This window comes from Dendropsophus ebraccatus, chromosome 2 (genome assembly GCF_027789765.1).
Source record: "Dendropsophus ebraccatus isolate aDenEbr1 chromosome 2, aDenEbr1.pat, whole genome shotgun sequence".
Taxonomy (NCBI): Eukaryota; Metazoa; Chordata; class Amphibia; order Anura; family Hylidae; genus Dendropsophus; species Dendropsophus ebraccatus.
Window position 1 is genome coordinate 179,178,497 of NC_091455.1, and position 72,089 is coordinate 179,250,585.

The 72,089-nt window shown below is 41.5% G+C and overlaps 1 protein-coding gene across 2 annotated transcripts; it reads left to right on the forward strand.

The window, feature by feature from the left end:
• Positions 1 to 4,919: 4,919 nt before the first annotated feature.
• Positions 4,920 to 57,113, forward strand: LOC138783736 (ATP-binding cassette sub-family B member 5-like). Of its 2 annotated transcripts, none has more exons than XM_069958810.1 (28): positions 4,920 to 5,054; positions 28,604 to 28,719; positions 29,726 to 29,783; positions 30,971 to 31,121; positions 33,111 to 33,153; positions 33,237 to 33,428; positions 33,513 to 33,684; positions 34,564 to 34,688; positions 35,111 to 35,285; positions 35,437 to 35,550; positions 37,053 to 37,163; positions 37,255 to 37,380; positions 37,545 to 37,748; positions 39,857 to 40,027; positions 40,196 to 40,357; positions 41,747 to 41,905; positions 43,045 to 43,188; positions 43,992 to 44,096; positions 45,229 to 45,306; positions 45,395 to 45,478; positions 46,151 to 46,354; positions 49,024 to 49,124; positions 49,571 to 49,711; positions 50,598 to 50,754; positions 50,875 to 51,072; positions 51,948 to 52,154; positions 53,625 to 53,771; positions 54,054 to 57,113. In XM_069958810.1, exons 1-28 carry the CDS (start codon positions 4,998 to 5,000, stop codon positions 54,249 to 54,251), a joined length of 3,900 nt encoding a protein of 1,299 aa, XP_069814911.1. In that variant the 5' UTR covers positions 4,920 to 4,997; the 3' UTR covers positions 54,252 to 57,113. The 2 variants fall into 2 exon arrangements, with proteins under 2 accessions (XP_069814911.1, XP_069814912.1); XM_069958811.1 differs by lacking the exon at positions 4,920 to 5,054 and adding an exon at positions 26,344 to 26,365.
• Positions 57,114 to 72,089: the final 14,976 nt, after the last annotated feature.

The following is a 72,089-nucleotide window of genomic DNA, read 5'->3' on the forward strand; positions in this document are numbered from 1 at the left end:
TCAAGTGTAGAGACATCTGACACCTATCAAGTATTGGACATGGTTACTACTAATTAGAATAAGGCCTCATTTGCACGTCTGTAACTGCAGATCCCCAGTTACGGGCAATGTACAGTCCCACAGGTATTCACACGTTCGTAATTTCACAGATCCATTATGTGGCATGATCACTGGACACACTAATAGAAGTCTATGGGATTGTCTGCAACGTGTGAATGGAGCCTAAGACATTGAATGGTTAGCTCAGAAACTTGACCGGCCACTCCCTGCTGCGTTTACACAGAACGATTATCGTTCGAATTTTAGCGATAATGATTTGAGCGATAATCAGCTCGTGTAAACACAGCGAACGATCCAGCGACAAACGATAAATCGTTCATTGTGATCTTTCAACAGGTTCTCAAATCATCGTTGGTCGTTCACTGAAAAGCGTTAACGACATTTGAGCGATAATCAGCTCGTGTAAACACAGCGAACGATCCAGCGACAAACGATAAATCGTTCATTGTGATCTTTCAACAGGTTCTCAAATTATCGTTGGTCGTTCACTGAAAATTCGCAGATCGTTTCGTGTAAACAGTCTTTCAACGATTCACCCTATGTGTGAGACAGGCATAAGCGATCCTAAAACTATCGAAAATAACGATCCAAATGATATATCGTTCCATCTAAATGCTAATCGTTATAAAAAACACATTGTTACCTCAAAATCGTTAATCGCTTGGACAACCCATATATATAAAAGAGGAAGCCCTGTGAAACTAAAAAAATGACAGGAAGGCGGAGGGTGCGGGAACATAATAAACAACTTATAGTTACTCTTTCTGACAGCTGTCATTTTCAGCCGGCATCTGGGTATGTCGTGTATCCAACTCCACCAGCTGCAGTGTCATGGTCCGGCTGATGGATTGCACTCTCAGCCAGTCAGTGTCAACTGTCAGTGTCCCACACCAGTCACTGATTGGCTGAGAGCACAGTCCATCAGCTCGGTATGTGACGTTGCAGCTTGAAGAACTGTAGGAGGCCAGTAGTTTCAGCGAGACCCGGGAGCAACATTATGGGGCAAGGGGTTGGTTGGGCAAGTATACTTTGTTTATTATGTTCCCACCCCCCCCTCCCATCCTGTAATTTTATTGTTTTACTAGACTTTTCCTTTACTTAGGCTATGTTCACACTACGTAAGTCTCCGGACGTAGCGCGTTCCGTGAATAAGCGGCCGGAGATTTACGTAGTTTGCGTACAATGGAAAGTATACGATGTACGGCTGCACAGTTCACACTACGTAAGAACTTACGCCAGGATCATACGTGGCGCCGTAAAAAATGAACCAGACCATTGTTTGAGGACGAAAATGCCGTAACTTACGCCTGTAGCGTAACATGCGGTCCCGTACGTAGTGGTGATTTCTTCAATTTTCCACTTTTCTTTGCCAATCCAAAAGGTTCTGTGGGGTGTCCGGGCTAGGCGAAGATTTCCAAGTAAAAGACCGCTGTCAGATCGCTACGTAGGGCTCTCGGGAAGCGTAAGTAGACTGGGGGCATAAGTTTGCGGTCCGTACGTAGCCGGCCGCAACTTACGTAAATCCCCGGCCGGAGTTTAACACGTATATGTCCGGCCGCAAAAATATGCGGCCAGACATATACGTAGTGTGAACATAGCCTTAAAGTGTCACTGTCGTGATTTTTTTTTTTGCAGAAATCAATAGTCCAGCCGATTTTAAGAAACTTTGTAATTAGGTTTATTAGCCTGGTTTATCATGAAAAAGCAGTTTGAAGCTCTCCCCCCTGTCTTCATTGTTCTCCTATGGAGAGAGCTAAAGAAAAGACCAAAACAGGACAACAAAGAGTTAATCTACAAATACCTCACCCGTTATCTCCTGGGACAGTCACCAGTGACCTGTCTGAGCTCAGATTACAGCTGTCACCCAGCTCTGTGCCTGTAATCCTCTGTTATCTGCTTTCTGCTGTCGCTAACTCCCTCCTTCCCCTTCCCCCCTCCCCTCTCCCTAGAGCAGACAGGGTACGACTCCTGCAACAAGTCACAAGTTTCAGATTTTTTGCAGTGGATGGAAAAGAGAAAGGAGGGGGGGACCTGGGAAAAGGCTTTTTACATGCAGATAATGGCAGATTTGGCTAATAAACCAAATTACAAAGTTTCTTAAGATCGCCTGGACTATTGATTTCTGCAAAAAAAAAAAAAAAAAACAATACGACAGTGACTCTTTAAAGGGGAATTCCATCTACTTTAAGTAATAGAAAATGTAAGACACAAACCATATTTATGTCAACTTTCCAAGCAATGCATCTGTCATTCTTTGACCGAAGTGGTATCCCAATCATAACATTGTTCTCGAGAATGCCCCACACAGGCTCAATAATAATCAAATTAGGTGGCTGGATTAGGCAGGGGAGATGCTTAAATTAAAAAACAACTTATGCTATGTCAGAGACACATTTCAAAAGTTTTTATTGGTCAGCCTGAGTGTTCAGACCCTGACTGGACAGAGAGTCCTCTTTTGGCTCAAGGTCTTACAATCAAAGTGTCTCTCCCTGGTTCTTTGCATGTCAAAATTAGTTTTTGCTGACATTTTAACAGAATTTTTATGCTCCTCAAACCAAGATCCAATGCACTGGTCAGCAAGGATGGAAGCATTTTCACTCTAGAAGATCACTATTTGGAACCAAAGTCTGGTCCAAGGGATGAAGTTGATCACATTGAAAATCCAGATACTTTTGCCCTGTTATTTCACCCTTAAAGATGACCCAAAAGATTCCATGATATCACACCCCAAACGATACAGGAACCCTTAGTGGGTTTAAAGGGAACCAATCACACAAAAATTGGCTATAAACTTAAGGAAACGTGCTGGTAGATCAGCCAGCACGCTTCCTAACCATCCCCCTGTCCCCTCTGTCCCCTGTACATAGAGCCTGCAAAGTTAGTTTGCAAATTAGTATGCAAATTACCATGTAAGTAGTCACGGTGGGCGGGTGGCTTCTTCAAGTAGTCACGGTGGGCTGGTGGCTTCTTCAAGTAGTCCGTGTCCTGGGCCGGCTCCGGCGCTGTAACCACGCCCCTCTGGGCGTGTGTAGAATGCGCCGGATGGTGACGTCATTAGGGCTGGCCGGCATTGGGCCTGGCCGACGTCTTTACTAAGCTGCGCATGCGCAGTACTGTGGGTGAAGCCGCTGCTGTACTACGCTGCGCAGGCGCAGTACCCGGCGTCTTCTCCGGCTGCACTGCGCATGCGCAGCTTAGTAAAGACGTCGGCCAGGTCGACCTGCATTGCCGACCCCCCTAATGACGTCACCATCCAGCACATTCTACACACACCCAGAGGGGCGTGATTACAGCACCTGAGCCGGCCCAGGACACGGACTACTTGAAGAAGACACCCACCCACCGTGACTACTTACATGGTAATTTGCATAGAGCCCGGGAGACTAATAAACTAACTTTGCGGGCTCTATGTACAGGGGACGGAGGGGACAGGGGGATGGTTAGGAAGCATGCTGGCTGATCTACCAGCACGTTTCCTTAACTTTATAGCCAATTTTTGTGTGATTGGTTCCCTTTAAACCGCTCAACACTGTGCGATTCATCTGTTGATTTCCAGACATATACACAACCTGAAGTGGGAAAACTGTAAAAATCTGACGATATCACATTTCCATGCTTCCAGTATCCAAGTGGTGTGGTGTCTGCGCCACTGAATGCGATTTGTTGATACATTTTCTGGTATTAACAATTCAACTACTACAGTTCTGCCATGTATATCATCTTTATGCAGTGTATGCCGAGTGGGTTTCTCTGATACTGGTGCCCTTAAACTTGATGTAATGAGGGGTTTTAGTTTTGGGGATGAGGGTTGGCTAAAAGTCAATGAACGGGAACCAGCATTTTACCCCATCTATTGACCGTTGCTAGTAGCTTTAGAAGGAAATTCAAAGTCATTGGTTCGCTTTAATTCCTCTTCTGTTCCTTGTGTCTAGCTCTGACTTTTGACCACAGCTACTTCTGTCAGCAGATGCATTGCGTATTTTAGCATACTGAGATGTGATGAAGAAAAAAGTTCACCTCTATTCAACAGGGCACAGGCGCCCCTACAAGGCACGTACCAAAAATCAATCTCCTTTGGGGCTTTGTCAGGACTAACATATCATGGGGAAAAAACAGCTCAAGAAAGTTTATAAACAAAGATACAAGATACGTAAAAAAAGGGGGCGTAATTGGTGATGGTAGGTGTGGCTATGGCTATGGTATTCTAGGTTATCTGTTGATCTATCTATTCATTTATAGACTAAAAGCCCAGTTGGTAAAAATTACACATGATGCCCTCTATTTCATTTAAGTGTATCACTCTTTAAAGTGATACTGTGACCACCCTCACCCCCCACTTAATCTATGTGCTGTTCTCCACACCATCCACAAGCTTAGATGCTGCCTGTATAAAACTTGCCTGTGTCTTCTTTCTGCTCTAAAATTGCTTCATTTCATTGGTGGACAGTGTCACCTAGTAAGAGGGGGCCCAACTGTTGTAAAGCCCCGCCTAAGTGACACTGTCCACTGCAAAGAACTTTACATAGAGTAAGAGGGCTGACAATATCACTTTAAGGACTTCTAAAATATTGATACAAATTCTAATAATGTCTATCATCTACCTATGTCTTTGTGTATTTAAACTGCTTAATTCTATAAATGTGACCTTGTACATACACGTGTTTGCTCAGAATAATCGTGGTGATTTGGGTCCTGGCTTTGCTCCCATTTCTGCTTCCACATGTGACGTACTATGACATAGACGTTGCCAAGCAGCAGTGCAGGACTTACATATCCTGTTTCCTCCTGAATCCTGAAGATGAATCAGCGCCATGTGCTAGGGCTGAGTTTTAATTGAAATTGGACTCCAGGACACAGCTCCTCCTTTCTTCTCTGTCTGACTTCTCAGAGCTCACACACTGCCGGCCGGTACAGTACAGTAGAATCCAGACATCAGGATGGCTGCTAACAGGAGGAAGAGGATGCGAAGGAGGAGAAACACCACTGATTCCGGGGTAAGAAGATGGCTGATTAGGTGTTACACTAACTGGCATGTCAGCCAGCTGCAATACTAACAGGGATTAAGTAAGTCAGGGGCCCACTAGGGGATTCAACGGTTCCCCGTGGGGCCAGTCCAAGCCTAGATAGCGAATATGAAGCAGTGAGAAAAATATGATGGGAATTCCTTATACAGTCACAATAATGTCAGCCTGAAAGCATTGGCCTGGAGGCACTATTGCAGATAACAACCCTTGAATCACTAGTCTACAACTGACATAACACACCATGACCTTATTTAAACTCTGACATTCCAATTACCAAGCTGCAGACACATTATGGCTGAATACTACGGCTTCTGCTTGAATTTATTCCACCGATTTTATTCTTAAAGTGTTACTCTTACTTAAAGTAACTTTTGAAAATTTCATCAGACAGATCAGAAGTTACTGATCATACCAGGGCTCACTCTTGAGACCTACTATGATCCGAAGATATAGCAAGGCAGGGTGCGTGGCAGTCCGCTCCACTCCCTGATCAACAGGGAGTTCCGACTCGTTCGCCTACACGTTAAGGTGCTGAACAAGTTGTATTTGATTGATATTTGGGGAATGAAGCATGCTACCATATATTCCCCTGGTTGTATCTCGAGAACTGGTGCGATCAGTAACTTTTGACATATGTGAGGACAGTAACGCTTTATGCTTTTATGGGACTGAAATAGAAAAAGTAAAAAACATTTTATGACATGTTGTCCATAATGAATTAGATTACACCAATATGGTGGCCAGTGGCAGCCCGTCAAGGAGATGTTTGGTCCACAATGACATGCTAGGCCGTGATTCATCACAGGGGTCTTGTAAAGTATTATTATGGATGCCGTACTATCACTCGAAGGAATGGCTGGAGCTTAAGGTTGTAGGAATAATTGGAAAAGTAATTTTATTGAGAAGGTTTTTATTTTTATTTTAAGTTTTATCTTTTCTTTTGTAAACTCAAAGAGATTTTATTAACTGAATTTCTTAAAAAAAACATAATTAAACCTCCTCCCACACCATGTATTAGTACAGTGTCCAAGTGGTAGTTCCCTAAGATGCTGTGTCTGTGCCGGGTGTTTGCTGAAACGGCTGGGACCAGAACCAGATGATTTAAATATCATGGTGACCGCAGTAATGAGGTGATTTTAGAGGGGCAGGGTACATATAGACTTCTAGCAAACCAACAGGATGTCATTTTGGCCTCTTTTAGGATTGTATACAGTATTGTGCAAAAGTGTTAGGCACATGTGGAAAAAGTGTTCAAAATAGAAGTGTTGGTAGTATTTTTATCAATTAACAAAATGCAGTAAATTAGATCGATATTTGGTGTCACCGCCCCTTTGCCTTTAAAACATCAATTTGTCTGGGTAACTTGCTGAGCATTCCGAATTAGAGAAGTTGACAGTTTCCTCAAGTCCGCTAAACACTAATGATGAGATCAGGGCCCTGATTATAATACTTCTAGGGCAACTAACAGTAGGTTTCTTACCTGAAGTGATGCTAATTCTTGCATTGCTCCTCTTATCTTCCTACATGACGCCTTTTGTAGTATTCTTAGAAACAAAAGTAAATTAGCTCCTTGTGTGCTGGGGCATTCCCCAGCCCCAGTGCATCGTCCGGCCCACCTGTTTGTTCACTGCTCCCTACTTAAGCATGAATAGTAACATCTCCCTCCTAAGACCAGATCTCATGTTTGTACAGTACCAGCCTAGAGGCCCTATTACACGAACGGCCGATAATCGTCTCGTGTAATAGAAGACAACAATCAGCCGATATGAACGATGTCGGCTGATCGTTGTCTGTTGTTGTCTTTTAACATGTTAAAAGACAAACGACTGATAGCAGTGATCTGTTGCCGTCGCTCCGTGGAATAGGAGTGGCGGCAGCAGACTGCCGCTATCTTCTATGGGCTGCCTGGACAATCTAGTGATCACCTGGGCAGCCCCCCGCTCTCCCTGGCTCTTACCCGCTCACTACCAGCACGTGTAATAGCGCCGGCAGCAAGTGCTGACAGTGCTCATTTGCTCCTCTGCATCATCCCAAGTAATAGGGACTTAACAGTGTTATTTTGCAAGTGTGAGATCCGGGGTAAGAAGGGAGACATCGCTACTCATGCATAGGTCACTGATGGTCCACTCCTGCACCAGGAGGCCTATGTCTCTCATGCTGCATGTTGATGTAGTCTGTGGTTAGTACCACTGCCTTAACTGCCACTGTTAGGTATCCACTGGTCACATTCCCATCAATAATATCACACAGCGATCTCCACTTCCTAGCCCCTAATAACTATTACCTATAGCCACTTGATCATGCTCACCGGTTTTCATCCTGTGGCTTCTTCAGTTGTCACAGTAATGGTCCTGGGGCTGACAGAGAAGTCAGGTTGTGCATGTACTTTGTCAATCAAAAGACTTTTAAAAACAACCAATCCTTCCTTCTGGAGTTGGATTAGTATAGCCAATCTGTAAACTTGTCTCTTTATTTAAATCTTATTTGTCCTTCCCAGTTACTGTATCATGTATATTATCTGATTTGCATGTGGATTACTAGCTTCGTATCTTGAGCTTTCTACTGTCAGATTGTCTGATAGAGGCTTACAACCATGCAGTTACTTTCATGCGTTAGACAAGATGACTAAAGAATAAATACTGTGTACACGAGAGGATGAATAGATGAATGGCCTTTATTATCCCAGAGGGGCATTGTAAGGGCCCTATTCCACGGGACGATTATTGTTCGAATAATCGTTAACGATAAGCGACCGCTATCGTTCACCCAATTACACGAAAAGATGATCATTACTTATAATCATTCTTGCGGTCGTCTTGTTGTCGCTAGTGCGAACGACCGAACGACGTCTTATTCCAGGTCTTATTGAGCGATCAACGATTTCTCGTTCGTCATTTAATCGTTAACTGCTATTCAACTGAACGATTATCGCTTCTTTCCAAACGATTTAACGATTATAGGGAATAGGGCACTAAGTGTTTACCTATGCCTATGTTTAGGTTCCTGCCATATTAACAAAAAAAAAAAAAAAAAAAAAAAAAAATGGTGAACAATATCATTATAGTGTATGTTTGCAGTCGTTTATTTGCATTATTTTATTTTTTTTACTAAGCAGGGCATAACATACACCTTCAATAGCTTCAATAGGGACCTTTAATTCAGCCCTATTTGTTCTGTATTTAGAAAGCCTAGATGAAATCATATCTAAGCTAAAAAGGAAATATGTCTTTTCGAGGTACAAGAAGTCAATTTTCTAGGTCATATACTCTGTGATAAAGGTTTCTGAATAGACACAACTAAGGTTTAAGCCATAGCAGACACAGCTAAGTCTAAGACCTTGAAAGCATTACAGAACTTTCTTGGTTCCCCTTATTATCAGTCCATGAAGGAATTTTCAGAATGTGTTAAGCTGCTTGGTGGGGGGGGGAGCTGTTCCCTGGGCAATCGTCTGGGAAGCGCATAGGACATAGGCTGGTATTACACGGAGCGATTATCGTTCGAAAAATCGTTAAATCGTTCGTTTGAACAATAATCGTTTCATGTAATAGCAGGCAACGATTAAACGACCAACGAGAAATTGTTGATCGTTTAATAGGATCCAGACCTATTTTTATCGTTTGATCGTTCGCACATTGTTCGGTGGAATAAGAATTCGCAGCTGAAATGTACGCAATACCGACGACTAAACGACTGCAAGAACGATCATAAATAACGATCATCATTCCATGTAATTGGGCGAACAATTTCGGGTCGTTTGCCTTAGCGGTCGTTTAAGATCGTTTATCGTTAATCGTTAGTCGTCGAAAAATTGCTTGGTGTAATAGTACCCATAGAGACGGTCTGACCGTTATTATGGTTGTAATTTTTGAAATATGTTGAAATAGTACAGCCAATAATTGCTTGGTGTATTAGGGCCTTTAAAAGGTTAGGGCTGATACCTTATCACATGATTTTAGTTTCTCCTCCTCTCAGTTTCTTGATGTTAAATCTGTACCAGTCCTTCCCAAGGCAAAAATTATACTCACAGAATCCAACTCATTCCTCGTTTTTTAGTTCTTTCTCTGTTAATAATTGTAATACTTCTAGGCTATGTTTCCTCTCCTTTTTTGGAAAGAAAAAATGATGCCCGTCATTTCATTGTTTGGCCGCCTGTCAGTGTAAGGACAGCTGCTGGTACATTTTTCTAGTTTAGGTGGACATTGTGTGAACATAGCCTTACAGTGCTGTAGGTTAGTGAGCGCTGCACTCGGCTATCATTGGCACTCCCATAGGCAGTAAATTAAGTGATGGTTGAGTCTCTGCAAAATCCCAGCAATGCTTGTCCTGTCAAACCTAACAGTTGGCATAGGGGTGTTAATAAAGAAGGGTCTGAACATTGCTGGGCTTTTGCAGCCCAGGAGGACACCCTGTGGGCTTTATATGCATAAACATTCTGATACTCATATCTCAGCGCTGGAGTAATGGATTGAAATAAGAGTTATATCTCATAATTAGGAGTAAGGAGGGCCACTGTACACTGCATTTAGTGGCCAAAAAGTGTCTGACCAGTCTGCTTTAAGTCCAGATACTGTTAAATCATTAAAATGCTACCTCACTCTATTGTTGTTTATCTAGTGCGTCACAGCTGAATCTACAAATGACCATCCCCCATAGGAAGTTTACTTTATGGGTGTATACCCATGCTCAGGTGTGGTTTAATATTAAGCAACGTGAAACAGACATACGTCACATAATATAAACTGAATACATATGTATAAATATAACTGAGGTTAGTGCATTGAACCCTTAAAGACTGAAAAAGTTTTTTTTTGGTTGTTTCCTCCTTCGGTTCTTATAGTTAGAACTCTTTGATTTCTCCATCCAGTCAGCCATGTGAGGATTTGCTTTTGTGGGATTAATTGTCTTTGCATCAACAAATATTATTTTACCATAAAATGTACAGTGAAACGGAAAACAATACTTTGTAGGGTAATTGAGAAATGCTACTTCATTTCATTGGGTGGATGCAGATTGGAGATCTGACTGGTTAGGCACCTCTCAGACTGTCTCTTAAATGCTGCAATCTCTATTGAGCACAGCATTTAAGGGGTTTAATAACTGTCATCAGAATGACTGCAGATATCGGTCATTATTGGGAGATGTCTGCTGCAGATAGTGACAATACTTCTTACATTATATTATACTTAAACACTGCAAGCCAAAATGCGGAAAGGGGACCAGATGGATCCATGTGTAAATTGGACACACTATGGATACATTTAGTGTATTTACTTTCAGCACACACCACAACTATATTGAAAAAAATATGAAAAGAACTGAGTTCAGTATTTTTATATTTTTGATGTGCTTGACTACATTTGCACGTCCCATACTTTTGTCCGTAATTGTGGATCCGCAATTAAGGGCAAATGTAGGGCCCATTGATTTTAATTGGGTTTTTCACACTGTCTGTATATCCGTAATCCACAAAAATTGCATCCACATTTGCATCTGCAAATCTGTAAAAAATACGGATGACTAATCATTTTAAACCATTCGCACTTATTTAAAGCGAATCTGTACTGACATGTAGCCAACCCCAAACCGCCGGTAGCGTGTTGTACAGTTCCTCATGCTGTGTACAATTCGGGGATTGGCCTTTCTCCCATTGCTGGTATTTTGGAGAAAAAGTAATTTTTTCGGTGCAGTGCGGCGCGAAGTCAATGTGGTGTGGCCTAAAGCGTCTGTGCCCTAGGCATGCAATGCCTCTACCCCAGTCCTGAAAAACTTCTGAACGTGTGAATGTAGCCTTTGACCAGAGGCTTTACTATCATCAAAAAGGTTATACATTTTTCTATTTGGATTGATATATAATGAATATATTGCTCAGAATTCACAGCGAGACTCGTTGCAGATCCTTGCCCTGTTTACTCAATGGCAGACAAACTCGCAGCAGGGATGTACATCCCACTGCCAGTTTGTCCGCAGCCTGCCCCGTTAACCCTCCGCCGCCAGGAGCGAATACATCACCTGCTCCCCGCACCGGGTTGCTTCGGGGCTCCCGGCGTCTTCATGTCCAGCTCAGCCAATCAGGGCGGGGCAGCACACTGATTGGCTGAGCAGGACCTGCTGGGAACCCCCGAAGCAAGCCGGAGCGGGACCAGGTGTATGTATTTACTCCTGCCGGCGAAGGGCTAACGGGGCGGGCTGCGGACAAACTCGCAGCGGGATGTACATCCCTGCTGCGAGTTTGTCTGCCATTGACTAAACAGGGCAAGGACCCGCAGCGAGTCTCGCTGCGGATTTGCAGCGAGAAACTCGCTGCGGATCTGCCAAGTGTGTTTGTACCCTTAGGCTATGTTCACACAACGGCTTATAATAAAATAAAGTTCATGATCATTATCGACGGCCATTATTGCAAAATAACAGCCATAAATAAAGTTCATGATTATTATTGTAAAATAACTGACATTATTTTAAAAACACAGGCCATTATTTTGCATAAAAGACGTGTGAACATAGCTTTAGTGCGATATGGAGATTGTTCTCATAGCTTCACTCCCCAAAAAAAAGCATAAAAACAAAAAGAACCACAGCAACAATAACACATGTTGCCTACAAATGACTGTGTTTAGTTTGGCTGGTAACCCAATTTTAGGCTCTTTAGGGGTCATACATTAACATACAGAGAGCCACTATATGGGCTTAGAAAGACTGATTACTGATCACAGCTATTTTACAAGAAAAGAAGAAATTATGTTAATAATTATATGCATAAATAAGCAACCTGTAATAGTTGCAATGCAATACCACTTCTGGACAGAAGGTGGCATGTAAGCGCCTATTTACATAACATATTCAAATGCACACAAATGGAAACATCATCTGATGTTTTAGCACATTTGTAATTAAAGTTACTGAACTTCTTCCCTAAGTAAAAAATCACCATGTGGTCACAGTTATGAATGGTTATTCAATAGGGAAAGGGAAGTAAGCCGATGGCAAACTCTGGTGGTCAATGGCGGTGACTTTTCTCCCTTAAAAACAAAAGAGATATTGTGAGAAGACCTTGAGAAGAGACTCAGTAGATTATACTATTATAACCAGTAGGAAGAGGGAGATTGTGATCCCGCTGTATAGAGCTCTGGTGAGGCCACATCTGGAATACTGTGTCCAGTTCTGGAGACCTCACCTAAAAAACGGGTCCAAAGACAGGCTACAAAAATGGTGGAGGGTGTGAGGCATAAACCATATCAGGAAACACTTAAGGATTTGAATCCGTATAGCCTGGAGGAAAGAAGGGAAAGGGGGGACATGATTGAAACCTTTAAGTATGTTACAGGACTAAATAAGGTTCAGGAGGGAAGTGTTTTTAGTGAAAAAAAAAAACTGAGCTCAAGAACAAGAGGACACAGTGAGAGGTTAGTTGGGGGAAAGATCAGAAGCAACGTGAGAAAATATTATTTTACTGAAAGAAAAGTAGATACCTTGAACAAACTTCCAGCAGAGGTGGTTGGTAAATCTACAATAACAGAATTTAAACACGCCTGGGATAAACATATATCTATCCTAAGATAATAAGAAAGGAAATACTAAAAGGGCAGACTAGATGGACCCAGTGGTCTTTTTCTGCCGACAATCTTCTATGTTTCAATACTAGCCAGTGCCAGTCCAGAAAATATCTTTCTTCTATCCAAGGACAAGTACATAACTTTTAATAGAATCCTGACGGACCGGACTCCCAGTATACACTATTGTCACAGACCTTGGCTCTGCCATAATGGAGATCAACTAAGAATCAGTCATGGAGAAAGTCCAGTACTGAGAACAGTAAAGAGCAGGTAAGCATCACCTGTCAGTACTGGTACATCACATTTTTGATGTCATGACTGGACAATCACTTTACTTATCCCCAATTGTCCTAAGCCACCCATAACTTGATTTGATTTGTGGTTAACCAGGGGAGCCTGGTGGACTTAGCTAGGGCAAGACGTTATGTTCCACTGAGGCACTTGTTACAAGGCGCAAACTTTACTGAACTTCTTCTGAAAGGAACAGTCCACACTGTAGCAGTTCTCTTTGGCAGCAGTGCAGTACAATAAATCACTCGGCTGACTGAGATGCCTTTTGTGAGCTGGGTTCTCTGCTTAGTGCAGGTATAATGTAGAATAGACTGGGGATATACTTGAGAATATAAGGACAAAGGGTACTATTCCACGGGCCGAGGAGGGCCCGATCAACGATGTAAACGAGCGCCGATCTGCTAGATCGCCGCTCGTTTACTGGGCCTATTCCACGGCCCGATGATCGTTGAGCGAGGGCTGCAGGGACATGGTTACCGATGTCCTTGCAGCCCTTGCAGTAATACATTACCTGTCAGGTCTTCTTCTCCGCTCTGTCTTCCTCCCCGGGTCCTGCGCGCTCTAGCTTCAGAATGGCCTGTCAGCTGACAGGCCACTCAGCAGATCACAGGCCGTGGCGGTCCTGGCCTGTGATTGGCTGAGCGCTCCGTCAGCTGACAGACTATTCTGAAGATAAGGACCCGGGGACGAAGAGAGAGCAGAGAAGAAGCCCTGACAGGTAATGTATTACTGCTGCTTCTACTCAAATCGCCGATCGCCCGCCGCGCACCGCTATTCAACCGTAGCGATGCGCGGTGGGGGAACAATGATTTTAGGTCTGGCCCTAAATGAACGATCAGCCGATGACACGATCATTGGCTGATCGTTCTTTCGCCGAACGATAATCGGCCGAATCGGGCCAATTGGGACCGATTCGGCCGATTATCGTTACTGTGGAATAGGGCCCAAAGTCTCTGGGTGCTTTAGTTAGGCCCCATTCACACGTCCGTGTCAGTTTTTACTGTCAGGAAATCCTGATCAGGAGGCCTAAAAAAGCTTCCGCAAAGCATCAGGAACATCAGGAAATGCTTTCAGGATTTCTTGATAAGGAAAAAACAGTAGTGTTTTCAATATGGTCTAGTATGCCAACATACATCACAAATACCCACATCGCCCCTCATTTACCTTGGTACCATTCCACCGTCTCCCCCTCGTGTACCGTGCCCCCTTCCCCTCCCTGTGTACCGGGCCCCCTTCCCCTCCTTGTGTACTGTGTCACCCTCTCCCCTTCGTGTACCATGCCACCGTCTCCCACTCGTATACTGTGTCACCATCTCCCCCTTGTACCAATCAGCCAATCAGAGCTGAGCAACCTGAGTCATCTGACAAAGGGAGGCTGGCTTAACAGGGCTTAGACCCAGTAGCGTAGCTACCATAGAGGCAGAGAAGGCGGTTGCTATGGGGCCCGTGGAGGGAGGGGGCCCAGGGAAGATAAGAGCCTCCTGTGTCCTTTTGCTTAACCCCTTATGTACTGCAGTGTGTAAGTGACCCAGTGTTCTCTTACATGCAGCAACACAAAAAAGGGTTAATATAAGCTCAAGACAATTAGCTCTCTGATAACCTCTGACTTCTGAGCTCCTGCAAAAGTCAGGGGTTATCAGTGCAGGAGTAGCAAGGAGAGAGCTAATTGTCTTCTGCGTTAAACCTTTGTTTGTGTTGCAGCATGTAAGTGAACACTGGATCACTTATACACTGCAGTAAATAAATGGTTAAGCAAAAGGTATTCTTCTCCTGCACCTATGTATATAACCATGAGGCTCCTAATAGGCTGTTTTAGGTAAATACAGTAGATGGACAGAACAAGCAGACATTGGCTTCCTCCTTTGTCAGTCACTGTTGTGGATTCTGCCTCTGGCCACAAGAGAATTTTTTTTTTGCCACATCACCGAGTGTATATATATATATATATATATATATATATATATATATATCACGGGGGCCCCATACAGTTTTTTGCTATGGGGCCCCATGAATCCTAGTTACACCCCTGCTTAGACCCGCCTCCCTCTTGATGATGTCATTGTCACAAAATGGCTGCCACAGAGCAGCCTGGGGTCAACAGTCATTAGGTAAGAATAAGTTTACTTCTCTTCCTGGTGGGGGGTGGAGGGGGGAAAAGATAGGGAAGAGGTGGAGGTAGGTGATTGAAGCACTTTACAGTTATATAACTTTGTAATGTGTTTCAATTATTGGGGAAAAGATTCACACCAGAGCTGTTCTTTAAGTGTTTTCTAGCCTGACATGGCTAATTTTGAAACTCTTTTTATATAGAAAACTAACTGCCTAATTTTCTGGAACCTGATTAGTCTACTCTCCAACTACTTCTCATCAGGCTTCACCTTACCTCACCACTTAGGGAGCTCTGTTATCGGAGGAAACATACCCTGTGACACAAAATAAGGCCTCTGATTGTAGATAGAGGAGGGCTCTGCATGAGGTATCCTCCACAGGGATTGGTCTCAGTCAGCTTACAAACTATGACAAATGATTGGATAACACATAGAGTCAAAGAAACAGTTATCCCTTGTAAAGAATCTCCCTCAGCTGTGCAATACAGTACATAAGATATAGTGAGACATCTAGTGGTGGGAGTACAGAATACACCTTTACAATCAACAGAACACTTAAACAGCATATACCTTTGTGCCGAACTACATAAAACAGAACAGCAATGGCACTTTGTGGATTGATAAAAATTCCATATCAGTGGCGTGTCATCATCCAAAATCCCCACAGATGAGCTGTTTTCCGGAGCTATGACATTGCCATACACAGTGAAACACAGCAGGAAGCAGACAGCTGTATATACTGTGTAGTGGCCAAGCTGGGTTAGGAGCAAAACTCCTACTCAAGTGAATGAGGACTGAGACGCAGTAATCCAACTTGGCCACTACACTGTGTACAGAGCTGTCTGCTTTCTGCTGTATGTCACTGTATATTGGCGAGCCACCTATCTGATATTGATAGCCTATGCTGAGGATAGGTCATCAATTAATTTGGCCCGATAAACTTCTTTAATAGCTAACAGACTATTTTATTGCTGTCGTCATGCATTTATTTTACATAAACTGAAGTCACAGAAGGTTAGCCGTTCCTATTGTGGTTAATAAATAACCATGTCTCTGATAACACTTATACAGATTAACAAAAGTTCTAAGTAAACTTGGATCACGTAATACTTGGACTACATAAATAAAAGCTCATTTTAGGCCATCAGAGTCTGACTTGTGCATGTCCAAGTGATGTGACCCCCTCAGCACCACCACCACCATACAAATTCCTCTCCATTCCATGTGTAAATAGGTGATGTGCAACCTAAAATGATACATATTCAGGGCCAGGCCTTGTGAACACTGCAGGTAAGATCAGCCCTTGTTATTGGTACCTCCTTGGCCTATATATAAGGGCTCTGTTCACAACTATTACAATCATAACAGCAGTGCTGGACCTGTTGAATGACAGACAGCACCTTTGCCTGATAGAACCGATTGACTTAAGCGTTTTTCCATCTCGTTAAATCGGAAGGTAATATCCACTTTTATATGGATGTAATGCTAGACATGCCTCTGTGGCTTGACCCTTCAATGACACATGTAGGCCCCACGTTAGATCCTACATTTTGGATAGAACGTGGAATCAATTTTTTTTTTGGAGATGTATACTCAGATGGGGGGTTTAAATTATTACAAAAGAATGCAAAAAATGAACGCAATTATTTACATTTCAACAGTGCTATCTTACTCTGGTATGTTTACATAAGATGGGACGGCATCCTTCTAAGGCAGGGGTCCTCAACTGGCAGACCACGGTCCGGACCGCGGAGGCCAGCTGTCCGGACCACTGGTCAGACCTCCTAACCGCTCGGGATTCGGTCCGTCCCGGAACGGACCGTATTCGGGGCAGTTAGGGGGTCCCGCTCCCCACCGCAATGCCTCCCGCCCCATAGGCGTACTGTCCTTAGATTTCAGTACGCCTGTGGGGCTGGGGGCAGTGTCGGTCTGGCCCCCGGCTGATACGTGCTCTCTGGGGACGTCCCGGGGATTCCCCAGCAGAGCGCGCGCCAAAGACCTCAGTGTACGCCGCGGGCCTGTACTTCCGGGAAGTTCAGGCCGGCGACGTACACTGAGGTCACTGGTGCGCGCTCTGCTGGGGAATCCCCGGGACGTCCCCAGAGAGCACGTATCAGCCGGGGGCCGGACCGACAGGAGAAAAGAAGAAGACAGCCGCAGCGGCAAGCGAGGTGCTAGGTGAATTGTTTTTTTTGTCTGGGGACCATCTATAAGGGGAGAGCGCACAGGGGGGGGCTATATACTACTGGGGGGAGCACACAGGGGGCTATATACTACTGGGGGAGAGCGCACAGGGGGGCTATATACTACTGGGGGAGAGCACAGGGGGGGCTATATACTACAGGGGGAGAGCATAGGGGGGCTATATATTACTGGTGGGAGCTCACAGGGGGGCTATATACTACTGGTGGGAGCTCACAGGGGGGCTATATACTACTGGGGGAGCTCACAGGGGGCTATATACTACAGGGGAGAGCACAGGGGGGCTATATACTACTGGGGGGAGCTCACAGGGGGCTATATACTACAGGGGGAGAACACTCAGGGGGGCTATGTACTACAGGGGGAGAGCACAGGGGGGCTATATACTACTGGGGGAGAGCGCACAGGGGGGCTATATACTACTGGGGAGAGCTCACAGGGGGCTATATACTACTGGGGGACAGCGCACAGGGGGCTATACTGTATACTACAGGGGGTGAGTGCACAGGGGGGCTATATACTACTGGGGGAGAGAACACAGGGGGGCTATACACTACTGGGGGAGCAACAGGGGGGCTATATACTACCAGGGCAGTCACCCCCTTTGTAGCTAATATCAAAGCGCTAGTGAGAGAGAACAAATGCCAGTTTTCCCGCTAATAAGCAACAATTCTGTATGTAAATAGTTGAACGTTTGTGGAAAGTAACAAAGCATGTTTCCTACTGATGTTTAGCTCGGACCTTCACCTGACAATAGACCCCGGTAAGTGGACCTTCACTTAAAGCTGTTGAGTACCCCTGCTCTACGGTGTAGACACCCACATTCCAATTTCTTTCATAGGATGTGGAACTCTCCCCATATTTGCTCATTTTGGGGAGAAGTGGTAGGGCTCCTTAGCAGGATAATGCAGTGCCCGATTACACTAGAACCTAAGGGATGTCTACTGGAGATTCTGGATGAGGAGCTATGGACACATCACTAACTCATTTGTCTACAGGAGGTGTTGTTTCTTGCAAGGCCGTGACCATGCAGTGGATGGACCCAAGACCTCCTACGATGCAGAAATGAAAAGCTTTGGTTATTGCTAAAATATCCTATGAGAATTTACTATTGGGGGCTAGGTTCACACCATGTATATTTTCGCGCGTAGTGCGAACCGCGAATATACGCACATAGTTTTGAGGTTGATGCGTTCGCTTGAAAGTATACGATATACGGCCGCACAGTTCACACTTCGTATGAACTTACGATCGCATTGTATACGCCGCCGGGAAAAATGAACAAGACCATTGTTTGAGGATGGAAATGTGAACATAGCCATGTGTGAACATAGCCTAAAAGTCTAACTGTCATTTAAATTTTTATTGCAGAAATTAATAGAAACAGTGATTTTATGAAACTCTTTAATAAGTTTTATTTGGAAAAAAAGCCTCTTTCTGTACTCAAAAAGCTGTTTTCCAGCCTCCCCTCCTCTTCTTACTTTGTATCTGCTCATTATCAGGAAATCTGTATCTTCATTACAGAGGAGCAAAGTGAAGATGAGTTTGCTAAGTCCATGATAATGTATGTCGTGGGTGGGGTCAAGGGGGATGAGTGAGCAGGAAGAGGAGACAAACATCTGTACTGTTTGCAGACTGGGCACATAAAACACTGGATTCAGAGGTCGGAAACATCGGTGCTTATTTGTAAGCTTGGTGAGATTATAGGATGTTGTTTTGTACAGCCTTGTTTTTCTCCTCTCTGTGCTCACTCACCCCTGTCGAACCCCTCCCCTCTCCATAGAGCATAATAGACACAGAAATCCTGCTTCTTCTAAAGTAGGGGGACGTAGGAAAACTGCTTTTTGAGTACAGAAGGAAACTCTTTTGCCTAATAAAACCTATTACAGAGTTTCTTAAAATTACTTGTACTACTGATTTTTAATGATTTCTGAAAAATGACAATAAAATGACAGTTACACTCTAAGCATACAGGCTGCCCGGCTAAATTTAACAAAGTGTGGGGACTGTGGTATCATCTCTCTGAATCAATTATTCTGCCAATAGGTTTCTACGTCTGGCAGACTCATTAACAACCTCTAACCCTTGGTACACTTTCTTCCCTCATGCCTCTGACCAGGTCTTGTACATATTCACACTTTGATGTATACACTATTGCAACTTGTACATAACCTGGAGGCCGGAAGACTTTAGTGCTGGAATTAATGTTTGTGCAGATTTTCTGAATGTTCTGCTAGTTCTTCTGTTTGTGCTGACATGATTTATAACTAATGCTCCATCAGGTACATCGCTTGGTGTTTTGTACATGAATAGACTGGTGCCGTGGTCCTTTTTTGCCGTGGTCCTGATCAGCACTTTTCTCGGCTATATCTGATCACAGTGGGTGTCAGCAGTGAGACATGCTACGATCAATAACTTTTGACAGATGAAATGTCGAGTTATTTTTGATGACAGGCACTCTTTAAGTAACTCAATTTTTTCATTATATACCAAGTACAAAGCTGAAAATATTATATACAAAACATTAATATTTGTAGCTAAAAACTCCCCTCCCACATCTTCGCTCTCTTTTTTTTTCTTTTTTTTTCCCCCATGTGAGGTGTCGATGGATTTGCGTAATTCTATGTAAGTGCCGCCAAGCTTTATAAATAACTATGTAAAACTCTACACCAATAATTCTCTACTTCCGTTCATTATTTACTACAGGCGATGCAACATGTTAGATGTCAGCCCTTCAGCACATGTCAAATAATCTTAAGTAACCTCTGGTACAGAAAGTGACATCACATTGCCAGGTAACCATGTCACTCCCTCGCCATATAAACGACACAAATGTACAAAGTACAAAATGTTGATGATTAATAGCAAGAGAATGAAGAACATGCATAGCAATGAAGAGCCATATTACTAACGCATAAGACATAAACAGCTTACAGTAAGTGGTATGTCTTTTCCCACAATTCCTAAGTAACCTAGTCTGTAAAGGATGATGACTATACAGCATCTAGTAAAACATAGAAAGCATACAATGTATGCCACACCTCACATTTCCATCTTTTTGTGGTACTACCATGATTCCTAAGCAGCACGCCTGCTGTCTTGGGGTTATGCTAGACTTGGACCTTTTTTTTTACACAGTGTGAAGGTCTATGGGGGTTAAATATCCGCAGCAGAATTTTCATTCCACTGCGAATATGTAAGCCAGCCCCTTCAACCCCCTGCCGCCCGCAGCCCCCGGCCTGGAGCATACATTACCTGCTCGGCGCCGCGGCTGTGTGCAAGGCTCCCGGCTCTCCTCGCACCCCATCAGCCAATCAGTGCTGCCGTGCACTGATTGGCTGACGGGGAGCGAGGGGAGCCGGGAGCCTCACACACAGCCGCGGCACTGAGCAGGTAATGTATGCTTCGGACCAGGGACTGCGGGCAGTGACCCATTCAACTTCACACTACCAGGATCCGCAGCGGATTTCGCTGCAAACTTGCAGCGTGAAATGCGCTGTGGATCCAGTATGTGTGAAGCTACCCTAAAGGTGACTTGAGCTGAGATATAGGCTAGTACATAAGGATTAAAAGGAGTAAGGGCTGCCGACTGCGGGTCCAAAAAGAATTAATCTTTACTGTCAAGACCCTATGCAGCTTGGTTGGCTGCATGTCTAGAAAAGAGAGAAGACCATACTCGTCTTGAATTTAGCCAATGCTGTGATGTGATACCAATAGAAGACATAAGCAGGAGCACAATCACCGGCGTGGAAGCTGGTCAGCACTGTCTGTGATTAGAAGTGGAGGGAAGATGGCAGAGCACGGGGGCCCTTTGGCAAGAAGGCAACTTCTCCAACCCCTGACGAAGACTTGAGGCTTAAGAAATGAATGGACCTTGCAGCATGGACAGGCAAAACCTCAGCAGTAGTCAAACCTTAGGTGTTTAGCATAGCTCTGAGTGGACCACAAAGTAATACTGGAACACACAGTCTGAACTCCTCCACTAACTAGATTAGACTAATCTGAAAATGGTTAATCCTTAAAAAACGCTTCGTCTAATAGGACCCTAACAAAGTTGGGAGTCCTGTCATAATGCCAGGAGTCCCTGCTCTGTACAGGGTTGCCTGTTGAAGAGCTGAAAGTTTCTGCTCCTGAGCAGGCCTGGCTATTTGGCTGGTATTGCTGTCAGGCTGTCTGACTTGAAACTAAGTTACATACTGGGGAAGGAGGCACAGCAGATTTACATGTACTTGTATGCCAGGCACCTTCAGTCTTCTTTCTCTTTAAAGCCTCCTCCTTAAAGACTAAAATAAAAATGAAGCTGGGAGGATGGCGCATCGTGTAATCCTGTTACGTTTAGATGTGTAAAATAAAAGTTAAGGTGGACTCTCACATGTTAGCCTCTTGGGCGTTATGCACATCACCCCACTTTGGGGTAGCTTGTGGTATCGTATGATCGCTGTCGGATGAAGCATCCTGGAAACTGGTGTTAGGGTACATTATTTCAATACAATATTTGGATAAAATCAGTTAAAACAATACATAAAATTAGCAATTACGCGTTTCAGTTCTATCTCTCTTTGTCAGATTGCATGTTGAAGATTGCATGCAATCTGACGAAGGGGAATAGAACTCCCGAAACGCGTAATTGCTAATTTTATGTAAGGTTTAAACTGATTTTATCTAATATATCAGCTACTTTATTTTTTCTTCTCTACTCATTGTGAAAGAATTTTTGGCAGCACTAGGATATCTTCTTTCTTCGTTTCACTGCATCCTTCTCTACATGACTGGTTCTGCATCATCCTCCCTGCTCATGACCCCTCTTTAAAGCTGTCCCAGTAGAGGAAGAAAAATAAAATCTAACCAGTGAGGTTAGTGTATTGTATCAGTTTATGTAATTGTACAAGTCAGGTTATATTTGTGTATAGCTGTGTGTGTGTGTGTGTGTGTGTGTGTGTGTGTCTGTCTGTGTATGCATACTGTATGTATCTATCTTTTTGTCTATGTACAATAGGTGTTGGTGCGTTTTAAGAACATATTACATTGCTCTGTATTGCATGTTTCAATTGTCATTTCTTGGCTGCACATGTCCTGTTACACAGGGGGATGTGCAACCAATAGATCATGATTTTTAATTTTGTAAAAACTCCATGGTCAGTCTAGGAACAAGCATTTGCATCTTCCTTAGCTAATTGTTTGCCCTATTACACAGTGTGAACATTGAGTTGTTTGAAGAGTGTGTGAGAAATAAGGAACAAAAAGTTGTATCTTTGCGTGTGACAACTTTTTTTTTTTTTGAGGCGCTGAAACAGTAAAAATTTTAGATAGATAGATATAATATACACACAGTGGTTGTATTATTAGTTGTATGTTGAGGCCCAAACTTTATGGAAAACGGGTAATTGTTTCTGAATCCCCCATAATGTCACCCCAAAATGAGAAAAAAGGAAGATTAGGAAACTTAGACGATAACTAATATAGATAAAGCAAGTCCTTATATACAACAGTCAGAAAGAGCAACTGGAGACTGTAAATTACTTTCTATATAGAGGACTGGACGGATCACACACAGTGCCAGAAAAATTAAATAAATTTGCCCTCATCTGGTCCCCAAAGGAGTGACACATCCTGGCCCAGGTAAAGAGCATTGCAGAATATGTAGTTTGTATATGTATCACAATATACTGTAGAGAATCACTACTAGACAGCCAACCAGTGCATGCACTTAAGTAATACTGTGGATTTACCAGTAAAATAGCCACTTTGATTGGTCAATTATCTAGGTATTCATATGTGCTGCAGATCCTGACTGTCTGTAGCATTGTATGTTGAGTTACGATAGTCCTGAAAGGACCATTGTATGTTAAAAATATTGTCTCTTGAGGCCATTGTAAGTTGAGGGATCACTGTATAAATTTGGCATTGCTGCTATCACACAGAAAAAACACCACGGTACACAAGCAAAAAGGCAATCACATTTTTTCCATCAATTCCCTATTCCGCAAAAAAAAGCAAAAAGTTACAAATGAATCAATTATATGATCCATATGCCATTAAAAATTGTCATGTTCAGAAATTCTGGAAAAGATTCTGGGTTCACACTAAATTTTTGCAATCTGTTTAAAAAAAAACAGATGCATTTGTGTGCAGTTGTTCTGAGCCATGGATCAAAATGGATGCACACAAATCCATCCATTTTTCCATCAGTTTTTTGCAAAACGGATGAAAACACGGATTGTAAAAAATGTAGTGTGAACCTAGCCTTACCACTGAGGGAAATCTTATTTAGGCTTGCACTCCACTTCCAGGGCCACCCGAGTAACATCCATTTGTACTGATATGCCATATATACACTTACCAATCAATTCCTTAGGAATCCCTACTCTATAACACATTGGTCCATCTTTCTTGGCGATCACAGTTTGCAGATGTCAGGGAACAGATTCCACAATGGTGGCAAACATTCCCCATACTCAGCACAACTCATTTCCATCGCAGCAGCTCCATTAGTGGGTGCATTGTTTTAGAGGAGTGAAAGAAGATCTCACAGTCCGTTCTACTATATCTAAAACATGTTTAATAAGGTTACAATCTGGTGATCTGAGCCTGATGACTTGAACTGTCCTGTGGAATGATGGTATTGTAGTTGGGGAAGGCCTCCTAAAGATATGGTCGCTGATAGTCAGCTAACATGTCCGTATAATATTCACCAATCAAGGATTAAGGTATTCTCACCAATGATCCTAGGGTATGCCAGCGAAATGCTCCCCAGACACCCTCATGACACTGCCCTGTTAAACCCCAATGGTGCACCCACTGGATTTGTTTCATGTTGTTTACACCAGTTGTAGACATCTATATGATTCAGCAAGAAACAGGACTCATCTCTCCAGACAACCTTCTGCCATGTTCCAAGGTCCACTGATGTTTTGTCTTGGCCCACACAAGGTCTTATTTGTGAAGATGAAGGGTAGTCAGAGTCATGCTTTTTGGTCTTCAGCTATTGAACAGAAATCTGCTGAACAATACCGTAAATAAGATTAATAACGGCCAGGTATAGGGGTATTGTACACACACAGGACAGCTTATACAAAAAATGTCATTTCAAACAAGAGGTACATTTTAAGATGGTGTTTTTAAGATTGGTTAAAAGAGTACTACGGGCAAAGATTAAAAAAAAAAAAAAAGCAGGAAGGGAAGGGGGTGGTGGGGATGTAATAATTTAGTGATGCTTACCCAACACGGTGCCCCCAAAGAACAGTGCCACTGCTCACTGTCACCCTTCGGTCAAATAAATCTCATGGGTTCCTGTGTCGTCACAACACCACAGGAGTCAGTGACTGCAAGGTGTTTTTCTATCACTGACTGGCTAAGCAAGCATTTCCGAGAGGGGCTATGGCGCCACAGGACCGTTAGATACAGGAGACCAGCTGATTACTATACTGGCGCTGCGCTGAGGGGGCACTGGGACAGGTAAGTATTACTTCATTATTATGTACCCACCACCCCTGCCTTCCCTGTGTTTTTACCTTTGCCCATTCCCCTTTATTGAAACATCTCTGGTTTGTTAATCTTTCTTTTTTATTACTTACTTGAGATGGGGTAAGGGGGAGTTCATATCAGTTCAGTAGGGGTCTGACCAGGGGCACACAGAATTAGTGACAAGTCAGATCTGTACTTTCTAAAGTCCTGTATTGCATTTAGAGTACTAAACCCCCTTTGAACAGCCTAACATTAGGGATTTAGATAGTCAGACCTTCACCAATATACATTGTAATTAAATATAAGACAGCGATCCTGCTAAGGCTATGTTCACACTACGTAAGTCTCCGGACGTAGCGCGTTCCGTGAGTAAGCGGCCGGAGACTTAGTACGTAGTTTGCCTACAATGGAAAGTATACGATGTACGGCTGCACAGTTCACACTACGTAAGAACTTACGCCAGGATCGTACGCGGCGCCGTAAAAAATGAACCAGACCATTGTTTGAGGACGGAAATGCCGTAACTTATGCCCGTAGCGTAACATGCGGTCCCGTACGTAGTGGTGATTTCTTCAATTTTGCACTTTTCTTTGCCGATCCAAAAGGTTCTGTGGGGTGTCCGGGGCTAGGCGAAGATTTCCAAGTAAAAGACCGCTGTCAGATCGCTACGTAGGGCGCTTGGGAAGCGTAAGTAGACTACGGGCGTAAGTTCGCAGACCGTACGTAGCCGGCCGCAACTTACGTAAATCCCCGGCCTGAGTTTAACACGTACAGTATATGTCTGGCCGCGAAAATTTGTGGCCGAACATATACGTAGTGTGAACATAGCCTAAATCTGTTTCCGACTACTTGACAAGTGCCTCTAAGGATGAACCTATGAGGGCAAAAAGGAGATGATGTCATCGCTGTCTAATTACTTCAGAAATGTTTTTCATTTTTTAATTGTCTGATTGTTTTTTGTGGTAGCCAAATGTGGACTTTTACCTAGATTTTATATCCTACCCCAGCTCTCACTGTTTAACCTTGCCTGTAGATAAGAGTGCTTGCTTTTCCTTTTGTCATTTACATTACACTCATACACAGACTTACCCAGGCTGGTAATGCAATGTGTATATATAGATATAGCATAGATGTATAGAATGGATGTATACAGTCAATTTTAATGAATGACCACAGATAAACCCACAATTTAACCAAGCTCGATTAAACAGAATACAAGATTCTCTTATTATTAACTATATTACTATATTACCGAGCCAAGATTAGAGCGTTACACTGTCAGGGTACAAACCCACACACCGTATACACAGCAGATACGCAACAAATACGCAGCAGATTTGTTGGTACAGATTTGATGCCGTGTTCAGTTATTTAGATCTAATCTGCTGCGTATTTGCTGCGTATTTGCTGCGTGTTTGCTGCGTATTTGATGCGTATCACAGCAGTAAATACGCTGCGTATACGGTGTGTGGGTTTATACCCTCAAGGAATAGGAAATGACCTCACTCCCTCCTGAATAAGAAGCTAGAGTACTGCGATTGTGTAATATCGACCTTTACAGTCAGTGAGGTTAATCATTACATTGCATAACCAGCCTCTAAATTCTTATATATAAAGCAGCCGGCTGATCTGCATGTTATCAGACACTTCTCTGTCCTAGAACCAGGTCAGTAAGACAAATCTTTTATTACCATCGTAACTCAAGTGAATATCTTACGGGCCAACTATGATAAAACGCTGGCTTATAATACTTGATATTTTATTATAAAATAATAATAGAGTTTTACTAAGCTAATATATGGCAATCTAATAGTTTTATATTATTCTCCTCTATTTTGTGATTGAGTTAAATTTTATGGTGGTCTTGGTAATCCACTTTAGCTAAAGTTTTGGGGAGATTATTTTGTTGATGGATTCCAAAACATGTGACTGTCCAATCTATGGCTAGAATTTGGATTCTCCTGATTTTATATTTGAACAGTAGAAGTATATGTGAGAAGATTCCTCTTCTATCCGATGAGGGAATAGAGGGTACTTAGATTCCTCCATTGATTCCTCCATAGACTCCTTCATGCCTCTTTAGCATCCTCATATACTATGGAAGGGCAAATTATTCATGGATGGACACAATCTCACCACCACTCACCTCCCTTTATAATTTACAGTATATGAGCTTGTAAAATAATTCTAGACAATCTGGGATCTGAATAAATATTAGGAGTTATATCTTAACTTCCTCTTTTATGAAATCAAGTTGTTTACAATTAAATTGTTACTGTCATTTCCAGTAAATTTAGACAGGTCCTCAGACATATCAAATGTTACCGATCGCACCGGGTCTTCCTTCTAGGACCTGCCTAGGATTTGTCCTCAGGAGTGAGATCTCTTGTGATCAGTGACATAAGACATGTCTGTGGACATGTCTAAAAGTTATTGGAAATGAAAGAAATGCTTTAATTTAATTATTTAAGATCTATTGTTTATGTCTAACTTTAACTAGTGGTCAGACAAAAGGCAAATTTGTTGATTTGATAAACGTACTTTTTTTAAAATTTTTTTTTTTATTTATTTATTTTTTTAATTCAGACAGTGACAGAAAAAGGAACAGTAGCCAATAAAATGTCAGCCATATCATACTTTGATGGAAATTAAATATAGCTTTGTTTTTTTTCTTATCATTGTATTGAAAAAAATAATTTTAAAATTAATTTGTACTTGATTGGGAACTCTTTGCACTTTTAAAAATGATACAATAATGATAAAAAAAATTAATATAGAAATAACTAGATTTCATTTCCATCAGGGGAATCGAACCTAAGAAAAAAAAACTGTCGGTGGTCTAGACAGGTGATTTACCCCTAGACCACAGTACCTTTTGCTCACTAGATAATTAGAAACTACAACACACTGTCAGCACCTTGGGTAGGGCCCAGGTACTGACAGATTCCCTTTATTTGTTACATGGATCTTGAGGCTTTACCATTAAGGGGAAGCTGACAGCACAGATATACATATACCCATGCTGCAAGTTCCCAGTTACCTTCTAAGCTGGCATCCTAGAGGTACCTTTGCCTTGTCTTTGTGATCCATCATTTTTGGCACACTTGCTCTTTATTTCTGACAGTGTCATAGAGGCGGGTCTGTAACAGTGCCTGTGCCAGCCCCGCTCTCCAGTCACTGCTCTGTCTTCAGGCCACCCCCTCTCCTCCAGAATTATTGAGGGGGCGGCCTGAAGACATATAAAATACATCAGTCCATGCGAAATAATTATATATATACTGTATACAGAAATATAATAAAGAGACACTGTCATTAGTGTATGGATACTGTTCAGTAGATGCCTTGATACCATATTTCTGGTTGCCAACACAAAAAGAACGACACCAATAATGACTAAGGCAATGGTGTTTCCATATGCATTTATAATGTAGGTGATCCGGGATTTAATCGGACTCCTGGCACAGGAGTGTCATTGCATAAAATCCCACTCGAAGGGGGCAACACACTGAATATGTTAACTCGCAGTTTACTGCTGAAGCTCCCATTGAAGTTAATGGGATCTTCAGTGACTGCCCCCCATCCCACAGACAGCTTCTGCATGGTACTTTGCACCCATGTGAATGTATCTTGAAATGTATATATTATCCATTTATGTATCCGTAAGTATGGCCCTCTTCATTGATATGTTGTCAATTTAACATACGTTTTAGCGATTTGTATAACTTCCATCAACTACACAAAATATGTAAAATCCGTTTCATATGGCTATGTGACTATCTGATGGATGTACAGTATGACCACCAGTAACATTGTCCCATAAATAAATATGATCTCATATTATCGACCTTTTAGCTAAAGTGAAGTCCAATCTCATCTTACCAATTTTTACATTTTTTTTGCCCAGTGGTTTTCTTGGTTGCGCAACTTAATCATGGCTGAAGTTAGAGACCCTGACGTAATGGGGAATGATATTTCACCTAACACTGAAACCCTACTGGAAGAAAAAGAAGACACCAGCAGGTATAGTACACATTGAGAGCAAGTACATTGCCATCCACGTGGAAGGATTATAGATGGATGTAAAGTTCACTGCTTTCGATCTTTTTTTTGTTAAAGGGGTACTCCAAAGAAAAAAGATTGTTGTTACATCAACTGGTATCAGAAAGTTATAAGGATTTGTCAATTATTTTTATTTAAAAATCTCAAGTCTTAAAGTACTGCTGCTACCTCTGTTTATGTCAGTAACTGTCTAAAGCAGCAGCAAATCCTCATAGAAAACCTGGACAGTCACGGACAGAGGTGGCAGCAGAGAACACTTTGTTAGTCTGGAAAGAATACACCACTTCCTTAAGGACATTAAGTAGTTGATAAGTCCAGGAAGGCTTGAGATTTTTAAATAAAAGTAATTCACAAATCAGTAAAACTTTCTGATGTTGATTCTTATTCTGATTTCACAACATTTTTTTTCCTCTATAGAACCTCTTTTAAGAGGATGTACCACCAGGTACATCCTCTTGAATTTAACACACCGATAGAACAGTGCCGTCATAGGGAAGCCGGTGCCGTGGTTTATTTTTCAAACCGCGGCCTGGTTTCGGTGTACGGCGCCAGTCTATCCATTAGAATCATGGAGCCGCGTCATAGAGGGGAGGGAATTCCCTCCCGATGGGGGCAGGCGGCCAACCTCCAGTGCTGGATAGAAAGGCGCCGTACACGGGAACTGGGCCGCTGTTCGAAAAACGGACCGCGGCACCGGCTTCCCCGTTCTATCGGTGTGTTAAATTCAAGAGGATGTACCTGGTGGTACATCCTCTTTAACAAAAAAAGATCAAAAACCAGTGAAGTCCATCTGGATTTGTTTCGGTCATTGTCAGAGGTAGTCATTGGAATACTTTGTTCATATCCATATACAGATGTGCTCCAAGGAGCATGATAACATAATTGTAATAGAGTACATAGAGGGTCTGTTTGTTAATGTATCTGTCCACCTAACTCTTTAATAACTCATACAATGGTTTTTTTATAGTAATCATGAAGAAAATAAACAAAAAGAAAAAATGAAAGCAGTTGGGCCAATCAAAATTGTAAGTCAATTCCAATAGCTTATTTATAAAGTTGAATTTAAAAAAAAAAAAAAAAAAAGGTGAGTTATCAGGGTTATATAATTCTATATCCATATCATTTTGGGGATTGGCTACGGATTCTCCTTAATAAGTTCTAATTGCCTAGTTTGGTGATCATATCAGAAAGCAATTTGCCTGTACAATATCTACATCATGTATAGAAAGATTTAGGCTCAGGCCCCTGTGAAACAGTTAAAAAAAACTATACTTACCTTCCTCACTTCCACACTGCTGATGTTGTCCCAGTGTTGCTCCCTACTGCGCAGCATTTCATTTTGACAGCACAAGTTAATCAGTAACTAAGGGCCATGCACATGTCAGTTTTAATCAGAAAATACTCATCAGGAAGTCTTTCAGGAGGCTTCAGGGAACAATGTGTATTTCCTGACCGTAAAAATTTTAATATTTTTAAAAAGCCATACTTACCTGCTGTACAGCTGCAGTAGTGCTCTCTTCTGGCTTCTTCCTCTCGCTTGCTCCCTCCCTTCCAAGTGACATCTCTCATGGCCAGAGGTATAATGCTGCATCCAGCCACAAGAGTGATTGACAGGGCAGGGAGCCAAGGGTTCCTTGCCTTGTCAATCACAGCACTGCTTTTTACTGTAAGCACTCCTGATTAGAATTACAGTTAAAGGGCCTGGAGCATCACTCGGCGATACTTTCCCAGGTGCTGACGCTGGCACAGGCTGGCTAGTAGCGCATCCGTAATTCCAGACATGGGCCAAAATTCCAGCCGCAAATAGGACCTGCTTTATATTTTACGGGCGTATTTTCCAGAACAGACACTCTCCTTAAAGAGTCAGAAAATTTCTTATCAGGAAATCCGGGTAAATTTTCCTGACATGTGCATGGGGCCTAAGGAAGGATAGTGCTGCGGCCACTCTGAGTAAGGCCAGTGTGGCAACACTTACTAGGAAGTGCTGTGCACCTGGCACCAAGACCGTGAGGTGGTCGGGAGTGGGGAAAGTAAGTACACGCATTTGATTCTACTATACCGGACCTAAACAAATATCTTTAAAATACTGCTAGTTGTTTAAATCTAACAGTAGAAGTAAACAAAAAAGCTTCTGGAAGATACTACTCTTATTCCTCTTCTAAGGGGCTCTCTAACTGTAAACCATCATGTGTTTATCCTCTTCTTTTCTTAGTTTCGATATGCGAGTCGGCTGGATATTTTCTATATGGTTGCTGGATTTCTTGGAGCTGTGGGGAATGGTTTATGCCAACCGCTAATGATGATTGTGTTTGGTGATATGACGGACAGCATTGTATGTTACAACTCATCCATCCAAAATACATGTAAGACTTATGCTATTGTATCTTATATGAGCATTACCATGACCTATTGACATGTTATGGCTAATAATTGATGATGATGATGATGATGATGTGTATATATTTACTTTTAAAATATTTAAAAGAATATCCTTAACAGATTGTGAGTTACCTCTAAATATCTAATCCCCAATAGTTGTCTAGAGAAGATAACCGCATGTATCTTTTCAACAGAAACCAATTGAGTAATTGCACACTGCCTGAAGGTCTGGGGTATTAGGGGGGGGCACACAGCTCTTCACCAAAAATTTCACCATTTATCTTTATGGTAACTCTGAGCTCCATTTATACTTCTACAGCTACAGAGCTATGTTATTCAAAGGGGTACTCCAGCAAAAAAAAAAAAAAAATATATATATATATATATATATATATATATATATATATATATTATTTTTTTTATTATTATTATTTTATTTTAATCAACTGTGGTCAGTAAATGCAAGAAATTTCAAATTTACTTCTATTAAAAAAAATCCCAAATTTTCCTTTACTTATCAGCTGTTGTATGTCCTGCAGTAAGTGGCCTCTGCTGCTACCTCTGTCTGTGTCAGGAACTGTCCAGAGCAGTAGCAAATCCCCATAGAAAACCTCTACTGCTCTCCAAACTGGAAAGAATACACCACAGCTGATAAGTACCGAGAGAACTTGAGATTTTTTAATAGATGCAAATTACAAATTTCTGGCACTTTCTGGAACAAGTTGATTTAAAAAAAAAATTTTTCCTCTTAAGTACCCCTTTAAAACAAACTATTTCACTGAAATAAAAATTCTAAAAAATCTTTCTGTGATGTGCCGTTGCTCTTTTATTCTTACCAGAAATATATGACTGAATAACCAACTAGGTTTTACCAACTGGGAGCATGTCCTTACACAGTTTGGCACTCCCATCTCTCATTGGATAGTGTCAAACAGTGTAGGGACACCCCCAATTGTTAACACCCAGTTGATTCTATGTATTGGTTACATGTAGTCAGGAGTAGTCACCGGTTTTCTTTAATACTATAGGGGACATTTATCAGCATGCGCCCCTGGCGTACGCCAGCCGTATCCTCCGTTTGCCTGATGGGCGGCAAGGTGGGGAGGAGGCCATGCCTGACATCATCTAGGGTAAATCATAATACAAATCTACACCTGCTCCTGAGATTTGTTGTGCAATGCCTGCATGCGCCTGGTAAATTCAACCATGAAAAAGGGGATGGGGCTTTATCTAAGACTGGTATACAAGTTTGCCAGTCTTAATAATTGCCCCCCCCAATATCTGTATGAAGGAGAAAGATGGTTGACTAGAGGTGGGGGTCAGTTGTTTGTTATATGTATTAAAGTTATGAAAACAGTAGAGTACGCACTCAGACAAGAACTTGGCATCGGTAAGAGCCAAGGGTTAGTGTAATCCGGTGGCATTACATCTTTAGGCTATGTTCACACTGCGTACTAATCCGTATGCAGTTCTTACGCCGCCGTACACGTGCGGCTAAAAATCGACATGCGGCCAGATGCGTACGAACCGCGAACATACGCCCGTAGTACAGTTCTGCTTCCCTAGCTTGTTTCAAAGCGATCTGAAGCAGGTCATTTACTTGGAAATCTTCGCCCAGCCCAATAAAACTCACAGAACCTTTTGGATCGAAAAATCAAGTTCAGTTTGACTGAAATAAGTACTTCATACGGGACTGCATGGAAATCCACGACCTTGAGTTCGAACATTTCCTTCCTCAAACAATGGTCTTGTTAATTTTTCCCGGCGGTGTATACAATCCGATCGTAAGTTCATACGTAGTGTGCATTGTGCGGCCGTATATCGTATACATCAACCTCAAAACTACGTGCGTATATTCGCGGTTCGCACTACGAGCGGAAATATACATAGTGTGAACATAGCCTTAACCTAGAGTACACTGAATTACTATAAAGAACATGAATTATGATATATTTTTTCTTTTCTTTCCATAGCTGAATGTGCAAAGTTCAAACCACTACCTGAACAGATGACTGTGTGAGTATTTAGATTTCTATGACTTTTCGCCTCACTTTGTTATGAGAGAATAATTGTAACTATACTTGTTCTTCTATCACCAGGTTTTCCTTCTTCTATGTGGGAATCGGAGCAGCTGTTATTCTTTGTGGCTACATCCAAGTGTCTTTTTGGGTTATAGCTGCAGCAAGACAGACCAGGAAGATGAGGGAAATGTTCTTTCATTCAGTTTTGTCGCAAGAAATCAGTTGGTTTGACGTAACCAAATCTGGAGAACTTAACACCCGTCTTACAGAGTAAGAGGATTATTGTCTGGCATAAGTCTTCTTGAAATATTTGTATTGGCGTATACAATATTAATAGTTATAATTGTTCTGCAGAGATATCAACAAGATCAATGATGGAATTGGAGATAAAGTCGGCCATCTTGTGCAGAATGCCACATGCGCTATAGGCGGACTAATAATTGGAATAGTCAAAGGTTGGAAGCTTGCCCTGGTTATATTGGCCACAAGTCCCTTGGTGGCAATTTCTACTGCACTTTGTTCTAAGGTAAACTATTAAAATATGTTAAGAGTTAAAAGGTGTTATCCACAGGTTATTTGTGGTATTACAATTCAGCTCCATTCACTTGAATGGACCTGAGCTTGGAAACCACACCCAAACTGAGGAGAAGAGTGGTGGTGCTGTTTCCAGAAGAAAGGGGCCAAGTTTTGTAAGCCTGGACAACCCCTTTAATAGGCTTAAAACAAACATATAATAATATGCTGCCCTGATGAGTAGACTATGTGCGCTATGAGGGAGATTTATTTAGGTTGCACCCCTGGGATATACCAGGAAGAAGATGCAGTTTCTTGCCTTCTCCCTGGGTACGCCAGCCGTAACCGGGTGGTCAGGCGCGGCAAGGCAGGGAGGAGGCATGGCCTCCTAAGATGCCTACTTTATAAAGCTATGTTCACACTGCGTACGAATCCGTACGCAGTTCTTACGCCTCCGTACATGTGCGGCTAAAACTACGGGCGTGCGGAAAATCGACATGCGGCTGGATGCGTACCCACTGTGAACATACGCCCGTAGTACAGTTATGCTTCCCTAGCTTGTTTCGAAGCGATCTGAGGCAGGTCATTTACTTGGAAATCTTCGCCCAGCCCAATAAAACTCACAGAACCTTTTGGATCAAAAAATCAAGTTCAATTTGGCTGAAATAAGTACTCCGTACGGGACCGCATGGAAATCCACGGCCGTGAGTTCGAACATTTCCGTCCTCAAACAATGGTCTTGTTCATTTTTCCCGGCGGCGTATACAATGCGATCGTAAGTTCATACGTAGTGATCTTCTCTGACTATAGTCAATGGGCTTGGTGTCATTTTGAATACTATATGATTAAGCTCTAAATACTGTAAAATTTCATATTCCTCATATTTTTCTAGATGTTGGTTTCCCTAACTAGTAAGGAACTCTCAGCTTATGCAAAGGCTGGAGCTGTAGCCGAGGAGGTCCTTTCCTCAATACGGACTGTGGTGGCATTTGGAGGACAGCAGAAAGAAATACAAAGGTACAATTGCCTCCTATGTACACATATTACAATGTCCAGATTACGGCCTCTGTCTGTGAAGTTCATCCCGGCTGGTACTGCAGTACCAGCCGGATGAACATAACTTTTTCAAATTGGAATACGGGCGCATTTGAGTGTGCCCATGTTCCAATTAACCATAGCAGAGCCGCACTTTACATTGTCTGCACAGTTAATTTCCTGCGGCCACAATTCAATGAATAGTGGCCGCACAAAATTAACATGTCAGTTTTCTGTGCGGCCGCATGGAATCTCAGCTGGAGTATATACAGTATATACTATATAGAGTTCAATGCGACCTACCGCTGTCATTAAATAATGGCCGTTGTTTAATGAAAACTTACTTTGTGTGGACATGGCCTAAAGTGACATATTGATTAAATAGCGTGTTTCTGTATTCTCAGATACACAAATAATTTGGGAGAGGCCAAAGAAATCGGAATAAGAAAAGCCATGACTTCTCAGCTGGCTGTTGGCTTTATGTACTTTATTATCTATGCCTCTTATGCACTTGGATTTTGGTATGGTTCCATTTTAATATTGGGAAATGAAGGATATACCATTGGAGATGTCCTTGTGGTGAGTTTATAAATTTTTTCACATTTTATGGCTATAGTAGTTTTGTACAATCGGAGTACCTGGGTCTATATTGATATTATTCCATAATAATAATAAAAATAACTCAACAGTATTCTGTGATAAAATCATTGAAGTATTTTTCTTCCTTCAGGTCTTATTCAGCATTGTCCTTTGCAGTTATTGTGTTGGTCAGGCATCTTCTCATCTTGAAGCTTTTTCAGTGGCACGAGGAGCTGCTTATAACATATTCCATACTATTGACCAGGTAAAGCATTGCATATACATTTTTGACCCATTGGGGGAGATTTATCAAACTGGTGTAAAGTATATTTGTCTTAGTTGCCCCTAGCAACCAATCAGATTCCACTTTTCATTCCTCACAGATTCTTTACAAAATAAAAAGTGGAATCTGATTGGTTGCTAGGAGCAACTGAGCCAGTTTTACTTTACACCATGTTTGATAAATCTCCCCCTTTATGTATATGTATACTTCTCTTCAAAACTATTCAAAATGATCTTCAGGATGTACATGGATTTGAGAGTTGTATTAGAATACTGTATGTCATCAACCCACATAAATTGTACATGGCTACTCTTAAAGGGATATTCCAGGGGCATTTATCATCATCTGCTGCTACTAAACTCAGTTTTTATGGCACTGACATAAACAGATGAGTACAGGGCTTGGCTGTTTAAATCAGTGCAATAAAGCTTCAGGGCGCACACTTAATCAGTGGGGTCCTAGAGTGATAACCTGCCTGATCAGGCTGATTCGGCAGATTGTTGCTCTGTGTAATAAGGACAGCAATCAGCCAAGGAGCCGATCATTGGTTGATCGTTGTCTACATGTAGTGTTGTTCGGCCGACGTCTGACACTTCTGGCCCTGTCTCTTCAGTAATAGGCCACTCAGCCTGTCCTGTCTCAGACAGTGATTGGCTGAGCAGCCTGTCACTGAAGAGACAGGGCCAGAAGCATTAGCGACAAGCAGGGAACACGGCCAAACGGCTGCAGCACAATGGGGGAGAGTAGGTACTGAAAGTATAAACATTATTATATTTCTTGTAAAAAGCAAGGGCCGCACAGAGATCGCTAATGATATACATACAGCCCTCATGCATGATTATCGAGCCTTGTATAGATTTAGCAGATCGGTGCTCGCTTACAGGGAAATGTTGGGCCATCTCATACTGCCCTAAGACCCCATTTAATCTAGTCATTATCTAGTGGTGAGATAAACTTTTATAACTGATTGCATATTTGTCTTTGGAAGTAAATATACAGTAAATGGGGAGAAACAGGATCCTGCTCCGTACAGCATTGTGCGGCAGCACTAGGTCAGGTCAGGGGTCTGGGAACTTGGACAGCCCTGCAGTTCCCGACACAAATGTTGGTGACAGCAGAGGGGCCCATGTTGCCCTTTACAGAAGACACCCAACGGAAGTATATATGAAGGAAAACCTATAAATTTTTTTAAATGGTTATATTACAAAGTAATATAACTTTATTAAAGCAATGTATTATATATATGTATATATATATATATATATATATATATACATATGTATATATATATATATATATGTATATATATATATATATATGTGTATATATATATATATATATATAGTATATATATATATATATATATATATATATATATATATATACATATATATATATACACAGTAGGGTTCTTTGTAAATTTCCCTTGTTGTTTATATATTCTGCTAATGTCTGTCTATATCTTTCCTTCCCTCCCACCGTAGACATCTACGATTAACAGTTTTTCAACAGAAGGCTACAAGCCTGACAGTATTAAAGGGGATATTGAATTTCAGAATGTGCATTTTTGTTATCCTTCAAGACCACAGGTTCAGGTAAAATGCATTCTTTTCTATGGTATGCTGTTATGTTTTTGTGCGTTGTATGGTATCTTATCACAATAGACTACTTTGTGTTTAACTGAAGGTCTTAAAGGGATTTAATATAAAAGTTAAACCTGGACAGACCGTGGCCCTGGTTGGGCAAAGTGGATGCGGTAAAAGCACTACAGTTCAGCTCCTTCAGAGAATGTATGACCCACAAGAAGGAATGGTAAATAAATAAATATATATACAGTATATATGTGTGTATGTGTATCTCTCTCTCACTCTCTCTCTCTATACATATATATATATATATATATATATATAATTGATTTTCTTTTTATTCAGATTTATTTTCTTAGGTTTTTGTTTGTTTGTTTTTTGTTTTTTTAGATTATGGTGGACGGCCATGATATAAGATCTCTGAATGTTAGACACTACAGAGAAATGATTGGGGTGGTCAGCCAAGAGCCTGTGCTGTTTGCAACAACCATTAAGAACAACATCAAATATGGGAGATTAGATGTGACAGATGAAGAAATAGAGACAGCAGCAAAGGAAGCCAATGCCTATGATTTTATCACGGCACTGCCGGATGTAAGTATGTGCAATTTGGGTGCCACTGGGTCAATGAGCCATCCATTTTCAAGTTTTCATCTATGAGCTGTGTCAAAAGGGTCTGGGCAGTGTTTAAAACTCTTTCGAGTCAGTGGTCCAAGACCACAGACGTCTGACATGTATCTATTACTTTTCAGAACATCATTTTTCCATTTTCCATTTAAAGCTGTTTTTTCTTATTATTGCAACTGACTTACTATACAAAACCAGGGCTATTAGACTTTAGCATTGAAGTGTTACACACAATTATAGAAATAATACTTTGTCAAGCACTTAGTAAAGAAGTTTTCTGGATTACGAAACCCATTGCTAATTTAGAGGTTAGAAGGGACTCCCCTGTTAGGGACCTCCATTATTAGGAGGTTCAGAGCCGATCAGCTACTGACAGTGTCTAGAGGACTGCCAAGTCCTTAGCAAGTAAATAGACCTTTTCTCCTTGTGACCATAGGGCCATGAAACACTTCATTTCCACTCTAGTAGAGCTGCAGAGAAATTGAATTGACCTTGATTCCTATAGATAACAGATTATAGTTGGGCTTCCCAGAAATGAGATAAACTGCATTCAGCTGATTTTATGGGGAATCAGATTATAAAAAGTAGAATACTCCAATACCTATATCAAACATGTGTGTCTTCTTTCTGCTCTAAAATCACTTCATTTCAGTGTCAACTAGGCGGGGCTCCATGACAGTTGGGCCCTCTCCCTGTCTAAGGGCCCTATTCCAGCAGACGATTATTGTTCAGATTATCGTTAAATCATTAGAATCTAAACGATAATCATTCGGTTGAAATGCAGTTAACGATTAACGACCGAACGAGAAATCGTTGATCGCTTTATAAGACCTGGACCTATTTTTATCGTTGCTCATTCGCAAAACGTTCGCAAATCGTTCGCATTGAATAAGACGTCGTTCGGCCGTTCGCAGTAGATACGAACGCAATAGCGAAGAGATAGCGAAGAAAAAACGATCGCAAATACTATCATAAGTAACGATTATCGTTCCATGGAAATGAGTGAACGTTTTCAGGTCTTTCGCAATAGAGGACGTTTAAGATCGTTAATCATTAACGATTATGCAAACGATAATTGTCCGGTGGAATAGGGCCCTAAGAGAGGGGGCCCAACTGCAGTGAAGCCCCGCCTAGTTGACACTCTTAACTAATGAAATGAAGCGAGAGTAAGGAGCTGACACTATGACTCACTCTATTTCCAAGGGTCTTGTCTTCAGCATGGGACACTGTTATCTGGGAATAGGGCTTCTAACAGTAGTCCTGTACAGATACAAGATTTTAGTAGGAAAGCCTCCCTCACAAAAACTTTTGGAATCTTGGTCGCTTATTGGTTAGCACTGTGGCCCAGCAGTGCTGCAGTCCTTGGTGCTAACCCAACATCTTTATAGGGTTTGTATCTTTTTGGTATTTGTGTGGGTTTCTTTCCACAGTTCAAAAACATATTAAGAGGCCATGTTCATACAACATATGTTTAGTATAAATCTCGGGCGTTGTTGCAATTTGCAACAATGGCTGTGATTTATGCTAAACATATGTCGTATGTAAATAGATGAAATCCCAGCCGGGGCGTATACACATAGTATACGCTCCGGCCGGGATTCCATCCGGCCGCATGAAAAACTGACATGTCATTGAATAGCGGCCACACAGACATGTCAGTTCGCAAGCTCCATTGTATGCAGCAGTGAATAAGGATGCGCACGCACATGGGTGCACCCGCATCCGAATTCACCAGAAATTATGATCTTCAGTAACACTGGCCGGGTCACAGAACGGCCGATGTTAAACGCAGTGGGGACATGGCCTAATATGGTAATTTGGGGGACAAAGACCAATAGGAATGATCATATCTGTACAGCACTTTAGTGTCCCGCCTCAGCCACTGATTTCTGCTGCAGAGCAACACCCTGATTCTGGGGGCAGCAGGGGAGCAACGAAGGAGAGTGGTCTTTTTTTTTTTTTTTTTTTTTTTTTTTATTGTATTATTTAATATTTTTTATAAAGAATATCTGTGGCCAATACAAATCCTTTAATTATGTGTAAAAATAATCAATAATACTTTTCTGTCTCTTCAGAAATTTGAAACTCTTGTTGGGGAAAGAGGAGCTCAGTTAAGTGGTGGACAGAAACAAAGAATAGCAATAGCCAGAGCTTTAGTACGAAATCCGAAAATCCTTCTGCTAGATGAGGCCACCTCTGCTCTGGATACTGCCAGCGAGTCCATTGTACAAGCCGCTCTAGACAAGGTAAATCAGTTCATGTGTTATCTCCTAACATATCCAAAGGTCAATGGTTCCTCTTGAACTTTCTGTACAATCATTACACCAGTTTTATAGTTATCCTCTGATTAGACTATTAGAACCTGTTTTCCCCACAGTTGTTACAAAACCTAAATAAACAAAAACACTTTTCAGGCCATCGAAGGACGCACGACCATTGTTATTGCTCACCGGCTCAGCACAGTGTGGACTGCAGATCTGATCGTTGTGGTGGACAATGGCGCTGTGGCTGAGCGAGGAACACATGCTGAACTAATGGGGAAAAAAGGAATATATTACTCACTTGCAACAGCACAGGTATGTTTGCTATGTTACAAAAAAAAAAATCTAAACATTTTTTACGTATAATATTCTAAAGTATAATCATCTAAAACTAAGCTGATAAATCTGTCACAGTGGGGGTTCAAGGGGAGCGCCGAATTTCATCAAGGGACACATAGAACATTTATCAAGGTCCCTAGGGTCTGCATTTTCTCCCTATACTTTATTTAGCTTAAAAGGGTATTCCAGGAAAAATTGACTTTTCCTCTATGCACAGGATAGGAAAAAATTAGGCGGTCATGGGAGGTCCGACCTCTGAAACTCCCCCCCCCCCCCCTCCCCTGCGATCTCCGTAGCGGGCCCCGCCAATTCTGTTGTGAATAGAGCATACGACCTGCGATTCTATTCATTCCTATGGAGCGACGGAAAGAGCCCAGTACATCACTCTTCCGCTGTACTCGCCTCTTTCCGCCACTCCATAGAAATTAATAGAATCGGGGGTTGTGTGCCGACCTGGGACTCAGAGCCCGCGGGGACCGCTACAGAGAACCCCGGACGGTTCAGAGCATAGACCGCCGGGACCTCCTTCTTTTCCCCTATCCTGTAGATAGGGGAAAAGTTATTTTTTCCTGGAATATCCCTTTAACATGGGTTTGGAAGCAACAGAAGAACACAACTTTACATACGAAGCAAACACAAACCACAGGCATCATACACTTATCAGTCGTAACATGGTGATCAGTGTATATACATAACTGGTTATTGGAATAGTAATAAGGTGCTTTCTATCAATGGATGGAATATAAGGCCACACTTTGATGGCTAGATCAAAGCTAGGGTGAAAACATCTCCAAACTGGCAGGTCTTATGAGGTGTACCCAGTATGAACTGATCAGTACCTACCAGAAGTGGTTAAAGAAAGGACAGCTGGTGGACCTGCTCTCACTTGATGTAATTTGATGTAACTTTTTGTCCAATTAACATATAGTTCCAAAGTTTACATGTAACTCAGGTATTCCCATCTCAGATGATGATGGCATATCGCAAGTTATGTCATCACTTTAGGATCAGTCCAACCTCTGGAATCCCTACCAATTGTGATATAGAAGGAGACACAGTACTAGTCAAGTGTTGCATCCCCTTTTACAGTTTTTTTTCCTGTAAAAGAGTATGGGGCAGGCTGCTGTCCCCTGCACAACAGGGCAGCCGGGAGCACCACAGGGAAGGAGAAAAACTCAAAAGGGACACAGCACAAAACTCCCAAAGGTTGGCTCGCCAGTGTGCATAAAGTGATGGCATATCCTAGCAATATGCTATTGTGTTCTATTGTTTTAGCTTTCCCAGGTTCTTATGGGTTACACAATGCAGTGGAAAGAAGGTTACAGGAAAATAGTCTTGTCTTCTGCAACTCATTTTTGTTTTCAGACAATACAAGGAGAACAAGGCACAGAACCTGAGAAGAATGAACAATCAACACAGGACAAGCCTCCCCTACTGCAGAGATTATATTCTAACATGTCCAGTGGAACACTTTCTATATCAGACAAAGGAGAGGAAGAATACAAGGAAGAGGAAACAGAAGAGGTAAAGACTTACCATGGGTATAGTGGGGGATATACTAGTAGTGCAGCAGATTTACATTTCAGTTGCTGGATAATAGTGTTTAAAACTTGCCCCATAATGTATAGGGACATAGTGATAGGAAAGGGGTATAGCTTTAAGAGACATGGAGGCAGCATTTGAACCTGAGCCCTGTTGCCCAAGGAGGCCCAAAAGTGCTTCCGCCATATAAGAAGACACCAATATTATAAAAAGCACAACTAAAGCCTCTATTACAGATTTACCTATTTAAGCCCAGGAGCTTAAAGAGTCACTATCATATTTTTTTTTTTACAGAAATCAATAGTCCAGGCAATTTTAAAAAAAACTTTGTAATTAGGTTTATTAGGCAAATCTGCCATTATCTGCATTCAAAAAGACTTTTCCCAGGTCCCCCCTCCCTCCTCTTTTCCATTCACTGCAAAATATCAGGAAATTGTGATTTGTTGCATTAGACACAACCCTGTCTGTTCTATAGAGAGGGGAGGGGGGAGGAGGGAGTTAGTCGGCAGCAGAGAACAAAGGGTTACACAACACGGAGGTGGGTGACAGCGGTATTCAGAAGTCAGAGAGGTCAGTGCTAACTGTCAGAGGAGATAGCCAGGTGATTAACTGTAGATTAACTCTTTGTTGTCCTGTTTTGATGCCTCATCTCCCTCCACCCCTCCCCTCTCCATAGAAAACAATGAAGACGGGGGGAGCTTTTTTCATGATAAAAATGCATTTTTCGGCTAATAAACCCAATTACAAAGTTTCTTAAAATTGCCTGTACTATTGATTTCTGAAAAAAATAAAAGTGACACTTTAAGGTTACGTCACTATGACAGGCCATTGCTGAGGAAGTCTTGACACATCATATTAAACATTGATTCTACCCTGATTTCTAATAAATTCGCTATCTCATAAGTCACATTTTTTTATCAGTAATCTGCTATGCATAGCTACTGTATGTGTCTCCATGGTTACAGACTACAAACAAGCCCTGTGTAGTCTGATCCTGCTGTCACAGTCTGATATAAGAGTGCAGTTATGAATGGAGCATGCACTAGAAGCCAAAAAGCAGTGGACGATGGAAGGACATCTATTAGACTATTAGACTGAATTGTCTTAATTTTTATTTCCAGAAAAAACTTCCAAAGATTTCATTTTTCAAGATATTAAAACTGAATAAATCAGAGTGGCCGTATATCATGTTTGGAATTCTCTGTGCAATGATTAACGGAGGGGCGCACCCAGCTTTCAGTGTACTATTTGCTAAAGTTATTGCTGTAAGTATATTCTAGGTATGGATAACAAACCTCTATATATCAATTAAGGATGTAAGGCTTTATTTACTCATTACCCAAAATATAATGGATGTCAAAAGGGTTTTAAAACCAAACTGTGATACTGATGACCGATCTGTTTTAAAAGTGGCAGTGTCACCATTGCAGCCCAGTAATATTTAACTGCATTGGACTAATCTGTAATACTTCTGCTGAGCTACAGTATTTCCTTAAAGCGTAACTATAAAATATTTTGACCTTTCAGTTTTAGTTAGCTTAGGGCATGATAACAATTTTTGCAATATACATTAATAACCTAAAATAAACAGTTTTTTAAATACATAAGGCTGATTGTCCCCTTACAGCTCTGTCTGGCTCTGACTTATTTCTGCATTCCTGCTGGACACGCCCCCTCCCTGCAGATCCTACTTAGTGTACAGATTTTGTCAGCAGCATCAGATAACAGCCCTGACACAGAGAGAAACATAAACAAAACCTCCTCCCCCCCCCTCCTGGCAGCACGTTCTCCCCCCTCCCCTCACAGAGATCACATAGCAGAGCTGAGGGTGTTGTGTGTTGTGTGAGAGATAAATGTGGAGCCCATAGGTGGAATCTGTGGATATGCTATAAATGCCAATATGGCCTCTTCAAGTATAAGCCACTTGAGTCACGCTTATCTCTATAAGCCATAAATATTAGTGTGAGAAAACCATAAAACACATAAATGTTAGATTAGTCAGATATGATTATAAGATTACAACCTTATGACCATATGTTATGTTAATATAACTATTTTCTTTTTACAGATTTTTGGGTCTAGTAATTCAGAGACAATACAACAAGACATAAATCTGTACTCCATTATAGTTGCTGTTATTGGTGTGGTTTCCTTCTTCACATATTTTCTTCAGGTTAGTATAATTGTGCATTATATATGCCTTTTAATCTTTAGTAGAGCTGAGCAAGCAAGACTCAACCGAGTAGCTATTCAATTGAGTACTGTACTACTTAAAAGATTTGTTTTCGATCAAATATCCGATTGAAAATTCTAATCTAAACAAACTTTACTAAAACAGCTAAACAATTGTATAGCTGTTTTATTAAAGTTTACTGAAGATCACTTACCGGTCCACGTTCCCCTGGCGTCCTCTTCAGCCTCCTTCACCGAAGCTTGGCTGCGGTGCTGTCCCGTCTTAGCCAGTCATTGATTGGCTAAGGCGCCCATAAAGATTTGCTGTTTTAAGTAAATATTAACTATTACAGGGAGCAGTATTGCTGCCGGGGACCGCTAATTCCACTCCCTGTAATAGTGGAGTAATACTGCTTTCCTGCTTTCCCAGTTCCATTCCAGAGGTGTATGCATCATTTTCTAAAGGTGTCATTATGGACTTGGTGACCTCCAAGTGGTTGAATTTAGGTTTTCAAGAAACCTGCATTTTTTTGCCATTAACTTTAATGGGGTTCGATATGCGATTGAATAGTCGAGCATCATCGTTTATTTTAATCAAATGTAGAATGTCGAATATTTTACTACTCACTCATCTCTAATCTTTAGCCTATAAACATGGCTGGCTTACTGATATGTGCAACATGTGGGTATTGCAGAAAAAGTATGGCATATTCCAATGCATGATGTATTATGCAGGTATCATCCCTCACAATAATGCTTGTAGGGGAGGGAATGGCAATGTACAGAGACACCAGGGATGGGGAACCTTTGGCCCTCCAGCTTTTGCAAAACTACAGTTCCTATCATGTCTGGACAGCCAAGACTATGCCTGATGTAGGGGCACAAGGATTCCCTATGAGTTTTGTAATAGGGGGACTCAGTTGAGCATATCTGCACCTTCATTTTAAGGATTGGTGGTGATCGGTACACTTGGACTCCCAACAATTCAAAAGTCAGAAATTTGTAAAATGTATAATGATTTTGTGTCTCTACAAACTGTAGCCTATGTATGTGTTGTATACTGTTCTGCATTTTCCTGTGTCAGTTACTTATAGATTATATGCTGGGTTTTTTTTGTTGTTTTTAATTATTAGGGATTTATGTTTGGAAGATCGGGGGAGGTCCTCACCATGCGGCTGAGACAAATGGCATTTAAAGCAATGCTCCGTCAGGTCAGTTTGGCAACAAATGATACCTAATGTTGTGAGTCTCATTTTGTCTGTACTTATTATGTATATTTTGCCTTTCCTTTCTCTAAAGGAAATGTCGTGGTTTGATGACAAGAAAAATAACACTGGAGCTTTAACAACGAGACTTGCCACAGATGCTGCCCAGATACAGACTGTAAGTGACATTATCATTTCATGAATTTTATATTTGTTATTATAAATTTATTATTATAAAGAGGAACTGACGTCTGTATAATTAATTCTATAGTATTGTTCATGTGATATAGGGATTTTCCTATTTGGTTGACTATATTCACTTTTCCTTTTAATGGTCAGATGGGCGGGACCTTTATTTGAAAAAAAGGGGTGTGCATGCTAAGCTCGCTAAATTTTTTATACTGACCATAAGTCATCTTTAAAGCTTCCTGGCCTCAATGCAAAATCTATAAGATCCCTATATGACCCATTCTTTGTATCATCTCTTATGCGCACATGGTCCTTTAGGTCTTCTCAGGCACCATATGTGACCGCTACCATTTTACTTCCTAAAACTATGTCCCTGCCCCTACTCAAACGATATTCCCCAGCTATATACAAGAACATAAGCATCATCCTGCTAGGATCTCCCCACATCTGCTAACTACAGGAGAAGTCAAGGTGCCATGTATACATGGAAGGTTTTTAGGGTCAGGTTTTTATCATATCATTTGCCTGGTACAGATGTTATATATAGCCAATAACCCATACATATTTTGTATGTGTTTCATGGTAACCAATAGATTTCTTTTAATGTATATAGTCCACCTGTCATTCAAGCTTTTTTTTTTTTTTTTTCAATTCAATGTAGGCAACTGGCTCCAGACTTGGATTGATCGCTGAAAACTTTTCCACCATGGGTGTTGGTATCATAATCTCTTTCATTTTTGGATGGGAAATGACATTACTGATTTTAGTCCTGACCCCTGTTCTTGTGATGACTGGATTGCTGGAGACCAGAGCCCTAACTGGCTTTGCCAACCGGGATAAAAAGCAGCTTCAATATGCCGGAAAGGTAAGTTTTCCTGGCAGCTGTCACAATAAATGTTGTATATATGGTTCAACATAGAATAAAGGGGCCAATAAAACACCAACATTTTTAATAAACAGGCCAATATCAATATACTAGGGCTAGCAATCAGGCACCGAACAAGCAAATATTCATTGGCTGATCCTCAGCTCCGTATCTCCCTGTGTAATAGGGCACAACTGAGCACAACTTTGTAAAACAGCACTGACCGACTTTGAACGCCTATGTCGGGCCTCCTCTCCTCCGACACACGCTATCTCCACTATATATGGGATACTACTCTCTGCCAGATCTGAGGACCTCCCCCCTTTCTGTGGGACGTGGGAAAGAGAGATCGGAAAGCAATTTACCATGGAGCAATGGTCCCGCTGCTTCTTCCTCACACACAAGACGTCTATTGCAACAAAGGCGCAGGAGACATGCTATAAAATTTTGTCCAGATGGTATAGGGTCCCTGTGTTCTTGCATAGCTGGTTTCCCTCGGTTCCAGATGTGTGTTGGAGATGCAGCGGTGCACAGGGGACCATGGTACATATATGGTGGGGGTGCCCCAACCTTCAAACATTTTGGAGGGCGGTTTTATCCCTCATTTCTGAGATCACGGGTGTTGTCATCCCCAACACCCCGGAGTCCGTTTTGCTGTTTATGTTTCCCATGGCTCAACAGAAATACAAATGCTCCCTCGCCCGCCACTTGCTACAGGCAGCAAAGACCGTAATCCCCAGACACTGGCGTTCAGCAGACGTTCCGTCTCTGGAAGAATGGTTTAAGGAGATCACCCATACTCAACATATGGAGGACCTCCTCTCGCTCACACCGAAGGCGATCTCAACTTACACCTCCACCTGGTATGCCTGGATGGATTTTATAGCCTCGTCCCGCTACAGGACAGTCAGCCTAACACAGCCATGATCAGTGGCCTTCTCCTCTCCTTCCCCCCTCCCCCCCCCCCTCCTGGTGAGTGCCACCAGTGGCGTGGTTCCGAGGCGTCCGGACTCCCTACTCCCGCTCATCATTCACCACCCGGGTATGGATTGCATGTAAGTAACTATTCTCTTAGCTCCTTCATTGGTTTTCCCCTTCTCTCCCCTCCCTGTCTTCCCCCATGTCTCCCTCTCTTGTCTGCCTGAGTTTGGTTTATTGAGTTCTTCTTTTTCTTTATTTAGCCGAATACTGGTTTACGATTGATTGCTGATCAGCACATAGCCTGTCTACTGGTTGCCTAACGGCTTATTGCACTTGTTACTATCATATGCCGTTGCAGTTGTCTGCACCTTAATTTGTTTTCACTTTTCTAAGATGTATACTCACCAAGCATCCGATATGCCTGTTATTCTTATCTTCGGATTTTGTGTTTTGACCGTGCTTTTCTACTCTACTGTTTGTACGTTTGTATTATGAAAACTCTTTAATAAATACTTGAATGTGAAAAAAAAAAACAGCACTGACCACTGAGATTGGCACTTACAGATGGCGCGTTGTCTAATAGGGCCCCTAGATGACAAACAAATTTCAGGTACTGTTGGTACACAATACAAAAGCAGGATTTGATTGCAGTTTGTACAAATAAAGAACCATTGGTCAGATTGTGAACTATATCCATAAAAAATTGTTTCTGTTTTTATTTTTCATTTTTGATGCCTTTAAGCAATAAACTATATAATTAGAGTGAGTTTTTAATAGTTTAATGAGTAATTTAAGAAAACGTTTTCTGAAAGAAGAATGCTAAAGGGCTCATCACATAGGACACCATAGGAAGGTGGGTGACTACAAGGACCAGCACCAATCCAGAGAAAAAGGGGACCACAGGACAGGTTTTGTGATGAACATGTGAATGAGGTTATATCGCAGTATCCTGTACAGCCAGTTGCTGGGGAAGCTGCTGTGCAAAAATATACTTTGACGGTCTGCAGAGCTAATTCAGCATTGCAGTCAGGGATGGCATTGAGAAGCTCAGCAGTCAGTTCCCTTCCCCTCTTCACCAGTTGGATTCTTCCTCAGGCGGCTATCCCTTAATTCTCCATTATAAAGTGATAGCATGCCATAGTAATGGGAAAAACCTTTTAGTTAAAGGAGAAGTCCGGGCAAATAGATTTTTTAACAAGTGCTGGGGAGGATAAAGAAAAAAACATGCACTTACCTCCCCCTGCTCCAGCGCTGGTGGCCACGTACCGCCGATTCAGTCCCAGGCCACTTCCTGGTCTGAGCGGGGACTTGGATTGTGATGCGTGTGGTCTGCTCAGCCAGTCAGTGGCCGTAGCAGGGTTCTGCCTCAGTCCCTGACTGGCTGAGCGGACCACACATCACGACTGGGGTCCAGCTTAAAACAGGAAGCAGCTGGGGACCCAGGGACTGGATTGGTGGTACGCGGCCACCAGCGCTGAAGCAGGGGAGGTAAAAGCACGTTATTTCTTTTATCCTCCCCCTCCCAAGTACTTGTTTAAAAATTTGCCTGGACTTCTCCTTTAAATATTTAGATTTTTTATACTCATATCAAGAAAAATGTAGGAAAAAATTATTAATACATATGGACATTATATGAAGTGTTCTCATGAATTTGGCAAATGCAAGGCCACTCCTTATTTCAATAACCCTATACACATGGATATGTTGTAATTCATAAGATTTTTGTCTGTTCTTGCTGACTTTAATAGATTGCAACTGAAGCAGTGGATAATATCCGTACAGTGGTATCACTCACTAGAGAGACGACGTTTGAAGAAATGTATAGCGAAAGCTTACAGAAACCATTCAGGTCAGTGGTAACGTACAATGATTTACATCATTATAATAACACTTGTCTGAAGAGATGGTACTCCTAAAAAATTGTCTAGTGTGGTCAACTTTTTTTTTTTTTTTTTTTTTTTTCGTTAGAAAGGTGTCCCAATGATTAGCTGATCACAATGGGGTCATGCTACTAGAATCTGTAATCACCAGTGCTGCACAGGGTCCATTGAGATTAATGGGTCACCTGTGTGATGAAAAGATGCGATCAGCTACACACAAACAAATTTTCATTCAGCGTTTGATTATTGCCACGTTTACACCACAATATTATCCTACTTAGTTACTTAACATCAGTCTGCTATTATGTGACTTGTAGTGAAGATCAGGTCTTGTAAGACATCTATATGAGTTTAATAATCCTGCCATTTCTACTCAACAGTATTTTAACATTGCCTTTAACCTTATCTATTTTAGAAACGCTAACCGCAAGGCTCAGATATACGGCATCTGTTTTGCATTCAGTCAGTCATTCATACATTTCACCTATGCTGCGTGCTATCGTTTTGGGGCTTTTATGATTCAACTTGGAAGAATGGACCCAGAGGAAGTATTTCTGTAAGTGTTATTTTTTTCCTATATTGTATTATATTGGAAGACATTAGGACGTGGGGCCAGTCTTATTCCTGATTTGCATTGCTATATGGTGCAGAATTTATAAGATGCTCAGAGCTCATTCACAGATGTTCACACTTTGTTTAACAGCGTCCGTTGCATAGCGATGGACGCTGTTAAACTGCATTCAGGACGTTTCTGCAGCCAATACCTCTGTATCTTTTTAAACGATTGACTCGCGGGCACAATTGACAATGGCCATTGTTTGACATGTCCACCTGTCCGATACTGCAGTATCGGCCGGATGAACATCATTTTCTTTTATTTGGATTGTGGGCACATATGGGTGTGTCTGCAATCCAAATTGCCATTGAAAACATTGCAATGTACGGCCGTGAAAAGGGCCACTGTAAACGGACTGTAAACAATGGCCTGTTCACAGCCTGACCGCCAGAAATAATTGCCAAGTAAGTTATTTTCACGGCCGTAGGAGAACAGCGGTCGTTGTGCGATACAGTGTGTGTGCCACTGTTCCCCATAGGATTCCACATGTTGCATTCTTTATTTTACAAGAATGGGCGTTGTTTAAACTGCAAACAATGGCCAATGTAAAAATAAATATATTGGAGAAGATTTATCAAACATGGTGTAAAGTGAAACTGGCTCAGTTGCCCCTAGCAACCAATCAGATGCCACCTTTCATTTTCCAAAGAGTCTTTGAGGAATGAAAGGTGGAATCTAGTTGGTTGCTAGGGGCAACTGAGCCAGTTTCACTTTACACCATGTTTGATAAATCTCCTCCATCGTGTGAACATGGCCTAGTAATTTTTTTGTGGTTACCAAATGACATCAAATGTTTTCTCATTTAAACAATTGTTATATTTCACAGTGTGTTTTCCACCCTGGCGTATGGAGCTATTACTGTCGGACAAACATTATCCTTTGCTCCAGATTACGCAAAAGCCAAATCTGCGGCTTCGCATTTGTTTCACTTATTCGAAACGGAACCATCTATTGACAGCTACAGCAATGATGGCCAGAAACCTGTAAGTCAATGACACAGAGCTCTGTACATCCAGTATATGTGGGTGCAGCTTTTACGTTTATTAACTCTTTATAGTATTGTTTTTAATTCTAATACTTATTAATTTTTTTTCTACAAATAGGAAAAATATGACGGAAATTTGAACTTATCAAAAGTTTCCTTCAATTATCCATCTCGTCCGGATGTGCCGGTGCTGCAGGCGCTATCTGTGGGAATATCCAGAGGGCAAACAGTGGCATTTGTGGGCAGCAGTGGATGTGGGAAAAGCACCTCTATCCAGCTTCTTCAGAGGTTCTATGACCCGTACCAAGGGGCAGTGGTAAGAGCTCAGACTTCTGTAGAATTTCAGGCAGTCCCTTTTGGACTAAATATTTCCACCATAAGGTAGCAATATAGTAAAAGCTACCAGTTCTACACAGATGTTCTGCAAACTATGTACATGAATACAGTGCAGTTAAATCCAGTGATTCACAAGGGATGTCTTCTTTGCTGTAACATTACACTATTTTGGTGTGATTTTTTAAAAATCATAGCAAAAATAGAACAAAAACAATAGATCGACGATGTGTGAACTACTAGATATCCTGGGATATCTCCCATATAGTTAGTAGCAGCAGCAAATCAATTGTGCTGAGAATCTATTGATGATAAGTGTACATGATATGGGCAAAGGAGAAAAAAGTGGAGTGCTTCTTTAAAGGGGTATTCCGACAAAAAATTCTTTCGAATCAAATGGTTTCATAAAGTTTTATAAATTTGTAATTTACTTCTATTTAAAAATCTCCAATTATCAGCTGCTGTATGTCCTGCAGAAAGTGGTGTATTGTTTCCAGTCTGACACAGTGCTCTCTGCCGCCACATCTCTCCATGTCAGGAACTGTCCTGACAAACAGTAGCAAATCCCATAGAAAACCTCCCCTACTCTGGACAGTTCCTGTCATGGACAGAGGTGGCAGCAAAGAGCACCGTTGTGGGACTAGAAAGAATAAAGCACTTCTTGCAGAACATACAGCAGCTGATAAGTACTGAAAGGCTTGAGATTTTTAAATAGAAGAAAATTACAAATCCATATAACTTCCTGACACCAGTTAATTTAAAAGAGAAAAAAAATCACTGGAATACCCATTAATAATAAGAGGGCAAGTACTATTACTATCAATTTAAAATCTTAGAACATCAATTTTCTGTTTTCAGATATTTGACAAAGCAGCAGCCAAAGACATGAACGTGCAATGGCTACGAAATCAGGTAGGAATCGTATCCCAGGAGCCAGTGCTATTTGACCGCAGCATTGCCGAGAACATCGCCTATGGGGACAACTCTCGTGAAGTGTCTATAGAGGAGATACAAGAAGCTGCAAAAGCTGCAAACATTCACTCCTTCATAGAAGGACTGCCAGAGGTTAGTGTTATTACATAACACATGTCCATTTTGCATTCATTGTATGGTATCTATATAGGAAGAAGAAATAGACACATATTGGTTTACATAGTACACAGGGCCAAATAAACAGGTCCTGCACCCCTTTAGCACTGGAACTTCCCCCTGTAAAGTGTACACCTGTTAAGTAGAGTGCTATAGAGCAGTGAAATCTTATACCTTTCCCGCTCCCCAGATAAACCTTTTAAAAGAGTACTCCAGAGAATAGAAATATTATAAAATTGACTGGTGTCAGAAAGTTATACAGATTTGTATATATTTGTATATTAATGAATCAAACACATTTCTACCTGCTGCCACCTCTGTCTGTGCCAAGAACTGTCCAATTCCCATAAGAAACCTTTACTGCTATTGACAGTTCCTGATGTGGACAGGGGTGGCAGCAGAGAGCAACAAGTCTAAGAGATAGAACTATATGACTTTCTGCAGGACATGCAGCAGCTGATAAGTACTGGAAAGTTTGAGTTTACATAGAAGCAATTTACAAATTTGTGGGAAAAGTTGAGTTGATCTTTTTTTCCACCGCTTTAAGCTAGCCTCCTACATCTGCCTTGTTTGGCTATAGCTATCCTCCCAACCTCTCATGCATATACCTATGCATGCTAAGCTCCATCTGCAGTTGGTGATCTGCCATGAGGACTAAGGGGCCTATTCCACGGAGCGATAATCGGCCAAATTGGAGCGATAATTGGCCAAATCGGCCCGATTCGGTCGATTATCGCTCCGTGGAATAGGGAGAACGATCAGCCGATGATCATGTCATCGGCTGATCGTTCATTTATATTCAGACCTAAAATCATCGTTCGCCACCAGTGCATCGCTACGGTGGAATAGCTGTGTGCGGCGGCGACCGACCATTTCAGCAGCATCATACATTACCTGTCCGGGCTGCAGGTCTTCTCCTTCTCCCGGACGCGCGCCGCAGCAGCTTCGGAGCGGGGCTGTGTGAACTGACAGACCGTTTAGCCAATCACTGGCCAGAACTGCTGCGGCCAGTGATTGGCTGAGCGGTCTGTCAGTTCAGACAGGCCGCTCCGAAGCTGCTGCGGTGCGGGACAGGGGGGAAGAAGGAGAAGACCTGCAGCCCAGACAGGTAATGTATGAAACAAGGGCTGAAAGGACATCGGTAAGGATGTCCCTGCAGCCCTCGCTTAACGATCATCGGGGCCGTGGAATAGGCCCAGTAAACGAGCGCCAATCTACATAGTTGATCGGGCCCTGCTCAGCCCATGAAATAGGACCCTAACTATCCTTCTCACTATCACCATCTGCCATCGGAAGGACCTCAGTGTGCCCCCGTATTTAAAGTGAAAGTTGATCATGGCCCATAAATCTGTATGGGTTCTATATTGGAGATCACACAGATACAGCCATGTGCATGAGGTCTTATTGTCCTGGCAGAAAGCTCTTACTGTACGATTAATCTTTCAGAAATATAACACATCGGTTGGAGGTAAAGGCACTCAGCTATCTGGTGGTCAGAAGCAAAGAATTGCTATTGCCCGTGCCCTGATCCGCTCTCCTAAAGTTCTTCTTCTTGATGAAGCCACCTCAGCCCTGGACAATGAGAGTGAGAAGGTGAGGAGGAGGAGGAGGAGGAGGAGGAGAAAACAGATTTATTTACTAGTTTTTTATATGTCACAGAGAGGAGTTTATCATTGTTTACATCAGGGATGGGGAACCTTCGGCCCTGCAGCTGTTGCAAAACTACAATTCCCATCATGCCTGGACAGCCAAAGCGAAGCTTTGGCTGTCCAGGCATGATGGGAATTGTAGTTTTGCAACAGCTGCAGGGCCGGAGGTTCCCCATCCCTGGTCTACATATTGAACTTAATTATTATGTTTCTCTATCACCATCAGATTGTGCAACAAGCCTTAGATGAAGCCCGAAAAGGAAGGACTTGTATCGTCATCGCTCACAGACTGTCCACGGTCCAGAATGCAGATCTCATTGTGGTTATGAAGAACGGGAAGGTTATAGAAAAAGGAACTCACCAACAGCTTCTCTCCAACCACGGGGAGTACTATGAACTTGTCAATGCACAGACTATAACATAACAGGATATAACTGGATGGCAAAGTCCGGATATATCAATTCAGCTGCATGCTACTATGTTGTGGAAGATCAACTCTAGCAGTCGCCAATGCGAGGCTGCTGCCGAATACAGTAGTGTAGAGAAGAGCAAACATCAGTATAAAGAAGATTAAGTGTTGAGTCTTACGGATCCAAGTTTGGATTTAAAGTCTCCTCCATTATGGAGCGGAGACTCAATGTGTAAGTGCTTCTATTTGACGGATATGATCAATAAATGAAGTGGGCTTATACAGATGAATGAGGATCATGATACATAGGGTAAAGCACCATTCTGCCTTATACATTTATGCAAATATGAAGAGTTATCTCTATCTATGCTGCTTTAATACGCTACTTAAAATAATTTTCTTTAGAAAGGAGGGAGGAACGGCAAGAGATGGAAAGATGATCGATAGATAGATAGATAGATAGATAGATAGATAGATAGATAGATAGTCAGAGAGTCTAACTCTATGCAAATAATGATAATTGTTTCAATGCAAATAATCTGTTGCTTTCTTGATATCCTCTGTTCGTTATTTCGTTTTAAACAATTCTAATATATGGGAAGACTGGGGACAGAAATCAATAAGTATAAATAGTTCAAGCGAACTTAAGAAACTCTGTAATAGGTTTTATAATGCAAAAGAGTTTCCTTCTGTATTCAAAAGACTGTTTTCCTACCCCAACATCCCCCCCCCCCCCACACACACACACACACACTTCAGGAGAAGCAGGATTTATGTGTCCATTATGCTCTATGGAGAGGGGAGGGGCCAAGGGGATGAGTGAGCACGGAGAGGAGAAAAGCTAGCAGTGCAAAACATATCATTCTGTGAACTTATCTCATTGAGTTACCAGACCAACACTGACTGTTCTGACCTCTGAATCCATAATTTTATCTGCCCAGTCTCCAAACAGAGTTTCTTCTCTGCTCTTCCTGCTCACTCATCCTCATTGGCCCCTCCCCCCTCCACAGGTTATAAGAGGATTCAGCAAACCCGTCTTCACTTTGCTCCTCTGTAATGAAGACGACTTTGCCTGACAATGAACAGATAAAAAGTGGGGGGAGGTTTTTTTTGCCTAATAAAACCTATAAAGTAAATGTCTCTTTTAATTCTATGTAATTTTAAAGTGTACCTGTCAACAGCGCTCAATTAAGTTGAACATTCTGTACTGATTAATTTCTTGATTGATTCTATAGTGGTTGGAGTTCTATAATTGATGTAGAGTGTTATTTATACACACAGATAAATGAACGTGATCAAACTCTGTCTGCCTTTGGCTGCCTTTAGGGGGAGCTAAAGAGATTACTGCATACTTACAATAAGCTTTGTCCCCGTAATTTGTCCCTAATGATAAACTTTGGCAGCTAAAACTGTAACATTTAACTCTGTGTCTTGACTAAAGAGTTGGAATTCGGTAATGCTAAGGGTTCTATTGCACCAAAAGATTTTTGTCCGTACTTGGCCGAATACCGCCCATTCCAGCTGATAATCGTTTGGTGCAATAGGTCTTGTTAAAAGGCAACAATCAGCCGATATGTAGGATGTTGACTGATCGTTGTCTTTCAACATTATCTAAAAAACCAGAACGATAGCGACGGTCTGCGGCACGTCACTCCATGAAATAGGAGCGGAAGCCCACCCCCATGCTCCTCATGCTCAATGTCTGTGCGTGTAATAGCACAGGCAGTGAGCAGGGAACGTGGAGGAAGCGAGTGCTGAGCAGGCAGGTCTGCGTTCGCTTCCTCCTCTACACTGGGCCATAAGCTCATTTAATTTTTTTTATTTTTTTTAAGGGTGGACATTCACTTTAAGTTTAATTACATTCAAACTTGGCCTTCATGTATAAGTGACAATAAGCTTTACATAGAAGTATGGCTTATATGATAGGTTTGCATAAAAGGTGCCTTGTCGCATCAGCATTGACTGTACCCATATTTTACTGTATTTCATACTTCAAGCACATTTGTTGTTAAGATATGTTTATGTTTTCTTTGTTGTATTTATGGGTAAACAATCTATAATTTAAAAAAAAAATATTTCAGATTTTGTTTTTTAAAGTAATTATGGTAATTTGGAAATGATGTCCCTTGTACTGTTAGGAGCTGTATGTCACACTCTTTGCCGGTTCCCTTTTAGAATCTCTGTGTGGTTTATCTGCTTTCTACAGACATTCATGTGACTCGACCTCCCAGCTTAAAGGGATATTCTTATTTCTTACATTCATGGCATATCGCCAGGATATGCTGTAAGTGTCTGGCCACCACCAGCAGGTCTGGTGAGGACCTAGAGAGTTGGAACCTGCATCTATCATCTCGTTTATATATGAGATGTGGAATTCCCCCTTAAACCATGTAAAAGCTCCCACAATGTACGTCTCCTTCTGGTAACAGAAATCGAGCAGTAGTGGGGGGTTTTCTGCCTGAATGGAGAATAAAATATAACATTGAAAAGTAATAAAGTGTAACGCAAATCATAATATTTACAAATATATTTAAAGGGGTTATCAAGGATTAGAAAAAAAACACAGTGCCACCCCTGTCCTCAGGTTGTGTGCAGCGTTGCAGCCAAAGTCTATTTACTTTAACTGAACTGAGCTGCAAACCCATACCCAAACTGAGGACAGTGGCCATGATTTTTCTAAGCCTGGAGAACCCCTTTAACATGTACAAAAGAGAGTGGGATGTTGTGAAGATTGTGCTGCTTAAGAGTTTTCCTTCCAATCAATTTAATATTTGAAGTTATAATGTTATAGGTTTGCTTATATATGTAACTAAGTATGTCACTCAATATCTGCCTTAGGCATCATTGACTAATCCCTAATAAAGATCTATAAGTAAGTGTCGGGTGTCTTATAATTTTTTTTACACTTGTGCATTGATTATTCTTTTTAAGGGAATGTATTACCTAGTGGATTCAAAAGGCATAGGAAATATCGATGGACTAATGTGTTCCCCAACTTTGGCTCAAAAACAGTGACATAGCAGAAGGTTTGGTAGGTAAGGGTTAATAATCTCAGAGGACAATTATTAGCTTTACAAAAAAAGAATGGAAACTGCAGTTCAATGTTTCTAAATGTAACATATTTTACTTGAGGAGATAACATCCTCTTTCTGAGTATCATATCGGCAGTTCTGTGTTGGCAAAGACTTCAGAAGAGAAGGATTTAGGGGAAGTGATATCTGGCAGCTTCAAAATGAGTCACCAGTGCATCCAGGTAGTAGGGAAAGCAAATTGTATTCTGGGCTGTATAGCTAGAGGTATAGCCAGTAGGAGGAGGGAGATTGTGATCCCGCTGTATAGAGCTCTGGTGAGACCACATCTGGAAAACTGTGTCCAGTTCTGGAGACCTCACCTAAAAAAGGACATTGATAAAATAGAACGGGTCCAAAGGCGGGCTACAAAAATGGTGCAGGGTGTAAAGCATAAAACATATTAGAAGAAAGACTTGAAAGTGTAAATCTGAATAGTCTGGAGGAAAGAAGGGATAAAGGCAGCATGAGCAAAACCTTTAAATATGTTAGAAGATTTTAAAAAAAATTGCAAAAAGTGAAGCATGCTGTGATATTTTTTGCTGTTAAAAAGTTATGAACAGAAGCCACAAAGCAGATACTAAATGAACATAACCTTTCGAAGTTTCGTAAGGTGTTTCCTGTATAGCACAGCTCATAATCAGGACTAGGTGACAGACGGCGCGTATTATTGTTATGCTTATACTACCATCTAGTGGGCAGACAGCGCAACTACTGAAGAACAGGTAATTTAACCGCTTGACCTTAGCACTTCAGGCTTAATTTTTCACTAGCACGACTGATCAGTATGGGTAATATATATACTTTTTTTTTATTGCACCATAGTATTAGTTTATTTATTTACTTAAAAAAAAATGTATTAGGTTTTTAGTATGTAAATTTATTTTTTTTAAAGTAAATATTTTTTTTTAATCACAGACATTAGTTAGATCCTGTAGAATTGTGAAATTCAGTTGACCAGTTTATTACATGCTCGATGGGAAAAATATTGTTATATTGTTTTTTGATCTGTAGTACTCCTTAGTGTTCTTATTTATGCAAGGAGGAACATTGTTTTAAAAAAAAAAAAAAAAAACATAGATTGCAACACCAAGGGCCTGGCGAATACTGGTGGCTGCTGATGGCACCAGTCTCTGGTAAATTCCCTACTCTATGGCTAATATCACACAGTGTGAGTTTTATGCAGTTTTCATTGACCTTTTCACAAAAACACTGATGCCACATACTATAGTCTACACTATGCCCTCTTACGGTATGTAATTAGAGATGAGCGAACTTTTCAAAAGTTCGGTCTGACCAGACTTCCGGATTTTTTTGAAAAGTTCAGTTTGACCGAATTTCGGATTTCTTCGGATTTCATAGTTAAAAGCATCTATATGATACCCCCCGTATCATATTTGGTGGAATTTAGGGCTCTACATGTCAGTAACATAATTATCTTTTCAATATCTCAAAGTCATTTTTTTTTTAGACTTATTAACCAATATTCAATAGGCAATATTCACCAAAATCCGAACCGGATCCCATACCAGCCCAACCGGTTCGCTCATCTCTATATGTAATGTCTGAATATCGACAGCTCTGTAGACTTTGCTGGAGGTACGGCTTAATCTTGAGCAAAGCTAAAGGAGGGAAATCATACTGCTTCTCACACTACTCTAGCTAAACTCCAAACTCCACTTCTCCAAACTCCACTCCTTAGGAACGTGATATCCTCACTCTCTGAGCTAAAAGGGATTGGACTAGAGATGAGCGAACCGGGTTTGGGTTCGAGTCGATCCGAACCCGAACGTTCGGTATTTGATTAGCGGTGGCTGCTGAACTTGGATAAAGCTCTAAGGTTGTCTGGAAAACATGGATAGAGCCAATGACTATATCCATGTTTTCCACATAGCCTTAAGGCTTTATCCAAATTCAGCAGCCACCACTAATCAAATGCCGAAAGTTTGGGTTTGGATCGACTTGAGCATGCACCAGGTTCGCTCATCTCTAGATTGGACCAAGCAGAGGATGTGCCAGCATATGCCTAATGATTGTATATCAATCACTTACTTGCTCTCCGTCATAATACAAAACAACCACTAGGTGGCAGCCACACTTAGAACATGATCAAATTATCCATATCATCCATAGCCAATGCAAACTACAGATGTATGGTATACACATGAAAAAAACAACATATAGACTAGAGGCTGATTATGACCAGACGATAATGAACATGCCTATTAGTTACCACCTGCTGTTTCAAAACAGATTTTTTTTTTACCTGTTTCACTCAGAATTACCTCCATGCTTTGCTGTTATTTTACTGTGTGTGAACATAGCCTTAATCTTAATAGCTTAAAATTATTCACTGAAAAATCTACATTTTATTCAATGCTATTTAAAAATTAAATATAAAAAAACTGAAAATTTGTAAAGATACTCTAAAAATCCTAAGGGTTAGTTATGTCCGTGAAGAGCACAAAGTTAGTGTTAGTAACTCACCACCCCATAGATCCAGTCTTGTAATGGTAAGCTGACTGTATACTGTAGGTAGTGATATATCCGCAGGGTGAAGAACAATCCTTGCCACAGGGTTTGAGTAGATTGTCTGCCGTGACAGGGTCAGAAGTTCATGAAGGATTATTTCCATAAGACACTTGCATGATTAAGAAGAAATTCTGCAAGAAACTTGATTGCTTAAAGAGTACCTGTCATCAAAAATAACTTTTGTCATGTCAAATGTTATTGATCACAGTGGGTCTTCAGCTGTGATCAGGAAATATACCCGGGAAGAGAGCACAGCAGCAGCATGATCCACTCATTCCAAAAGTGTAGTCTCATAGACTTACATTGTGAGAATAAGCCATTACAGAGATACGGCCAGGGAGCGGATGGCATGGCTGCTGTGATCTCTCCCCATCATAGTGACTCTCAGCAGTGAGACACACTGCCTAATCACATGTCAAAAGTTATTTTTGATGACTGATACTCTTTAATTTTTACTTAATAAATTTGTTTATTTGGTTCTAACATAAAAACCCTCTTCTTAAATAGCGCAATAAATATATCACACTGCCACTGACCTGACACAGGTAATTTACAAAATATGACAACCTGGTGAACTCTCCACAAATTACAAGGGATAAGGATCAGGTTCCTGACCAAAGCATTTCAGGCTAATTGTTGTAAAATCTGTAAGGTACTCACCTCCTGGCATGACAGATGCACTGGAGAAGTACAAAGCACTCGACAGGTCAAAGGTAACCGGTGGCACCCTTCAAAGCTTTTGTGTCTGCATTATGACATGTACAACTCTCTTCACATTAAAGCTTTGTCAGTGTACACCTCAATGGTTAAAGTTCAGAAATTCATTAAAATCGCCGACTTCCTTTTACATATAGAACATAGAAGACACTTCTCTTTAGAAAGTTCTACAAGTGTTAGATTGTCTGAATTCTAAGAATAGATTAACTCATTTACTTTGTCACCTGAAGACTCTGGGTTACCTTATGCGAGGCTGACGCTTAGGCTGGGTTCACACTGCGTTTTTAGCATACGTTTAACGGATCCGTTTTTTTTAACGGACAAAAAAAAATAGTGTCAGCAACGTTTTTGTGTCCGTCAAAAAAAACGGATCCATTTTGATGCCTTTTTTTTTATAATGGAAGTCAATGGAAAAACGGATCAAAACGGATGCACACAAATGCATCAGTTTTTGCAATCTGCTGAGAAAAAACAGATTGCAAAAACACAGTGTGAACCCAGCCTTACAGCTATCCGATTATGGCTTACTGTACAGCTTGAACTATGAACTTTGCTATTCCCTTCTAATATTTAGATATATAAATCGGGTCACTTTGATCAGATAGTCTAAAATCTGGCACACTTAGGGCCCTATTACACCAACAGATGTCTGACAGATTAGCTGACAAATGTTTTCAGCCAAAGTCAGGAGTGGATTTGAAAAGAGGAGAAATCTCAGTCTTTCCTTTATGACCTGTTCCCTGGTTATACTCTGTTCCTGGCTTTGGCTGAAAAAAATTGTCAGATAATCTGTCAGACATCTGTTGGTGTAATAGGGCCCTTAGAATAGTAAATCTATCTAAAAATGACTATATAATGTTAGGTACCAATTCTACACAGGCTCCAAAGACTGTGTATAGAATAATAGGTAAGTTATCCAGTAGCTCACAGGAGATGTTTTCTCTTTCTTTTCCTTTTCTTCTCCCTCAGACTGTCATGAAGACGTCTTTTAGCCTTGACTGCAGAATTCGCAACACAAACCTTTTACCATATTTTCTCCATCTCCATACAAACGCTACCATTTGTAAAACCCCAATCAACCCACACAGTAATGTTACTCATCATAAAATAATAGTATCCCTTTAATTCCCCCACACTGTAGTCAGGCCCCATTTACGCCACCACACATTATTAGTCTCCTTTGTGACACAGTAGTTAGCTCCCCTTTTTTCCCCAACACTTTAGTTGGGCCCCTTTTGCTCCACACAGTAGTTAGGCACTTTTTGATTTCCCACACTAGTTTTACCTCTTTTTGTCCCCACACTGTGCCCACACATTTATCATGTCCTCTTGTGATTTCACACTTTATTAGGACCCACACTGTGCCCATACTTTAGTTAGGCCACTTTGTGTCTCCATGGTGTAGTTGGTCCCCCATACTGTGCCCCACATTTTAAGTTAGGCCTTAATTTTAAAGGACTAATCTGAGGTTTAAAAGAACATATGGGCTGCGTTATTATTGACAAAAATAAAAATCTTTATTAAATTGTATAAAAATACATCACAATGAAATTGAAAAAAAAAAAATGCATGATTAATTGAGTTTTTGAAGGTCAGACAAACTAGCAGCAGGGGAGGGTATTGAATCACCCATATATTGTACACTTACCCACTATATAAAGAAAAGTGCTATGTGCAAAGTACAGTACATATTTAGTCAGCGGCAAACTGTATGATAACCTATGCAGATAGATAGTAGTGTCTCAAAACAAACAGCTTGCAGTCACTATTTAGATATGTATATATATATATATATATATATATATATATATATATTTATAAGAAAATATTGAAATATATGTGCATCACACTCAGTACTTAGTAGATAAAATGCTTTGTGAGGTACTCCCATATGTCGGCCATAATATAATGCATGTATTAAAAAACAAATAGAACAAGCATAAAATTATTAAGCCCGGGATCATAGCACTTGCAAGTGTATCTGCTGTGCAGCCCTCACACCTGTGAACACCCCTTAACTTTAAAGGATTACCCCCATTCATTGTTAGGCTATGTTCACACCACATAAAAAACACGGCTGTATTTCATAACAATGGCCGTGTTTGCGCAAACAACGGCCGTTGTTTTGAAATACGGCCGTGTTTTTTACGTAGTGTAAACCCGGCCTTATTTTTATAGCGTTCGCCAAGTTAAAAAGAAAAATTAGCACATCTATTTAGCAAATTTACCTCCTCCTGATATGCCGCTCTTTATTACCGTCTTGTTTACCAACCACCACTGTGCTCTAAAAGCCGTGGTCTGGCTGATGTTTATGTGAGTAATCTAAAGTCTATAAAATCACTACATTTTATTAAATGGAGATTGAACATAAAAAAAATTGGCCCGTTTAAAAATTTTCAGCCAGTTCTCCAGAAAAAGTTAAGCCCCCATTACACGGGGCGATCAGCAGGAGCAAGCGAGCTGTCAGGTCAGAGCAAGCTTGCTCCTTTTACCCTGCGGGGGGGAGGGCACTACCCCTTAAGGCTTGTTTGTCACTGCCGGATATTCTACCTCCTAATCCTCAGGGTCTTCCCGCTACAGCAGTGGATGGCACAGATATAGCTATAATAACTTTATACTAGTTATAACCTGCTAATTGGTTAGACTCCGATTGTCAGGACTTCAATGATCATTAGAACATGATAACTATTAGGCAAAAACCAGGTTAGCACATTATGAAATGTATATTTCTTAAACCCTCTTCAAGGCTTCCTTCACACACTTTTTTCTATTACAAGTCATGCTGTTCATTGATTATGTGGTTTATTGGTGTACTCCGGAGACTATAAATTGTTTTCACATCAACTGGTGTCAGAATGTGAACAGATTTGTAAATTACCTCTGTTAAAAAATCTCAAGCCTTCCAGTACTAATTAGCTGTTGTATGTCCTGCAGGAAGTGGTGTGTGCTCGCTGCTGCCACCTCTGTCCCTGTCAGGAACTTTCCAGAGCAGGAAAGGGTTTTCTATGGGGATTTGCTGCTGCTCTGAGCAGTTCCTTACATGAACAAAGGTGGCAGCAGAGAGCACTGTGTCAGACTGGAAAGAATACACCACTTCCTGCAGGACATACAGCAGCTGATAAGTACTGGAAGGGTTTTAAAAAGTTATTTACAAATCTGTATTACTGACACTAGTTGATTTAAAAAAACAAAATCGAGTGCCCCTTTTTAAGTATTTTTCCCTAAGAATATGAAAAACCACCTGAAAAAGAAATTGCCCCAAAAAACACACATTTACTCATACCTTTTTTAGCAGAAAAAACAAACAAACAGAGATATATGGGAGAAAAACTGCCTGACACAACACTAAGACAATGCTGTGAAAAACTACTACTCCCAGCATGTCCTGACAGCCTTAGGTCTGGAGCTGCATCTTTACAACAGTCACAGGTTGACGATCACTGATCTAGATTTTCAACAGAAATGAAAACTACCAGCCTATAAGAATATTATTTATTATACTCTAATACATCCCCCAGCTATTGTCTTTCCACCATAAAAGTTATACAATGTATAAGTAAAAAAAAAAAAAAAAAACAACTGTGTACAACTTTTAGGATGGAAAGACAATATCTGTGAGACGTCTGGGCCCTGCTAACTTTTGTCTTCTCGGGAAGTGAAAGCAATGCTGCAATCTTCTGCTTCATCTCAGAAAGCCCTCTAGCAATGCAGGAACCTGTCAGTTATGTACAGAATTCTCAGAGCGCCTTGTTTAATCCTGTTATACCACTTCCTACCAAAGTGTCAAGTTCACAAGATTCTTAAATTGGTTTGTACGTAGATGAGTCACTGCCTGTGATGGCTTATGTACATTCCTCATTTATTTCTCAGTCCACTATTTATGAGTCATGTCCATATTAAAATTCAATGCAGAAAATGCAGATAAATATATATATATATATAGTATGAGGTCCATTAATACATTAATATAAGATCAAGGATCATGGGCAGCAATTGTCACATAAACATAACCAGCAGTATAGCGCTCCAAACAACAATCTGAAATGCAAAGTTACATAGGTGTCTATCAGGGCAGATTCTAGGTTTTCTGCTGCCTGAGGCAAAACCTGGTAACTTGGGCACTTGCCAAAGTGGCCAGGAGTGATGTTAGGACCCACCCCTGGACAAAGGGACACTGCACCTCAAAGGGATAACCCAAGTGTAGGCGTAGATGCGGGTGCGACCAAAAATAGGCAGTCCAGTACTTAACCAGATAAACAGTTTACTCATAAACTTCAGTGCAATACAAAATAGTAGCTTGTATACTTCAGAGTTCAGGGGCAGATAAGTAATAGGAGAGATAGAAGTTGTAGTTGTAATTTGGAAGAAGTGAGGAGTGCGTCTTTGGGGCCTTGTCCAATGGAGAAGCGTGCTCTACCAGGGATAGTGTAGAATATGTAATAGAAGAAGAAGAATACTCACACTCACTTTAGATAAGTGTATCTGATAGCCTTGTGGCCTAACTAGTTCTCAGAGTGCCAAGTTTGGGTAATACGAGCCCTGGGCATTTGTCTCTCGGAGTAGCAGACTTTCCAAGGTTTCCCAGAAGAGCTGTGCGTTGCACAGTAGGATACTTCAGCTCCGCTTCGGCTATTTGTCCTACTGGGGTCAGTACCTATACTATTGAGGCTACTGCCCAGCACTTTTCAGAAGTATCCCCAGGGTGGACAAGGTTATCCTGAGTGGACGACTTTCCCCCTTTTGTAAGCTTCTAGCGCTGCATGCCAGCTGTGGTCACTAACATAGAGAATCTTCAGCTTGCTTGTGTGTCTCTTCTCTCATCTCCACTAACTAGAGAAGGACCTCCCACCAGGAACTAATGTCTCTTTTATATGGGAATACTAAACCTCCTTGTGATTGGTGGGTCTGTGTTGTGTGCAGAGAGAAGAGCTAGAATAGGGGAGAGAGAAAGGAGGGAAAGCACCTGCACCTGTAACAGGAGGAGAATACACATGTGACATGTAACAATTAACCCAAAGCTTTCTTCATAATAATTGCATAATAAAGACAGTGACTACCTACCCTCTGTCTATGGTCAGGTGTCTACGGGTTACTGTCGGTGTAAATTTAAATTCTGCATAGAAAAGGCATACGGCTGTGTTTAAAAAAAATGAAAAACTGGGGCCAAAGAAACTAGTTGTTTTGTTTGTTTTTTGTACACAGTCAGGACATATTTTTGTGTAATTTCTGCAGCTAATAAGTGGCAGCAGTTTGTCTAGTCTGCCCTGAATACTCTGCTAGTCTGCAAGACGATTTATTTCACAGAAGTTCCTCCTCTGCCCAGCCCTGTCTGCCTCTAAATATATTCTAAGCTCTTTTAGCTCCGTGACTGTGGATGTCACTGCCGCCTGTCTTCAACTGCTTCCACAACCTGCCCATTTGACTCAAGGCTCTCTGGTCGTCTTCACAGTTGCTCCTCAGGCCCTTGCACTGACACTACTATTCAATGTCTTTCCCCTAAGGCAGGGGTAGTGAACATTGGCTCTCCAGCCAGAGACGTATTTACCAGTAGGCACCCGTGGTCCCGTGCCTAGGGCAGCACCTTTCAGGGGGGCAGCACCAGGGAGCAGGAGGAAGAAACAAATTTTTTTGTTTGTTTATTTTTTAATCTCCCACCTCCCATGCTACTTATTCTTTTTTTTTTTTTGTCAATTCTTTAGATGCTACTTATTCAATGTGAGAATTTGTTTATGTTTTCAGCAGTTAAAAAGCATGAAAAATGTGATTCCAAAACCACTCTCCCCCATGCTCCTCAAGATGGGGCATCTTCAGGTTTAGTGCCCAGGGCAGCAGCAGCTATAAATACAGTCCTGTCTCCAGCTGTTGCAAAACTACAACTCCCATCATGCCTGGACAGCATGGGAGTTGAAGTTTTGCAACAGCTGGAGAGCCAAACTTCCCTACCCTAAGGCCTATCTATCAGCCAGTAGATATGGAGCCATAGTTACATGGATGCATATATCTATGCAGAATACCGATAGATAGATAGATAGATAGATAGATAGATAGATAGATAGATAGATAGATAACTGTGGTACTACTAATTCCTATCAACCGAGGACACTGCAATGCTCTTACTATTCCGGTACTCAAACACTTCTTGAACTGGGCCACTTCACCTTCCAAGTTCTTCTCTTCTGTGTACCACAATGTCCACCAAAGTCCACCAAATAATTTTCATGTCAAATACTAATAAATCCTCCATGTTTTTACAGTTCTCATGTCTGCAATCCCTCATTGGTTGTCCACACTTGTTCTCTTTTTACGGGGATTCATGTTGGATGTAACGTATCATTTGATTTCCTTACATTAGATCTGAACAGATCTGTAGACTTGTGTGGAGTCTGTCAGGTTTTCATTTATTTTACCAGGCGGAATGGCAGAGCATATTACAGTGCAACACGTCTCTGTTTCTACCTGTCAGACACATAAATCTCTGTACTAGAAGAAAAATAGTTAGTCTTCTATTTTACATGTACCCTTAGGCTTCTATGCTGCAGAAGTATGTGATGAGTCCTTTTGGCATGTGTTTACTTCTGAATATTTTTAGGCTACTACCCCATTCAGAATGATTTCTACAGTATACAGGTAGAGTTATCTAATAAAAAGAAAGGGAAAAACACCTTGTTTTTTCCCCCCATTTAAAAGAATAGAAATATGTATAACTATATATCGAGTGATCATATTGATGAATCTTTCTAAAAATATATACAGGTGATATACATTTGCGCTCTATATTGGTGTCGTAGCTACCATATAGGCTAGGCAGCTGCTATGGGGCTCGTGCCACAGGGGGGCCCGGGTATGGTAAGAGCTGTCCTGTGTCCTTCTGCCTAACACCTTATGTACTGCAGTGAATGAACTAAAATTTACTTACATGCTGCAACACAAAAAAGGGTTAAAATGCAGAAGACAAGGAGATCTCTGCTTCACTGCGCTGACAACTCCTGACCACTGTTCTCCGCGATTGGCTGAGCATAACAGAAGCCCCAGACGTCTTCTGTTATGCTCAGCCAATCGTGGCTGAGCAGCTGATGACGCGCTGGAAAGGGGGGGCTGGAGCAGTCAGGCCGGCCTCCTGAAGAGTGACGTAATCGTCCCAAGATGGCGGCCGGGACTGAAGGGGTCGGCAGTTATTCTGTGAGTATGCAGTATTACACTTCCGGGTCAAGCGCTGGGGGGTGGAAACATGGGGAAGGGGGCCAGTCACATAAATAACACACATTACAATGTTGTATAACTTTGTTATGTGTGTTATTTAGTGAGAAAAAGTTTTACACGGCACTAAATACAGTGGACTGACAGTGTAGTGACCACTTGAAGGGAGATGGTAGCCATAAAGTAAATGTACCACTTCCATAAGTAAAAAAAAATACTTTTATATGATCTGGTCGCTACTGGTGCATAGATCCCAGTGGTGCCATCCACTTTTCAAACCATTCCTGTGGTTCCTGCGATTTGCGCCAGTTTTCCTATATGCAAATGAGGTCACTTGGTGCACTGAAGGTGGGCCCAGTGCCCCCACGTGTAGCGATATGACCCCTGGGTGATGCACTGAGGCAGAGCCAGGCCAAGGCTAGACTTGATTCAGATTGATAGAGAAACTAACTTGCATATAGAGAAATCAATGCAGATTGCTGGAACCAAAACAGGCGGTAACACCAGGATCCACACACCGTTGCTGACCAGGTCGCATGAAAATATTTTTTTTTTACTAATGAAAGTGGTACATTCACTTTAAGCTAATGCTTGTTCATCCAGACATTCAGGATCTGGTGTTTGCTCCCTGATCTGTCCAAGGTCAGGCCTATCGCCGCTGATCCAGAGATCCCTCATCTATCCAAATGGATATGAATTCTTCTTGAGGAGAGTGTCATAAAACCATTAATGCTCCACTGGGAATTCTGGAAGGAAAGAATATGCAATGTAGCTCTTTCACACCACCTTAAAAATGAGTCTTAAAACATGACTAGAGACATATGTAAAGCCAAAAATCTCCCCAAAACAGGTATTCTTTCCTTTTGGAGAGATTTTTTGGCTGGGCATATATCTTCTAGTAAAGCACAGACTTGAATGAAAAGCCACCTGTTAAGGTGAAACAAGGTGACTCTACCAGAAATTGCTCCAACCTAGCTAGAATCCTGCTCCACACTGATGAGGAGCAACACCCCGAAACAGCTGTCTGTGAATGCATACCTGGCCTTGGTTTTTCCCTTGTCATTACATTGACTTATAGGGCCACTTAATATGGTGGTTTTGGTGGTTTCCTTACAGGAGCCACCCCTTGGCTGGTCCTTCCCAGAGGGATATCTGTCTAGTCCTGTGTTTTGGGACTCTTCGATGAAGCTCCACGGGCTCTTCTTTTGCCTTTTTAAGGTGGCATTAAAGAGATAGTGCTCATTAATCCAGACATCCATGGTCAGGCAAACACTCTGTGCAGATATACATATGACTAGACACCCACATACATATACAGCCAGCTTACATATGACAGACATTTTTATGAATGAATGTACTCATCCTTCAGCATTTCTAGGCAATGTAAAATATTCCTTAGAAGATTTTACCACATTGCTACTGACCTTATCTCAGTCCCCTTCAGCAACATGACTGCATTCTCTGCTTTCCCAACACTTTGGCGGTAAATGTGCCTTGTCAGGTGCCGCCATTGGAACAAAAAGCCAGCAAGTTGCTTTCTGGCTCTCCCTATTTATCTTAGGCTATGTTCACACACCATTAGAGACCGGCCGTTCCGCGACACCTGCCGGGTCACGGAACAGCCGGTGTCTGCCTGGATCATCCCGGCCGGTACTTAAGTGCCGGCCGGATGATCCGTCCGCCCTCGGAACTCTGATGCGGGCGCATCAGAGCTTCCCATAGCACACAGTGAAGCGAGCGGCCGGAGACGCTCGCTTCACTGTGTGAACTGACAGGTCTTTCTGCAGCCGGAATTCATTGAATTCTGGCCGCAGAAAACTGACATGTCAGTTTTTTGCGGCCCCGCATGGGATCCCGGCCGGAGCCTATACGATGTGTGTACGCTCCGGCCGGGATCCCACTCATCTATAGGCATTGTTCCACCCCGCAAAACTACGGCCGTAGTTCTACGGCGAGAACTACGGCCGTAGTTGTACGTTGTGTGAACATAGCCTTATACTGCATTATCTATTGTTTTTGGATGGGTTATAAGATATATCTGCTATTGTAGCACATGTGCCTTTGTCCTGGTTCAGGTTGGACAGGGCCAATGTTGACATTTCAGTGTTTGTAATGTAGAGTGGTAGCTAGGGCTTGTCTCCTTAGCCTTATTGCTCCTGTACTTTTTTGCTCAAATATATTTTTGTACTTGTATTTGCTATTTAATAAAGAATTGTCTTGATGTGCTACCTTTTTGTGCATATGCTTTTTCTATTGGGTTATGTTGTTTTCTATATGGATTGGTTTAGCCCTCAGGTCTAGTGGTGCCCACTAAGGCTTCACAATTCCACACAATTACGACCGCTAATGAAAACGATCTGAAATCATTCACCCATTTACACGGAACGATAATCGTTACTTATGATCGTTCTTGCGGTTGTCTTGTCGTCGCTATTGCGTTCTTCGCTACTGCGAACGACTGAAGGACATGTTATTCCATGCGAATGATTTGCGAACGAGCAACAATAAAAATAGGTCCAGGTCTTATTAAGCGATCAACGATTTCTCGTTCGACGTTTAATCGTTAACTGCTATTCAACCGAACGATTATCGCTTTGTTCCGAATGATTTAACGATTATCCGAACGATAATTGTCCCGTGGAATAGGGCCCTAAGTCTGGCTCCATACCAGGAGGTTGTTATAGTATAGGGGGTTTTCCAGGAAAAAAAAAGTTAAAATAAATAGTCACAGGGTATATGATCTCTGGAGATCCCACTAAGCATTAGAGCATGGGCTCAAGTCCCTCATTCATATGACCACATAACCATAAGGAGGGGAAATTTGAAAGGAGAAGCAGTCAAACATGGACACTACAATTCCAATCAAAATCTATTGAGCTGATGGAGACGGCCGCTCTACTGATACTCCTCCTGTCAGTCAAGAAGTGAGGGAATCAGGGGACTCTGTTCTAGTGATCAGTGGAGGTCCCAGCAATAGGAAACCCAGGGATTACATATTTATCACACATCCCCTGAATAGGTTGTACTTTTCTTTTATAGGAAAACTCCAGATACGCTCATCTTCCTCAGGGAACATGCCAGCTATAAATTGTTATCCTATAACTCTGCATTGCAAAGTTATATCCAAATCCAGGGCAGAAAAGACTAGTTGTTGGCCACTATTCCTTGAGCTTCACATAGGAAAAACATATTAAAGGTAATAGAGGTAATCTGGACCAAACAATTTAAAACCAATATGCTATGGCGTTCACTGTGCCAGTGTTTACGTGCACATTGTCATGTTCTCAGTTTGGTGAATAAGCCCAAAGTGTGTGCTAATCCAAGATACCAGAAGAGTGAATAGTGTAATATATATCAAAATAGGCAATGCCATGGAAAGCATGGTATATAATACTGGATGTCTCGTCCAGATATCAGACGTCAGTGCAGCATGTAGCTTTTATGCTTCAGAACACTTTTCCTTCATCTCCACCTTCAAATAATAGGCTAGCGCCTGAGTATTAGAGAGCAAATGATTTTTCTTTGTTCTACTTGTGCCTCGTGTTTACCAAGTGAAATGCAATCCTCCCATATTGGTGGCTTTATTGACATATCATTGACTCTGTATGTGTATTTTGTTCTACTATTCATGAGTGCGGTCAGGTGATACTCTACAAAGAATAAATAAATAAATCTAACTAGTGTTCTCCAAAGGTGTAAACTCTTAATGTAGAAACCCCCACCACCAATCCTATTTACAGCCCAAATGCTAATACCATACACTACATTAGATATAGAAAAATAATCAACGCTTTGTAAGGTCGCTCTTAGATGGTTGCAACACCTAGACCTCCCTAGAAAATCAGCATAAGACCCATCAATATTATTATTATTATTATTATTATTATTATTATTGTTATCATTATTAAACAGTGTTACCTACACCATTGTATCTTTAAACCACTTATAGCGTGCAGTACATGGACTAGATTGGGTGAAGCTTCCTTCACCCTTCAGTCACCCCCATCACTATGGCCGTGTTTCTCGCACACTGGCATATACCCCATTGAAAAACAGGTGTTCCGGGCTCTTCAGGTTACGTGTATTACAGAGTTTAAATATGTATACGCTATAATATTGGCTTATGGGGAGTATAACACATGGCTCTTTACCTACTTTATCAGTGGCCAATGTAGCTTTTACTGTATTTGGACACTAAAAGCTAAGCATTATATCAACAACTGCACATGTATAGAGAGGGCTAGCGGCACTATAGGTATAACATGTGGGTATAGCCAGCAATATGTATATGTATTGGCCACATGCAGGTGGTGCTAACTGTATGTAGCAACGTAAATCA

Excerpts from the sequence above, each read along its gene's own strand:
- LOC138783736 (XM_069958810.1), top strand. The coding sequence starts at position 4,998 with ATGGCTGCTAACAGGAGGAAGAGGATGCGAAGGAGGAGAAACACCACT. Across the intron at positions 31,122-33,110 it reads CTCATCCATCCAAAATACAT|CTGAATGTGCAAAGTTCAAA; the intron begins GTAAGACTTATG and ends TTCTTTCCATAG. Across the intron at positions 33,429-33,512 it reads CTTAACACCCGTCTTACAGA|AGATATCAACAAGATCAATG; the intron begins GTAAGAGGATTA and ends ATTGTTCTGCAG.